Source organism: Equus caballus, chromosome 10 (genome assembly GCF_041296265.1).
Source record: "Equus caballus isolate H_3958 breed thoroughbred chromosome 10, TB-T2T, whole genome shotgun sequence".
In the NCBI taxonomy this organism is placed as follows: domain Eukaryota; kingdom Metazoa; phylum Chordata; class Mammalia; order Perissodactyla; family Equidae; genus Equus; species Equus caballus.
In genome coordinates, this window is record NC_091693.1 from 6,289,541 (window position 1) to 6,356,090 (window position 66,550).

The 66,550-nt window shown below is 56.0% G+C and overlaps 5 protein-coding genes across 42 annotated transcripts; 4 read left to right on the forward strand and 1 right to left on the reverse strand.

The window, feature by feature from the left end:
- Positions 1 to 9,410: 9,410 nt before the first annotated feature.
- On the forward strand, positions 9,411 to 15,464 carry FXYD3 (FXYD domain containing ion transport regulator 3). 9 transcript variants are annotated; one of them, XM_014733625.3, is made up of 8 exons: positions 9,411 to 9,771; positions 12,285 to 12,471; positions 13,580 to 13,612; positions 13,721 to 13,744; positions 14,569 to 14,643; positions 14,740 to 14,776; positions 15,089 to 15,126; positions 15,249 to 15,464. In XM_014733625.3, the coding sequence occupies exons 2-8, from the start codon at positions 12,429 to 12,431 to the stop codon at positions 15,260 to 15,262; spliced, it is 264 nt and encodes an 87-aa protein (XP_014589111.3). In that variant the 5' UTR covers positions 9,411 to 9,771; positions 12,285 to 12,428; the 3' UTR covers positions 15,263 to 15,464. The 9 variants fall into 9 exon arrangements, with proteins under 9 accessions (XP_014589111.3, XP_003362275.4, XP_014589116.3 ...); XM_003362227.5 differs by having other exon boundaries at positions 12,414 to 12,471; XM_014733630.3 differs by having other exon boundaries at positions 9,609 to 9,771; positions 12,387 to 12,471.
- Positions 15,465 to 16,279: 815 nt separating this feature from the next.
- LGI4 (leucine rich repeat LGI family member 4) lies at positions 16,280 to 24,340 on the reverse strand. Its single transcript, XM_001491299.7, has 9 exons — positions 24,162 to 24,340; positions 23,670 to 23,741; positions 23,356 to 23,427; positions 21,836 to 21,907; positions 21,636 to 21,707; positions 21,241 to 21,410; positions 18,687 to 18,851; positions 18,088 to 18,593; positions 16,280 to 17,209 (listed from the first exon to the last, which is right to left on the reverse strand). Exons 1-9 carry the CDS (start codon positions 24,329 to 24,331, stop codon positions 16,895 to 16,897), a joined length of 1,614 nt encoding a protein of 537 aa, XP_001491349.2. The 5' UTR covers positions 24,332 to 24,340; the 3' UTR covers positions 16,280 to 16,894.
- Positions 24,341 to 28,289: 3,949 nt separating this feature from the next.
- FXYD1 (FXYD domain containing ion transport regulator 1) lies at positions 28,290 to 32,758 on the forward strand. Of its 6 annotated transcripts, XM_070224069.1 has the most exons (9): positions 28,435 to 28,580; positions 29,255 to 29,363; positions 29,735 to 29,799; positions 30,261 to 30,293; positions 30,864 to 30,938; positions 31,297 to 31,333; positions 32,220 to 32,269; positions 32,455 to 32,506; positions 32,622 to 32,758. In XM_070224069.1, the coding sequence occupies exons 2-8, from the start codon at positions 29,341 to 29,343 to the stop codon at positions 32,475 to 32,477; spliced, it is 306 nt and encodes a 101-aa protein (XP_070080170.1). In that variant the 5' UTR covers positions 28,435 to 28,580; positions 29,255 to 29,340; the 3' UTR covers positions 32,478 to 32,506; positions 32,622 to 32,758. The 6 variants fall into 6 exon arrangements, with proteins under 6 accessions (XP_003362276.1, XP_005596203.1, XP_070080172.1 ...); XM_003362228.5 differs by lacking the exon at positions 29,255 to 29,363 and having other exon boundaries at positions 28,290 to 28,580; XM_070224071.1 differs by lacking the exon at positions 29,255 to 29,363 and having other exon boundaries at positions 28,430 to 28,580; positions 29,681 to 29,799.
- Positions 32,759 to 32,863: 105 nt separating this feature from the next.
- FXYD7 (FXYD domain containing ion transport regulator 7) lies at positions 32,864 to 41,370 on the forward strand. 2 transcript variants are annotated; one of them, XM_023649543.2, is made up of 6 exons: positions 32,864 to 33,072; positions 37,320 to 37,349; positions 39,048 to 39,122; positions 39,258 to 39,291; positions 39,463 to 39,503; positions 40,975 to 41,370. In XM_023649543.2, exons 1-6 carry the CDS (start codon positions 33,042 to 33,044, stop codon positions 40,995 to 40,997), a joined length of 234 nt encoding a protein of 77 aa, XP_023505311.1. In that variant the 5' UTR covers positions 32,864 to 33,041; the 3' UTR covers positions 40,998 to 41,370. The 2 variants fall into 2 exon arrangements, with proteins under 2 accessions (XP_023505311.1, XP_023505310.1); XM_023649542.2 differs by having other exon boundaries at positions 32,880 to 33,072; positions 39,258 to 39,300.
- A 24-nt stretch (positions 41,371 to 41,394) lies between these two features.
- FXYD5 (FXYD domain containing ion transport regulator 5) lies at positions 41,395 to 52,871 on the forward strand. Of its 24 annotated transcripts, none has more exons than XM_005596147.4 (9): positions 41,395 to 41,774; positions 42,484 to 42,544; positions 43,880 to 43,960; positions 44,708 to 44,764; positions 46,057 to 46,167; positions 48,562 to 48,630; positions 49,636 to 49,665; positions 49,745 to 49,819; positions 52,589 to 52,871. In XM_005596147.4, the coding sequence occupies exons 1-9, from the start codon at positions 41,655 to 41,657 to the stop codon at positions 52,636 to 52,638; spliced, it is 654 nt and encodes a 217-aa protein (XP_005596204.2). In that variant the 5' UTR covers positions 41,395 to 41,654; the 3' UTR covers positions 52,639 to 52,871. The 24 variants fall into 24 exon arrangements, 16 of the variants coding, with proteins under 16 accessions (XP_005596204.2, XP_023505307.2, XP_005596205.2 ...); XM_023649539.2 differs by having other exon boundaries at positions 41,492 to 41,774; positions 42,468 to 42,544; XM_005596148.4 differs by having other exon boundaries at positions 41,506 to 41,774; positions 46,060 to 46,167.
- The last annotated feature ends 13,679 nt before the right edge of the window (positions 52,872 to 66,550 follow it).

The window sequence follows — 66,550 nt, forward strand, 5'->3', positions numbered from 1 at the left end:
TTGGTCAACATCTGCTGTCTCCTTTTGAGGTAATAACTGGACGGCCTATGCAATGAGATGAGGAAATATATGAACCAACTTTGCTTAAGGGAGATAGACTACGTTGTTGTCAGGTTCTTATTGAGATACTTAAAAGAAATGAAAGGTTGGTAGCTGATGCTTTTCACAGGCCTCCCAGACCTTGAGGATCATGGACTATACCCTGGAGAATTTATTGATCAAAAGAGACATCAAATGAAAGACTCTTTACAGTCTGTTGGAAAGGACCACACCAGGAGGAGAGGATGGCATCTGTGTAGACAGCTGTCCTAAGACTCCGGACCAGGCCTGTATTCCCAATCTTGTATCTCCATATTTAAACCTTTGTTGTGCTTAAACTGTATACCTATTTTATAATTGTTCCATTTAAGGTTTCAAAATACTATCATACTTAAAGAAAGTGACTGATTTGGAACAGACTGATCTTGAAGGCCAGGCATTTATCGGGTAGCTCTCAATGGAACTCAGTGGTTATGTGGTACAAATCTCTGGCCTTGGCTACTGCCTGGATGCTAAAACACTGCACCCTGAGCTTCCCTTGGATGCAGGGAAGGATTCAGGCTGAGCTGGCATCTGTTGCCAACCTCCCTCTCTTTAAGGCCAGGTGGGCTCATTCAGTGTTCCACTGGTGTGACCACTGAGAAACTAGCCTTTTTTGTTCCTCCTTTGGGGCTAGAGGATGTCATATCATGTACAGAAACCCTTAACAACAGTCAAGCAGGAATAGCCTTATTAGATACTGAAATGTCTTTAATGAGAAAGGCTGCCCTTCAAAATAGAATGGCTTTAGCTATTCTTACAGCATCCCAAGGTGGTACATAGAAATCATTCGGACTTAATGCTGTGTTTTTATACCTGAGGAATCTTCCAATGTGTCATCTCTGCTAAAGCACAAAAAAAAAGCAGGTGAGTGCCTCAAGCAATCTCATACCTGGTCTTGATTTGTTTAGTTGGCTCCCTTCCGGTATTGGCTTCCATTTGTGACCTGGATTGCAATTCCTATTTCTATTGCTCCTTGGAGTTCTTGTATTGGTCATAATATTCAAACTAATTTCTGTTTTCTCAGCATCATATGACTGGCATGCAAGCTAGAGTAATGATTGCTCAGCAACTTGAGATGGTTGATGGATCCTACAACCCTGGATGAATCCCCTTTTACTAAGGCTATGCCCAAGAATTCATTTTTAAGCTTATCATTTCAAGCGTTGGATTATCTCTTCTATAATTGTTATAACAAGGTAACTGTAAGAAGTCTTGTAAAAGCACATGTGCAATGTTTGTGTGATAATCTAAAAATAATTGACAAGTTACATCGCCTCTGCAACACTTCCCTGGTTAATATATACCTCTATACTTGTCCACTGTATCTGACTATTTCCCCCCAACTTGGATAGCTGGGCAGATCAATGAAATAAAAGCTTAGGACCGAGGGACATGTTGGACCCAGGGCAGGCAGCAGCCACTCTGGCACCGAGGGACAATATTTTGATCAGCAATACTTTCTCTTGAAAGATTATTGATCAAAAGGGGAAAATGACAGGAGATTTTCACATATTGAGGTATATGGGGTAAATATTCGAGTTCAAAACTGATTCGGCTTGAACTAGAAAGCCTGACTTATGGCCTATCAAACACGCACTGTCCATCCGCTTATCCATTAAGGAATCTCTCTCGAGATGAAGAATGCAGACTTCCCCTCCTACGCCCCATTGGTAATAACACCCTATTGGTAACACCTGGATTAGTCCCATTCCTGGCATCATGGTCCTGTTGACCTGCTAATTTGCAACTGAGCCCCTCTTTGAAAATGTATCCTGAGTGTGTTTAATGTGTCTTCTTTGTTCTAAAGAGATAGAAGACTGTGCTGAAACCCATGTTTCTCTGGAACGCCTGCTAAGGCCTTCCCGGGTTATAGTCCCCACTCTGGCTCATAGTAAACTCACCCCAATTCTGATTTATAGGTTGGTTATGGATTATTATGGATTATTTGCATCGACAAGCCTATATATATATAATCTTAGCCTCAGGAGCTGTTGGTGTGAAAGGCCCCCCAGCCGTCACAGCGGCTCACGCAGGGAGAAGGGTAAAACAGGAGCCCACTCCTTGGGTTCACATTCCCAGACCAGTATTTCTTGTTGCAACAACCTTCAGAGAATGTAAATGCCCTGGAAAAGCTCCCCTCTGAGACCGGGGACCTTTCTCTGGAACCCACAGGGTGGATGTGCTTTCCCCGCCTGAGGCCCTGCCTACAAGAGTTCCATTGTTGGCTGTTGGAAACACACAGGCCGTGCCCCTCCCACCCCACCCCCTTCCAGGAAGGGAACTGGCTTTCAGGATTAGTCACGCCGCAGTGTCCCACACAACAACCCCATTGAATCCCAAGGGCAGCCCTGCCAGCCGAGTGCTATTCTTATCCCCGTTGTACAGATGGGCCAACTGAGGCCTGGGGAGTGAGACTTGCTGCCTGAGGTCACACAGCGAGAAGGAGGTGAAGCGAGGATTTAAACCTGGGCTTTCTGGCTCCAAGTTCCTCCCGTTCCCACCTGTGGGCCTACTGTGTGCCCCCAAAGCTGTGAGTGGGGACCTGATTCATCTGTTAGGGACCTGGGATATAGTAACTCTCAAGAATGGTTTTCATTTATTCACTCAACAAATATTTTCTGAGCACCTACTTGGTGCCAGACCCCGTGCTCGGTGCTGGGGCCACAGAGGGAACGGAACAGCGGACATCCTTTCCTGCAGGAGCTGACACTGCAGAGGGGAGAGAGATGATACGCGATACACATAACCCGTAAGAGTGTAATTATACAGGTCAGGGGTGCAGGCTAGTGCCACGGAGAAAATAAAGGGAACGGGGTGGGGCGGGGCGGTTCCAGGCAAATGTGTGGTTTTAAATCCGGCGGCTAAGGAAAGCCTCATCAAGAAGGACATGTTTGAGCAAAGCCCTGAAAAAGGAAGTGAAGGAGGGACCCACGTGCACACCTGCAGAGTCTGGCTGGGTCAGCGCCTGGTGTACTGGAGGACCAGCAGGAGGTCAGTGTGGCTGGAGCTGAGTGAGAGAGTGAGTGAGTGACGGCTTGGGGGGAGGAGATGATGAGGCCAGAGAGGTGACAGAGAGGAGTGACTTGTGGGTTGTGGGTCGTGGTGAGGACTTCTCTTTTACCTGGTGTGAGTGCAGCCAGGGGAGGCTCTGAGCCCGGAGGGCCCTGACCTGACTCAAGTTCACAGGCGGCTCCTGGCTGCTGTGGGGAGCAGACTGCAGGGGGCGGGGATGGAGCAGGGAGACAGGGGGGGGGCTGCTGTGATGGTCCAGGAGGCAGAGGATGGAGGCCGGGCCAGGGTGGGGCAGTGGGGAGAAGTGGTTGGCTCTGGAAGTAGTTTCTGGGGTCTAATTCCCTCTTCTAACTTGATGTCTGCTCTTGGGACCCTCAAAGTTATGTGGGGGCCCTCTTGTCTTTTGTCACCTTCCCCCCCAACACACACACACAGAGTGTGGCACCAGATGACCTGGCCTGGAATCCCAACTTTGACCGTCCATTGACTGCGTGACTGGTGGCTAAGTGGCCGAGCCCCTCTGTGCCACAGTTCCCTCCACTTGGAGAATAATGCCCACCCAGCAGGCGGAGAGTCCTGCGGCTGCCCACGCCAGGACTGTTAGTGGCCAATAGAGAGAGGCAGTTGGCAACGGTGGGTGAGTGACTCAGGGATGTGCGCGGTGCGGAGCAGCGTCCACTCTCAGAGGCCGAGGCGCAGGGGATGGAGGCTGGGAATGCTGAGACGTCAGAGGCCCGGCCACAAGCCGACTGCTGGGTCGGTGCCTCCCTGTAACCACGGTGCCAGCCAAGCTCATAGAACTGCAGACTCATCTCCTTCCTCTGCAGCGGGGCAGGAGCCGTCAGGCCGAGCCAGCCCCCAGCTGCTGGGCAGCAGGGAGGGGCAGGCCCCCCAGCTGGGGAGGGGCAGAGCTGGGTCCCCAGGGTCAGCGGCTGGAACCGATCCAAGAGAAGGAAGAGCTTGTGGGAAGGCAAAAAAAGAACACAGGCTTTTATCGAAAGGGAAAATATATATATAATTTATAGTATATACACAAATCCATAATTTCCTGAGTCCAATTAAATTTTGTTTATTGAACTTTTAGGTTACCCAATTGTGAGTTTACTTTTTCCTCCATTCCTTTGCTGTTTTTTTTTTAATCTTGTGGTTTGTTATTTTGTGTTAACTTTCATTTTAAAGTTTTACCGGGACTGGCCCCCTGGCATATTTGTTAAGTTCGTGCACTCTGCTTCGGCAGCCTGGGGTTTGCGGGTTCGGATCCCAGCACGGACCTAGCATGGCTCATCAAGCCATGCTGTGGCAGCGACCCACATACAAAGTAGAGGAAGATTGGCACAGATGTTAGCTCAGTGACAGTCTTCCTCAAGCGAAAAAGAAAAGTTTTATTGGTTTTCCCCAACTTTTATTTTGAATTTTTTATCTACAGAAAAGTTTTGTAAACAGTACAATGAACCCAAACACCCCTCATAGAGATTCACTCATCCTTAATATTTTGCCTCCTTGCTCTCTCTCTGTACCTATGCGTATCATCTTGTGCTGAGTTTCTCCATCTCAGCCATCTTTGCTGGACCCCCTGTGCTGGCATTTTGGAAGGGTCCGTCCTCTCCTTCGTTAATAGCCCATCAAATCCTTTCCAGGAGGGAGTCACAAAGCATGACCTGGCTTTTCTCTAATCGTGCCTTTGCCCCTCGCTGAGGGCAGACCTGGATGACATCCTGGGGATCTTTCCTGCATCAACCACGCCCCCATACATCCCCAGGATGCGTCTGTCCAAGGTCTGTGCTGTAACCTGGCCGCAGCGGCGGAAGGCGGGTCTGAGATGGGAGGTGACAGGAGCAGGCCCGGGGTCCCAGCACCCGTGGTCTCCCTCTCCCTCAGTCCCTCCCACGGAGCCTCAGCCAGGGGAAGGCGGGGCCTGGGTCACCCCCTGGAGAGGGACCTGCCCCCCAACAGCTGCCACCAAGGGGAGTGTGGGCACTGGTAGGCGGAGTCTCCCACGAGGGCTGGAAACGCGGCTCGCTGTGTTGAAACACCCAATGTCCAGATGTTGCAACTATTAATATTTGCAGCACTTTGTGAACCAAAGGGAAGACACACAATAGTTGGGTTTGGCTCTGGGGCCGCCAGTTTGAGATCTTTGCCTTAGAGACTGAGGAGGCCGCAGGGCACCCCCGTGAGCCCCAAGCCCCCGCCCCAGATACATAGCCTGCCCTCTCGTGCTTCCCTGTAACCCCCACTCACACCCAGGACCCCAGCTGTCGGCCCAAGCCGCCTCCCCCAGTGATGAGGACACTGGACGATAAACCTGGTCCTCTGTCAGCAGCTCCGCCCTCACCCCTCAGCTCCTGCGAGGCCTCTGTGACCATGAGGAGGGACAAGAATGCCCTTCTCTTAGTCAGCAGACGCCTCCTGAGCGCCCACCGCTTGCCAGGCACTGTCAATAATTTCAGGTGGGAATCCTGGGGAGGAGCCGACGTGCTCACAGGGAGACGGACAATGGAAAAAGCAAAGAGGAGTTTCCTAGAACACGCTTTGAAGATAGATAAGTCATAAGGGGACCGAAAGGGCGCAGCGTAGGGGGTGGTGATTTTAAATAGGGTGGTCAGGGAAGGCCACAGGAGAAGGTGGTGTCTGGGCCAAGACTTGAGGAAAGTAAGGGAATGAGCCGTGCTGACACATGGGACAAGAATTTCAGACAGAGGAAACCGATGTTGCAAAGGCCCTGAGGCAGAAACATGCCTGGAGCGTTCCAGGAAGAGGAGGCCCAGGTGGCTGGAGCAGACTGACAACGAGGGGGACCTGAACCTCCCCCCAATCTTGCCTAATCCCTGATCCAGGGGACCTGATCCAACCATTGGACACATTTCATTTGGTCCACAAAGTGTTACAGAAATTAAAAGTCAGTCACCAACACTTAAAAGTCAGGAGATTTCACCATAAAAATCAACATGTCCAGCTTCTCTTGGTGTGACGACATCACAGCAGCACCGAGGGCAGAGCTCAAGGGGCCTGCAGACCCCAGGCCGCCCTGTGTGGCACTTTACGTGGCTCCTGGGAGCCAGGCAGACTCCGACAGACATGCCCACAGCCACGCCACCCAAAGTGGCAGGACACAGCCCCCTGCCAGCTCTTGCTCTTTTTCCACAGGTGCTGAATTATGAGGCCATGAGGAGCAGCTCCACAGAGCCCCAGAAGGCCACATGCATTGGCCCGCAGTATCTCGGTCCCCATCTGGCCAGGCAGTAGGAGCTTGGAGCATTGCCATGACCGCATGTCCCCGGTTCACTGGCCCAGCCTCTCAGCCTCTACCTGGGAAGTGGGCCCCAGCCCGACCAGACCCCCTCACCTGGGCCGGGGTGCCTCTGGCTCCCGCACCCAAGGCTGGCCCGTCTAGGGCCTATAAGCTTGCCAGGAGCCTGCAGAAACGCTCACAATCTTAAAAGAAGAACAATAAAGTTACTGACCCCTGAATATCAAAGCAAAGGGCAAAACCAAAATTAATACAGCATTGAATCAGCGACACCCTGGGGCCTTGATTTCAGTACTTCAATTTGGCATTCCAGAAAACTCTGTGATGTTCAGAAACTACCTGTAGATTTGGTTTTTCTCACTTCGCAAGAATTCCCAGGATACTGAGAAATCAGCTTCAACAGGTTCTTCAGGGTCAAATGATCGCAAAAGCAAAATGAAGGGGAAATATTTCAAATGCCTTTGGTAACTATATACTGTAATAATATATGCAGCATATATTTACATATAAAAGACATACACCCACATGGACACATATAAATAAGTGGGCACACTTTCAATATGACTGAAGTCAAATCGGCCTAGAATACTCACCCCAAAAGAGATGCAACCCCCCATAGGATGCAAGCTCCCCACGCCCCTGCAGGCCTCTCCAGGGTCCCAGCGTGCACACCTTCACTGTCCACATGGGTCCTGGGTCCTGCCTCTCTGGCCACGAGCCCCAGCTCCAGCCCAGCACACGCGTGGATGTGGCACTGTCTGGTCCAGCCTGGGAGGAAGTTACTGTTGGCCCAGGTTGGGTACAAGCCCCATAAGCATCTGTATATCTGAAGGCAAGACCATGGCAATTAAAGATTTGGGAAGTGAAGTTGGCCGAGGTCTCTAATTGGTGGTCCCCCAGGCTGAAAGCAGCCCTTAGATGTGTTTTGTTTGACCTGCATAATTTTTTAAAAACCTGAGCCAACTTTTAATATGGGGAATTCAGCATAAAGATTCAGATTTCCTACATCTATTGAAAATGTAGCAGCAATTGGCTGGAACTGTGTAGAAACTATCCTTTAACTCTATTTTTTCTTTTGCTGAGGAAAATTCGCCCTTAGCTAACATCTGTGCCAATCTTCCTCCACTTTATTTGTGGGTCACTGCCACAGCATGGCTGACGAGTGGTGTAGGTCCGAGCCCGGGATCTGAACCCTTGAACCTGGGCTGCTGAAGTGGAACATGCCAAACTCAACCACTACACCATGGGGCTGGCCCCCTCTTTCAAGTCTTTTATTTAAACTTTTTTTCAAAGTAGGGCATTTTGGGGATGTAAAATTCAAAAGGTACAAGAGGGTGTATGATGATAGTGAGTCTCCCTTCCAGCCTGTTCCCCAGCCCCTCCATCCCCCTCCCCAGGAATAACCAGAGGCGCCAATCTCCAAAGATGTTTCACTCACATACAAGTGTATGCATACACATTATTTCCCCCTCACAGATGGTAGCGTACTTCTCTACATCCTGTTTTATTCCCGTAGCAAGATGTCTGGGAGCTACTTCTGTATCCGTCCAAGTGAGCTCGCTCGGTCTCTTCGCGGGCTGCCCTTCAGACAGGACAGTAGCTCTCCTCTTTGCCCAGTCGCCACCGTGCCTTATAGTGTCACGCCCGGCCTGCTTCAGTCATTCGCGATTCTTGCCCTCCCCTTTGGCATCTGAGTTCGCTGACTCTGGCGCAGGTCAAGGACAGAGCGTGCCTCCCAGCCACCCGGCACCTGCCCCTGCTCGCTCCCGATGCCTGCAGTTCCTGGACTTCCCAGCAGAGGGAGACACCACTCTGCTCGCAAGACCACCCAGGGGGTCTTCCCAGGGACTGCAGTCTTGAAACGTGTGGGCAAGAGATGCTGTCTGCCCAGACATAAAGACCCTCTTAACTGGACTGGGATCCCCCTTAACTGGACTGGGATCCCCCTTAACTGGACTGGGATCCTTGCCCTCGGGTCTCCCCTTACCCTGTTTCTATCCCCGCCTGAACCTCCTGTTTTGACTGAGCCCCACCCTGAGTGCCCTCTCCTCTCCTTATAGGGACTGTCCCCTCCTTAATGGGGTGGGGAGAGGCCTTGTCCGAGTCTGGGGCCAGGGACTGAGAAACTGCCCAAGGGCACCACATAAAGACAGCATGTATCTGGGTGCCCCTCCCTGCTGAGAACCGGGGGGGGGGGGGTCCTTTCTCCTTGCCCCCAGCACGCAGCCCCCAGCAGAGTCTTGACCTCGAAATCCGCTTTCCCTCCCTACAGTCCACACTCCCGCCAGGATCCTCTCCCTGGCCCGGCCCCTGTGCCCCTCCGCCCCACCCCCGCTGTGGTGTTGGGGTCGCCTGGAGTCCAGCTGGTGGCCAGCGCAGAGCCACCCCTTCCTGGCCCTGCCCCTCCCCATGACCCCAATCCTCCGCCAGCCACTCAAAGGCGCCTTGTTCTCCATCCAGCCCCCAGACAAAAGTCCCTCTGTCTGAAAAGACGGAATTGGGGGGAGGGGGCACCCCAACGGAGACCGTGTGGGGGCCTGCACAGACCCCAGCCGGAAGGAATGCCATGAGGAGGAGGGGCAGGAGAGGGAGGAGTGGGGAGGGGAGCCCTGCACAGTGCAGTGGCCTTATCTGGAGTGGAGGCGGGCGCCACCCCAACGCCCACTAAGTAGGCCCCGGCGTCTGGCTCCCAGCACCCTTGGGAGGAGGCCGGGCTGGGAAGGTCTGCCTGGTGCTTGGGAACCAGGTCCCCATCTCCCTAGGGCATGATGGGCTCCATGGGCATGATGCGGGGGTCTCGGTCTAAGGCCCAGCAGCCCCCACCCTCACCACTACCCCCACGACCTCGGTCCTATCAGCATCTCCTGCCGACCTCAAGCTGTGTCAACAGCCCCAAGCGGCCTGGAAGGGGACTCTAGATCCCATCATGGCCACCAATCCCTCCTCCAGGCACAACACAGCATCTAAGTAAAAGAAATTAGGTTGTTACACCAACGCACCCCCTTCCCCCACCACCCGCCAGTCAGGAGCTCTGCTCTTAAAGCTCTGGAAACTTCCTCCTTCAGGTCCTTTTCTGAGGGGCAGGAGATTGGAGAAAGCCTGGCCCCCAATGTGAGGAGCAGAGTTCCCACCCATCCTATTCTCCCTCTGCCTCACCTGAGGCTTTGGGACCCTGGAGACCCCCCTGGGAAGTTCCCCAGCACTAGTGGCTGGAGGGGTGGGGGAACTGTCTCTTTAAGAGCAGGAATGGGGTGAGAGAACCCCTGAGCTTTAGGGAGCCCGCTCACTCGTCTGGGCGTCTGGGCTCGTCTCGCCTACCTGCCCAGGTTTGCTTAGGGCGGGGCAGCTGCGGATAAAGGCAGGACCGGGCTGCGCAGGCACCCCCCTCCCGGAACCTGGAGCCTCACGCAGCCTGGGGAGCCACACAGGTGAGCAGCTGGGGCCCTCCCGCCAGCCCCGCCTTGGCTCTGCTCCCAGACGACCCCTGCCCCTCCCTCCACGCCTCTGTTAAAGACCCTAGAAACTTCCCCCTCAGGGTCCTTTTGAGGGGGGGGGCAGATTAGAGACAGCCCCCTCCCCTAACGGGATCTTCCCCCATCATTCTACTCTTTGGGGGCTGGGGGAGCCAGCTGGGGTGAGGGTGAGGCCCACAAGTGGGATTGGGGTGCCGGGGAGACTGGAGGGTTCGGGTAGACAGGGGTTGTCTGAGTGGAGCAGAAGTGTCTGGATCGGGGGCATGTGGTGGACAGGGGTGAGGGGGGTGACTGGTGGCTGGGGAATCCAGGTGGACCAGGGCTGGATTGGGGGCGTCAGAGTGGATGGGTGGGTGACTGGGTGGACTCGGGGTGTCTAGGGATTGGGAGGTGTGGGCCCTGGAGATGGCTAGGAAAAGGGGGTAGCGGCTTCCTGGGGAAGCTATCAAATGGGGAGTCGGTAGGAGATTTCAGGGGCACGGGGGAGTCATTCTTCATACACCTGAAGGGCCTGGCCACCGTCTTGGAGGAACAGAGCGGATAGCAGAGGGTGGATGTCGGAAATAGTCCTCACACAGGTGTTAGGACCTTGGGGCCAGCGGGGAGCAGAGAGGGGTGGGCAGAGCCCCCACCCACTGGCCGCCTTCCCTCCAGGCCTTCACACGGCCGCAGTGGCTGGGGAGCCCCGGGGCCTCTTCCGGCAGCAGCCTGAGCAGGGCAGGCGAGGGCCAGGACACCAGCTCCGGCAGCCGGGCACCGCGGGAGAGCCGGCAGGGGCTGGGGGCACTGAGACCACCCGCCAGTCTCCCTGTGCTGGGGTGGCTGGGAGACATGCTGGGGACTAGGCAATGGAAGCCTCACGGTGGGCCGGGGGGCTTGGAGGATCCCGGAAGGAGGCCTAAGAGCCGAGACTGAGTCCCGGGTGACGGCACACAGCGTTAAGCGGAGTTCGCAGGGGTCAGAGGGCTGCGACTTCAACGTGGGATAATCGTAGCGGCAGCTTCATCAGGCCGTGAGGATTGTGGAGTGATCCAGCACGAAATGCTGAGAACAGCCCGGCGTGGGGTCGGCTCTCAGGGAGAACTAGCTCTTATTACGAGGGTTCCCGCCATCCCCGTCGATAAGGCCTCATGCAGTAGCTTTAGACACAGGCGGTCCTTAGACACACCCACGCCTGGAGCCAGCAGGCCCTCTGCCCACACACCCACTTGAGCTCTCCCCCAGAGTTTTTGGGGTCCTAAACACCTTAGTAATGCTCCCTAAAGCTCCAGGCCCTCTTCCTGCAAGAAAGGGATGCTCAAACCAGGATTCTGAGCCTGGCATATGGGACTAACAGGGAAGCTGCGAGGATGGCCAGGACCTGGGGTGCGGGGCATGGCGGGGTGGAGGAGGCTATGAGAACGTGCAGGAAGCAGAGAGAGACGTGAGGTGGGCTTACGTGGAGGATACGGACAGAGAGACAGGGGCCTTCTCTCCAGCTGGGGACAGGAGTCCCCTCGGGGACACAGCAGGAAACCTCACATGGGCTTCTCCCCGGGCTTGGGGGAGGGGTGTGTTCTGCCACCAGTGAGATGGGAGTTGCAGGAGTGAACACACTGCAAGGTCACCCGGCGGTGCCCAGCACAGCGTGGCTCAGAGGACATGTTAGCTCTTGCCATCAAGATTATGACAACATACGCTTGTGGCCGTGGGGCGTGGGCAGGGAGAGGGCAGGGGGACGCGCAGAGACCAGGGGCTGATCGCAGGCATGCAGGACCACAGGACGCAGGAGGATGGACTGATTCTAGACCAGGAAGGGACCAGGTGTGCTCTTCAGGCAGGCCCATGGTGGTGGGGGGCGGGCAATGGGAAGCATTCGCTGCCAGGAGGCACTTGGCAGGGATGGGGCAGAGGCGGGGGTTGGGGTGGCACAGAAACAGGGCGGAGGGGACAGGTTGGGACAGGAGATGGGGCTGGGGCTTCAGCCAGGCCGATTGGTCTCCCGGGTCTGCCCCCTGCCCCCAGCCTCCAGTTCCCTCCTCCCCACACCCAGCCCTGAGCAGCCCAAGGAGGCAGCTGGGTCCCTGTGGGGCCCAGCCCGCGGTCTGCAAAGTCTGGGCAAGGCGGGCAGGCTCCGAGCTGTCTACGGGAGACACTCCCAGCACCCCGGGCCTCCTGCCACCTGGCTCCCAACACCCCGTTTCCCAAAACACCCGAGGCCTGGAGAGGCCTGCAGAGGGACAGCTGCTGCAGGGCCAGGCCTGGTATAAATGCCCCTGCCTGGCAAGGCGACCCTGGGCACCACCTCCACCTCTCACAGCCTCAGTTTCCCCATCTGTAAGATGGGGGTAACAGCAGGCAGCGCCTCCCTCATTTGGTTGCCAGGGCGATCCACTGGAAGCCTCGCTTCCGGTCCAGTGGTTGTTACTGGTGCGCCCTCATCAGGCCGCGCTCCCACCCGGCCCCGCCCGCTGTTTCTCCTCTCCCAGCCTTTCTGCCCTGGGGCGAGCGGCATGCAGGGGTGGGGAGCAGAGTAGGAGGGGATTGGGAACCAGAGGCACCGGCCTGGCATCCTGTTGGCCCTGCTAAAGCTGGACCCTCCCCCCGGACCCCTCCAGTGCTGGCACGTCGACATGCAAGACCTGGTGGCCCTGAGCCTGCTCGTCCTCCTGGCAGGTGAGTGCAGCCCGCCGAGCCCCCTTGCCCTGAGCCCCACAAGCCTCGCGTGTGTCTCTCATGCGTGTCTCTTGGGCTTTCTGCCTCCCTGTGGGGTGGTGACTATCAGGACGGCATCTCCTTGAGGGTAACAAGTGTCGCACTGGTGAGTCCAAGGGACACACAGAGACAGGACCTCTTACAGCCGCAGCTCCCAGAGCCAGAAGGTCAGCGTCCCATGTCTCCTTGAGGACCTCAAGGAGAAGGCCCGGCCCTGTGCTGCCGTGCCTCCGACACCCCCCTACCGCTTTATTACCAGGGGTAACTGGGCGCTCAGTGGTTAGGCAGCAGGTTCCTGAAACCCTTTGTGCCTCAGTTTCCTCATCTGTACAAGTGGAGCCAATAACAGCACCTACTTACAGAGTCATTGCGAGGATTAAACGAGTTAGTATTCGAAAGGCACTTAGAACAGAGTAAGCACTGTGTTTGTGCTTTAAATATAACTAAAAATTATTAATCTCCCTTTAACAAAGAAGCTTAGGCCCAGAGCAGAGGCGGCCCACGGCTTCTCGCCAGAACATAGTGCTCGTCCTTTGCTTCCACTGTATTCGTTTTTATCTCTCCTTGGACGAGGCTGTGTTCCATTCAGAGTCCTGATGTAAAGTGGCATGTTTAAATAAAGGGCATTCAGTTTTATAGTTAGTAAGTTGCTTTAAAGGGGACTAGGGAGCGAGCATGAGGACAAGTGCAGTGTGGAGGTGGCGGCATCAGGAGACAGCAGAGAGAATGGCTGGGACCAACATCACTGGTGGGCTTGACCGGAAGCGTGGGCCAGCCAGGTGTCTGGAAACACGGGCCAAGGGTGGGGAAAGCCACCCAGATTAAAACCTATTTCAGGAGGCAAAGTACTGGCATGGTTGGCAGGATCGGGGCTGAGTGGGGGAGTCCACATCTCCGATGTGGGCCGTGCAGAGGCAGCAAGTCTGGGGCTGGGGCCTGTGCCCTCGGGAGGTGGGGAACTGTGCGTCAGGGGACCCCATCTGGAGGCCCCTGAGGCTCCCGGCTCTGCATACCAGCTTTGCTGAGGCCAGAACCACCTTTTCCTCTCTTCCCCGCTTCTCCCCACCAGGCCTGCCTGCCCTGGAAGCCAACGACCCCGAAGGTGAGTCAGACGGGCCTGCTCCAGCAGCCACACCCCTAATTCTCCCCCTAGGGGCCCGGCATCCTGGCTGTTGGCCTGGATTCACGTTCTTTGTTTCTTTCCTTGCAGATAAAAACAGTCCTTTCTACTATGGTGAGAACCGGCACCCCTCCCCTCATCTCCTCCCACCCCTCTATTTTGTGCCAAGGGTCCCACAGGGTTGGGTGAGGATCTGACGTGGGTGAAACGGAGCAGGCCCGGGCTAGGATTGAACAGAAACACAGCAGATTAGGGAATAAGACATGCCACCTGGTCCTTGGGAAGATTCTCTTCCAGCAAGAAAGTTAGACACACACAGGAAGCCAGGACAGTTGACAAGAAGCCGTTGTGATGGTTCAAATCAACGGGTGGGAGAAGGGCTGGCTTGAGAAAACTGCCCGGAGGAGGTGAGCCGTTTGACCGAGGCCTCCCGAGGCCCGCAGGTTCCCCACGATCCGCCCTGCCAGCCCTCTGTCCCCACTCCCCCAACACCTGCGCCCCGGCCTCCCTGCTGTTGCTCAGACACAGCAGACACGCTCCCAGCCTCCGGACCTTTGTACCTTCTGCGCCCCCTGCCTGGAACACTTGCTGCCATATAGCCCCACGGCTCCCTCCCTCACCTCCTCAGGTCTCTGCTCAGATGTCGCCCCTCAGAGAGACCTTCCCTGACCCCTCGCCCACAAAGAGCTGCCCTTTGGCCTTCTGTCCCCTGGCTCTGCCTGTTTCTCTTCAGACTGCTCCTCCCCACCTGACCCCACATTAAGTTTCCTGTCGCTGGCTTGTGTGTGCAGTAGACGTGAGCACAGGAGGGCTGGGGTGTGTTTGTTCCCTCCACTGCCACATCCCCAGTGCCCTCCACGCCCTGGGTGTCAAGTGGATGGGGGCTTGGATGGGAGGGCACCGGCTGGCATTGAGGGCCCCCTCTGGGTTTCTCCTAGACTGGCACAGCCTCCGGGTCAGCGGGCTCATCTGTGCGGGGATTCTGTGCGCCGTGGGCATCCTGGTCCTCATGAGTGAGTGGAGGAGTGGGCGGTGGGGGGGGGGGGGGAAGGGGGCGGGCAAGGCAGGGCTGTGGGCCCCTCCCCTGACCATTCCCCTCCCCCCAACAGGTGGGAAATGCAAATGCAAGTTCCGCCAGAAGCCCAGGTAAGAGGAGCTCCCAACCTCACGCTGGCTAGACACCTTTCAGGGTGAAAGAGCTGGATCTTTCTGGCAGAAAGAGGCCAGGCCTCCAGGCTCTGCCCTGGAGAGTTCCTGCCACTAAGATTGCCCAGGTTTATTCCTCAGAGCTGATAATTGTCAGAGGGCCCACACCCTGAAAAGCTTTGGTCCCTGGGATGATACAACCTTACAATGGAAACAGAGCCAGGAAGCTATGTCAGGGCAACTGAGAATACTCTGGGTTTGAGGGAGAGGACAAACGGGTGGACACAGACCCCATCACTCTTGTTTCCCCAGCCACCGACCAGGGGATGCCCCACCTCTCATCACTCCAGGTAAGGCAGAGACAGAAGGGGGCTGAGGGGAACACGGGATGTGAGGGGGGTGTGTGTGCGCATGCGCCCTGGGGAGAAAGTACTCAATCCACTCTCACAGGCTGACGCATCACCTCTTCCAGGCTCTGCCCAGTAACTCCTGAGGATGGACCAGCCATAAGAGCTCGGAGGGCCTCTCTCTTTTCCCAAGTCCATGCTCGGCACAGGAGCCTGAACTCCTGGACGGAATTCTCCCTCCTCTCCTCAGATGGCTTTGCCAGGGCCTCATCCCACCTCTCACCGGAGGGGTCTCTTTGTTCAGTTTTTAATCTAAAATGATCTTGCCTCCTGCCCAATCATCCTCAAGACTCGCTCTGTGAGCTCTGGGGTGGGATATGGGGGGCCAGGAGAAGGTGGATATGTGCTGAGGGCTGGCACAGAAGCTGGCACCTGAATCTCTTTGCCGGGAAAAACCCAAAGGCCTGTACCCCTGTGACTTGGTGGATGGCATGGGGTCTGCCCTCTGCCTGCACGGCCACGGGAGCCACACGTGCAATTTAAAACTTTCTAGCAGCCAAATGGAGGCGACTTTTGAGAGTGAAGGGGGCTCTAACTAGACGCAAGGCTGGGACACTCAGGTGGACACGGGTACCATCCCAGGAAAACCAGGATACAGGATCAACCCACCAGACATGGGTACCCAGATGGCGATAATAATAGTAAGACCCTGTGACCCTCCCACTTCCCCGGGACCCCACTTTATCATCGAAGACCCTTCCTAATACCCAAATGTCCCTGTGAGGACTTCAAATAATTTCCCATGATACTCCCTAATAACACTGAAGGCCACATAGTGTGAAAACCTCCAATGCGCCTCAGACTCCCTTGAGCCACCTCAAACCCAGTAAGACCGTCAAAGTGTCCCCATGAGCGACCCCATAAGAGGCCTAAAACTCTTCAAAATACCCCAAAATATCTCCCACCATGTCCGGAGACATGACTCCAAGGAGACCCACAGTACACCTGTGACCTGTCCCTAATAATGCCCTTATATCCCCCGAACATCCCCTGGGGCCCCCAGAACGCCTGCCCGCGCTCCTTAGAGACAGCGCAGCAGCGCCACCCTCCCCAGGCCCGCCCCTCCCCCTTTCCAGTGATCTCACGGCAACGGAGGGCAGGTGCACAGCGCGTTTATTGAGCTCACACACTTTCCGTCCTCCTCCCTGTCACCCACCGGGAAGGGAACCCGGGGTTCCCGGCACCAAATCTCCCTTTGCCGCCTATTCCCCGCGCACGCGCAGTGGGTCGGCACGTCGGGCTTCCGCCTCGGCAGCAGACATGCGTACAAGCAGCAGAGGAAGTGAGCCAGACAGGCAGGGAAACCTGCCCAGCGACCGGTGACGTCATGGAGGCGGGCACTGAAAGCGATTGGCCGGATTGAGTTTAGCGGGGAGAGGAAAGCTCTCCCCTCTGTACTTTCACCGGGAGCGGGAGCGGTGGGAGTGGTTTGAGGGGGCGCTTCCAGACCACCTGGAGCTTTACACATTACCCGCATCGTGACTTCCGTATTCCGCTCCGTGCAGTGTGCCCGCCTGAGCCCCAAGTCACCCCTGGTGGGGCATCTGCCCCCATGGAGGGGCAGCTCTTGCCTTGAGCTCGGTCTGTGGTCAGCATCTCACAGGACCAGGCGTCACCTCAAATGGGTCCAAGAGGCCAGTCAAGGAGGGTCCAGAGACCTAAGACTCCGCATGCCAGCCCCCATCAACCATGTTCAGGGTCCCGTCCGGTCTCAGGCGCTGAGGTCTAACTCGTGATGCTGGTAGATCTGTGTGGGGCCCTTGAAGCAAGCAGCGAAGAGGAAGCGTCTGCCCGCCAGGGCGACGTGGGCGAAGGCCCGGGGAGCCACCAAGGCTGGGGGCCCCAGCTCCTGCAGCGGCTCCAAGAGCCCCTTGTCAGGCTCCAGGCGGAAGACCTGGCTGAAGGCAAAGTCGCTGCCCAGGATGGCCAGCTGGTCCCTGGCAATGAGCAGTGGCTGAAAGACGTGGGCACCCCGTGAGGGAAGCTGCTGCAGCAGGCGGAACATGGAGCCATCCCAGCGCATGACCTGCAAAGTGCGGCTGCTAGTCAGGGCCTGGGGTCCAGGAGGGTCAGGCCTGCCGGAAGTCCTCTAGGCTCCAGAGGACTTGGGACAGCTTGGAAACAGAGGCCTGTGGGCCCCCCCACTCCCGCAGCTTTCTCATCATGTCACCACCCAGCTGCTTGGCCACAAGCTTGGGGTCAATCTTGGCCCCTCTCTCTCCCTCACACCCCATGTAGCATCAGTCAGCAACGGAATGTGGCAGTTTCACCTATAATGTCTAGATCCCTCCCATCCGCCCTGGCCACACTCCGGCCCGGCCACAGTCACCTCCCTCTGGGACCGCTGCAGCAGCCGCCCCCCGGTCTCCCCCCTCTGCCCCTGCGCCCACACACAGATGGCCTGTGCACATCTGAGTCAGGCTAGGCCTTCTAGGCTCAGAGTCCTGCCTTGGCTATACCTCGCTCCCGAAAGACAGTGTCTGCGGGGGTGAGCTGTCAGCCTGGGGGGTTCAGAGTGTGGTGTTTGTGGGTGAATGTAAGTCCTGGAGTGTGTCAGTTACAGAGCCAGGGTTTAGGGGTACAATCTGAGTCTGGGGCCAGTGTCAGTGTGGGGGATGGGGAGTGGTTTAGGGTTATCCAGCCTTGAGGGGTTACAGTCTTGGAGTCAGTGCTGGGGTGGGGTCAGAGTTCAAAGATCAACACATTAGGTGGGGTAAGAGTTGGAAAGTCAGCCTGTGAGGTCGGGTCAGAATTTAGAGGCCAATGTGCAAGGTGGGGTCAGTGCTGAAAGACCAGCCCACACCGGGTGGGCAGCGCGGAAAAGCCAGCCCTGAGTGGGAGCTGGTGGTGGGTGGGCCGGCCTGTGGCCTCTGCTGCCTGCCCCACCTGAGGGCCCAGCCTCACCATGGAGTCCCCGATGTAGCGTGTCAGGCACAGGAACACATCCCCGCCAGCCTGGAAGTGGTGTGTGGCGTAGACGTCCTCGGCCTCGGGGATGTCGGTGCGCCTCTCGAATCGGCCCCCGGACCAGTGGAAGAGCACTGGCCGCTGCGAGGCCGAGGCCAGCAGCAGGTGGGGCCGGCCATCCAGCTCCAGGGCCTCGGCGTCCGTGTCCCGGTGCCAGGCGTGCAGGCTCTGGCGCGGGTAGAAGCCGGGCCCATCCCGGCACAGCAGCGTGGTGCTGCCCGCCTTTGAGGCATCGGCCACCACGAAGCAGGGCTGCTGGTCCAGCCACAGGGTCTCGGCGTCATTGGGCCGCAGCAGCTGCCGCGGGGCCAGGGCCTGCACGGGGGCCAGGCGGAGGCCAGGGCTGGGCCGGGCCCATAGCTGCGAGCCCCCCCACAGGCGGGCAGCCAGCACAATGAGACGTGCGCCCAGCACCAGCGGCTTGCAGGCCACCACCGAGGGCGCTGCAGGAGCAGGAGGGTGGGTCAGGCCGGCGGGCGGTCACCCCCCAGCCCCGGCGGGCCATGGGGAAGGCAGGAGGCTGGACGGGCACTCACCGGACAGCTCTTCCTCGGGCCGGAAGCGCTGCAGGCTGTAGTCCCAGGAGAGGATCAGGCAGCGGCCGGCAAAGGGCTGTGCCAGGACGATGTGGGGCTCCCCCTGGTAGGAGAAGGGCTCCACGCCCAGTGCCGACTCCCCGACCGTCTGGAACCAGGACAGCTCTGGGGGTGCAGGAGAGAGTCAGGCAGGCCCCGGGGACCCCAAGGGTCCTCATGGCCGAGCCTTGGTTTCACATCTCTGAAATGAGGACCGTCACAGTGTCCACCTCATAGGGACATAGGAATCTTTTTATCTATAGATGTATTAACGCACAACACCATGGTAAGACTTTATTTTCTAAGCTGCATGGCATCATCAAATAATTGCTTAGAAACAGCATATTTATTAATTCATTTAACTTCACAAGATCCCTGTGAAGGGCCTTCCATAGTAATAATATCCACTTTACAGGTGGGCAAACTATGGCTAAGTGGCACAGGCAGCCAGGTGCCCAGCACAATCCATCCTTCCCAACTTGTGTGAAATAGGATTGCAGTGGGCACAAAGCTGTCCAGCTGGGGGCCACATTGTCCCAGCACCATCACCCCCCCCCACCCCCGGAGTTAGGACTGACCACGTCCAGACCAAGTTCCCAGTGGAACAAGAGCAGAGTGATGGGTGTAAGGCTGGCCCCGTGGGCGTGAGGATGGCTCGTCCTGGCCTCCGTCTCTTCCCCTGCTCCCCATGAGCTGCAGATGGACGTGCTACAACTCGGCTTCAACCACAAGGACCAGGACAACGCCCAGGGGCTGCTCCGCTGGCCTGGGCTGCACATCAACCCCTCTGTTTTCTTTAATTCATGAGATTTTGAGCCTCTTTGTTATAGCAACTTGGCTTTCACGGTAGCGATGCGGGCGGTTGCCCAGCGCGGCGGTGGTGGAGCCAGGCGGTTGACTCCAGGTTATAACACTTCACTCTACGTGCCGGGCCCTGTTTCCAGGTGCCAGGGCTGAGGCAATGAACCAAGCCACCAAGGATGCCCACCCAAAGGAGGATCTTTTAATAATGTCCATCAAATTATCACCCTCTGCTCAAAACCCTCCATGGCTTCCCACAGCCCTCGGGGTAAAGTCACTCTCCTCTTTGTGGCTCTCAAAGCCCTGCACAGGAGGCCCTGGGCCTTCGGCCTCATCTGTGTCCTTCCCTTCCCTCACTCCCCCAAGCCAGACCTGCCTGCTTTTGATCTCTAAACAAGACAAGCTCTATGCTGCCTCAGGGCCTTTACACTTGCAGTCCCCTTTCTCTAGCATCCCCTTCCCTCTGTACTTCACTTGCTAAATCCAGAGGCACCCCTTCAGGGAGCCCTCTCTGATGCCCCATATAAGGCAGGTCAATCTCCCCGATCACTCCCTGTGACTTATTGAATGTATGTCTCTCCACTCCCCCAGGACTGTGAGGCCAGGGCCCAGGGCTGGTCACCACAGTGTGCCTGTCACCTCTCACAGGGCTGGGCACAGAGTGGACCTCAGCGAATGTTTGTTGAATAAATGAATAAAGAGTAAGCCCCAAGTTAAGGTCTCTTCTTCTCTGAGTCCCACAGACCAAAAATATGTCTTACATCTCTTATCGTTAATATTATTAGTTATCATTATTATTTTTTTTTTTGAGGAAGATTAGCCCTGAGCTAACAACTGCTGCTAATCCTCTTCTTTTTGCTGAGGAAGACTGGCCCTGAGCTCACATCTGTGCCCATCTTCCTCTACTTTATATGTGGGACGCCTACCACAGCATGGCTTGCCAAACGGTGCCATGTCTGTACCCGGGATCCGAGCCAGCGAACCCTGGGCCGCTGAAGGGGAACATGCGAACCCAACAGCTGTGCCACCAGGCCAGCCCCATTATTATTAATATTTATATCAATAACATTATTAGTATAGATATTATTATAATGTATATTATTATTTATATTATCATTTAATGATAAAACATTATTAATAATATAGATTAGTATTATAATTTAATAATTATGATAATGATAATTCCCCCATCCCGACCACTCTGCGCTTCCCCCATCCCAGTCCCGGCCACGCTCGGGCATCATTCTCTGCCTTCCTCTGAACAGGGGGTTCTGAGAGGGCAAGACCCAGGCTGTCTTTATCACTGCCATGCCCTCTGCTTTGCCCAGTAACCATAAAGTCACCAAAATATATTTATGGCAAAGCAAAATGATCATAGGAAGTATTTAGAAATAGTCAATTTTATATTAATAACAACAACAACGAGAGGGAACATTTAAAAGGAACTCCCGTCCCAGGTGCTGTGCCGACGCAGGTGTGGACAACATCACTGAATTCTTACAGCAATCTCATGGCACGATTTGTTACCCCCATTCTACAGATGAGGAAACTGAGGCTCAGGGAGCCGACACTGCTTGCTCAGGGTCTCACCGCCAGGAAATGTCAGAGCAGGGAGTGAGCTGAGCCCCTCAGCCCTGGCGGCTGTTCCCCCTGACCTCCCACCTTCTCCTGGGAGCCCCTGCTGTCCCTCCCACCCTGCCGGGAAAGCCCCCACCTATGGCTCTGCACTTGAACGTCTTGGGGTCGAGGTGATGGAGCTGCATGTGGGCCAGGGCGGAGGGGCCGGCGCAGGCCCCAGTCCCCACGCTGGCGTTCACGGTGGGCATCCACTGTAGCAGCCAGAGGACGCGGCAGTCACACTGGAACGGGTTCCCACGGAGGTCCCTGGGGCAAGAGGCCGGGGAGGGGCTGCGACCCGGCTTCCACCCCCTGGAGGCCACCTCCCCCACCCTTCCCCAGACAAGAGCTCAGGATGGGGTCCCATAGATGGTGTGAAAAATACGCAAGAACCAGCAATACTCATTTGTGCAGACCAAAACTGGGCACCAATATCTCCTCCCCTCTCAGACACTTCCAAACCCCCACCCGCCCAACCCCCTTGAGCCTCACACGTGAGTCAGGGTCTCCAGGCCTCGGAACAAGAATCTGGGGAGGGTCTCAAGGTGGTTATTGGCCAGGCTCCTGGTGGAGGGAGAGAAGGAGGAGGAACCATCAGCAGCTACCAGGATGCCCTGTGTCCCTGGGTGACGGGGCGTGGGGTGATGTCAGGGGTTGGAGCAGTGGAGGGGCGGGGCCTGGGAGGCACGCACAGGTGTGTGAGTGAGCGAAGTCCTCTGAGAGCATTCTTAGAGATGGCGCCAATCTCATTGTCCTCAATGAAGCTGTGGAGGGAAGGTGGGGTGAGGGGAAGGCCCTCAGTGCCCTGCCGTGGCTCCACAGTGGTTGGGGGAACTCACCCCATAGAAGCCACAGGCCACTGGAATAGGCTGAATTCTCCCCCACTCAGTGCTTTGCATAAACCCAGAGGAAGCCTCCCCCGAAAACTTTCCTCACCAAGGTCCCAGCGTACAATCCCGGGAGCCAAGAACTTGACCCTAGGGTCACTGCCAACCTTATAATGAACACTATCACCCCATCACCATTACTGCTACCATGACCACTAACACCAGCACTGCCACCAATACCTCCACCACCATCCGTTATGACCAACCCTCAGGCCTCTACCACTGTCGTCAACCTTAGTACCAATAATTGCCATTATCACCATCACCATGCCATGCCACCACTGTCATCAACACTGCCACCATCTTTACAAACACCAACATCACAACCCACTCCCATCATCAATACCAACACCAACACCAACACTGTCGTTACCAAACCCCACACCAGCAACACTGATAAACGTCACCAACAACACAGCCTCCATGATCAACACCAAAATGACTGCCACCATCATCACCAACACTACCACCGTTATCAAAAGCATCAGCATTGCCAACACCAACAACATCACCATGATGCCCAGCACTCACAACTTCACCCACCACCGGTACCACAACTGCCATGATTTTCATACATACCAACACCTCCACCATCACTGCCAAACCCAGTACCAACAACATTGCCATTACACCAACACTAACATTCTACCCACAGCCAACACCAACAGCAACACCAATGCCATCATTACCAATGCCCACACATTGATAGTCATCACTAACACTAACCCTTCAAATTTCATTACCAGTATCAACAACAGCACCATTACCATTGAGTCCGCCATTTTCCTCAGCATCATCCCCACTTCATCATCCTCAATAACGCCACCACTTCTCCATGAGCAGCAGCAACAGGATCACCACCACCAACATTATCATCACCAGCAACATCAGCACCAATGCCAGCACTGTCATCGTCATCACCACCACCACCATCAGTACCACCATCACCATCATCACTACCATCACCACCCAACTCAGAATTGTTTCCTGGTAATTTGAAACATTCCCTTGGCTCCGGCCTCTCTGCCCTCTCCCTGGCCTCCCATAAGTGAGGTAGGGCCAGAAACAGTCTTGGGTCAGCCAGGCCCTTTGTGGGTCTTGATGCACAGAGAGGTGAAGTGAGCAGGCCGAGGTTACACAGCTAAGAAGGAGCCCGGACCCCACTCAAGAGGCCAGGCCTCTTGCACCTCCAGGAGAGACCCTTGTCCAGACACTTCCTCTCCAGGGCAACAAGCCCCTACCTGCCTCTGCTCTGGGAGCCACAGAGGGGCCACTGCTTCCGCTCCCGGTCCCCCATTCCTGCCCCATCCCCTGGCCTCACTCACAGGTACTGCAGGTGGGACAGGCCCGCAAACGCATCGTCCTCAATCACGGAGAAGGAGTTCGACGTGAAGAGGCTGGCGAGGAGGCAAGAAAGGAATTTTTCCAGAGTTGCTGCCCCGTCTCTGACATTTTAACCTTGGCCCCCACCCTCAACCCACATGGGCATGGTCACACACACATATGCATGCCATGTAAGTAGGTGCGTGGACACAGATGCTTCACAGACACGCGCACACACATGTGCGCACACCCCCCAGGCACGTGCATGAACACCCCCTCCCTCGAGCTAGTCGTCGCTCAGCCGGACCCCACTCACAGCAGGTGCAGGGTCGGCACCCTCAGGAAGCTGCCGGCCTTCAGCTGGGACACTCCAGTCCTGACGAGTGAGCTGGGGACATGGGCAGTGGTGGGTCAGGAGGAAACCACTGTAAGGCTTCAGTCCCACCCCAGAGCCGTCTCCCCTCTGGGAGACTCTGCATGCCACCCTGACCCTGATGTTTCTTCCCCACAACCCGGGAGACGGGCATTTGCCCCCTCGTTTGGCAAGGAGCCCAGCAGCGCTCATTCCACCCCCTGGCTAGCCCTCCCCCCGGGCCCCTGGTGCCGCCCCTGCCCTTTGGAATTTTCCCTCAGCCGCCTTCCAGATCCCAGAGGCCCCCTTTCAGGCATCCCAACATCCTTTGCTGCCCACCTCCCAAGATCCTGACGGGCCCCTGTTTCCTTGGGGCCCCTGGCATCCTGCCCCCAACCCCTGGGGTCCCGGGACTCCCATCCCCACCCTCAGGCCCCCGGAGGGCCTGACACTCACAGTGACAGCAGGCTCGGGGAGAAGTTCTCGGGCAGGTCCGGGGAGCCCTCACACAGGGCACTGTCTTTGGAGCAGGAGCAGCTCAGAGGACACTTTCCCTTTGGGGGTCTCCAGGCTGCCCCCACCCCCGCCCCTGCCAGCAGCAGCAGCAGAATGCCCGCCCCTCCCATGCCCCTCACCCCTGCGAGGCCCCGCTTCCCTCTGCCCACCCAGCTCCGCCCAGGTCGTGGCCACTACATCTCCCATGCCAGGTGCCCCTCCATCCCGCCGGCTGGCACGCTCCGCCGGCTTCTCTCGCCCCTTTCTCGATCTCTCGGTCCGTGTTTCTTCCTGTATCTCTTTGGGTCTAATTCTCTGTTTATTTCTCTTTCCCTCTCTGTCTCTCTCTTGTATTTCTGCCTCAGTGAGTTCGTCTGCTTCCCACTCTCTGTCTCTCTCTCCTTCTGTCTGTCTTTGTCTCTCTGTCTCTGTCTCTCTGTCTCTCAGTCTCTGTTGGCCTCTCTTTCTGTGTGTGTGTGTGTGTGTGTGTCTCCCTCTGTCTGGTGTCTTTATTTCTTGGCTCCCTACCCCCCCCTTCCCAGCTCTCTGTAAGTTTCTTCGCCTCCTCCCACGCCCCTTCTCCCAGGAGGTTTGGGAAAGGGACTCGCTGGGCACCGGGTGCGCCGGGCAAAGCAGGGTGAGAAGGAGGAGGGGGTCAGAGGCCAAAGGAAGAGCAGCCCTGGGGAAGGACTGGATGGCCCCATGGGAGGGGAGGGGCCGCCGAGGGCTGGAGCCACTCCCAGCCAGCCCCCTCCCCAGATCCCCCAGTCCACCCCACTCAAGGAGTGTGAGGATGTCACTAGGGTGAGAACCAGATGGCTCTGTGGGCAGGAGGGGGGCGGGAGGAGAAAGCACAGGGGCTGGAGCCGGCCCGGCCACTCCCAGCCTGCCCCCTCCCCTGGTTCCAGGAGGGTGTGATGGGTGCTGTCACCAAGCCCTGGAGGGGCCAGTTCAGGGCCAGCTGCTCCCTCTGGTGGCCACACTCAACAGGGCAGCTGCCTCATCCCAAAGCCATAAGCTCCCTTGCCTGCCCGGAAGTTAACCCCTTGAGTGCCCACCACCCTTTGGGGCAGGGAGCCACCCCAGCAGGAAAATGAGGATGATGCCACCCGGTTGCTTGGCGTTGACTCTGCACCAGGCCCTGTCCTAAAAGTTCATCTGCTAGCTCATCGGGACCTCACCACAGCCCCCTGAGGGTGACACTGTTATATGGCTATTTTACAGGTGGACATACTGAGGACAAAGGTCAAGTAACCTGAGGTCTAGGCTACCCCGCTGGGGTAGAGCCCAGGCGGCTGGCCCCAGGGCTTCTTTGGGTGCATTTGCGTTCTTTCTCTGGAGATGAGAACTCACAGATACTGGCTGTTTTCGTTTGGACTGAGCTTTGAGCAATTTAGATAGATTCTGTCCTTTAAATAAGAAAAATAAATCCATGATCCTTTTACCCAGCCTGAAATGGTAGAATAACCCCACTGGGCACTAACCGTGCGCCAGTCTTTACATGAATTTACTCAGTCCTCACGACAACCCCGTGAGGTGGGTAGTACCACTAATCCCCACTTTACAGATGGAGAAACTGAGGCACGGGGAGGTTAAATGGTGCTGGATAGATCTAAACGCAACCGCTCTCCCCGGCCCCTGAGGGAGGGACACGGCCTCTCTTGCCGCCCCTGCATGCCAGGCAGACTTCGAGGAGAAGAGGCTCACCAGCACCAGCTCAGGCAGGGCGCACACATCTGGGTTCCAGGCCTGGTTCTGTGTGGCCTCAGGCAAGTCATTCGACCTCCCTGATCCTCAGTTTTCCCATCTGTCACATGGGGCAAAGGTGGCACCCCTTCCCAGGCATGTAGAGCCCTCCTGAGATGATGGGGGCCATGCCCCTGCTTGGGGCTCAGAGCAGGGTGGATGCCCCCAGTGGCCGGCAGGCCTGAGGGTGGACTCTGGACTCCGTGCTTGTCCTGCTCTGAGACAGCTCTGTGGTCTGAGCTCGGCCTTCAGGTGACGGTCACCCTGGCTGTAGAGCAGGGGGACAAATTCTCTACAAGGTCTTTGAAAAGAGAAAGAGCTTAGTGCCAGGGACACAGAGGGGACAGAGGGGGCACAGACAGGCCTAAAGCCGTGCTCACAGGGTGGCCCGCCAGAGGGCTCCCACTCTCGTTTAGGATGAGAAGATGAGAAGGATGACAATGGCAATAATGATGATAGCTAAACTTTGTTTTGGTCACCTGTTGTGCGGCAGGCTTGTTCTCAGTGTTTTCTGTGGATCCTTCCAGGTACTCATCCCAGCCTCCCTCTGAGGGATCCTATTATCATCTCCATTTGACAGAAGGAGAAACAGCTCCAGAGAGGGTAAGCCATCTGCCCAACATCACACAGCACCCTGGAGCAGATGGCCCCCCGAGGGGAGGAAGCTGAGGTCCAGCTAGAGCTGGCCAGGGGCCCTCCCTGCTGGCACGCCTTGGTCCTCCCTCTCCGTCCCCAGGGCTGCACAAACACCGGGGTTATCATTAACCAAGGCCTGCTGGTGACCTGGGGTGCAGGGCCCCGAGGGGCAGAGCTCGGGCAGACAGGCAGGAGGAGCTTTTCGAAGCCGCTGGGGTCCTCTGAGTCCATGTGCACACATGTATGAGTGTGTCAGGGCTTTGTCCATGCCTGGGCAGGAGTATGTGCCCCTCCTGACTCTGTGTCCTGCAGAGCACAGCTTCTGAGCCCGTGGGGCTCTTCCGGGGCTGGGCGCAGCTTCTGTCCTTAACCACCAGGGGACCTTGGGAGAATTAGCTCCCCTCTACTAGAGCTCGGTTTGCTTGTCTCTGAAATGGAGTTAATAATAAGATGATGGCCAGCCAGAGGCCTCTGAGTCTGGCCCAGGGTTATACGTCCGACTGTTGTGATTTCTCCATTCTGTAGGATGGGAAACTGAGGCACAGAGAGTCACATGGGCTGCTGAGGGTCACACAACCAGGAGTAGCAGAGCCCAGACCTGATCCCAGGCTTCTCTGACACCAGCGCCTGTGAACCTGGCTGCCCATGAGGACACCAGGTGTGTTGTCCTCGCGGGGGTCCTAGAGGCCGCAGGAGCTCAGGGAAGGGGGGCTTGGCGGTTAAACATGTCAACGCACGTTTGGTGGTGGTGTCTCTGAGCGTGGGCCTGTGTGTCTGTGATTGTGTGCCTGCTTGCCCGCACATGAGGGTGTGGACACAGTTCTTGTGTGTCTGTTTGGGCGGTTGTGTGCGAGAGTGGCTGGTTGTGTGGCTGTGTCCTTGACAGTGTTTCTGCTTCCCTGTGTGTGCATGAAAATGTGTGTGTGTGTCTGTGGACGTGTGTACACAGGTTGTGGGCCTTCACAGCTCTGAGACTGTGCAGGAGAGCTGGCTGTGTGTCTGTGCCTTCGAAGGTTTTTAGTGTGGCATGTGTGTATTGGTGTGTTTCTGTACAGCCATTTGTTAGTATGTCTTCACAAGAGTGAATATCTTTGTGACCACTTGTAAGAGAGGACAGTCGTGTGGCTGTGTCTTTGATTGTGTCTTGCACAAGCATCCATCTGAACGGCTGTGTGTGTGTGGTGTGTGAACACAAATGTGCTTGTGTCAGAGTTTTGTGACTCGTGTAAGAGATGCTGGCTGTGTATGTGTGTCTTTGGGTTTCTCTATGGGTGTGTTGTTCTGTGCGCGTCTGCCTCTGTGTTTGTATGTGTGTTCATAGACGTATTTGCCTGGTTTGGTGCCTGTTTATCTGGGTCTTTGGGGTGGTGTGTGTGTGGTGCGCACCCCTGGGGGACCTCACAGCCAGCACCACACAACATACACACACGTTGAAATGCCCCCAAAACAACCCTGTGGGGCTGACCAGGGCTCCAAAGAAGCCTGGGGTCAGGGGTCAGTGGGCTCCTAAGCACTCAGGCTGGGTGACCTTAGGCCCTGGCTGGGCCCAGTTCCCAGGGAGCAGTCAGAAAATCACTGACACTCACCCTCCCGCCCCAGCTCAGAAGATCTCTGAGGTGAGCGGAGGGGCACGTGTGTGTGTGTGTGTGTGTGTGTGCGCGCGCACGTGTGTGCGTGTGTGTCTGCCATCCAGTCCTCCCTGCCAGCTCTCTTCTTCCCAGCTTTCCCCAAACCGGCTGCCTACTGCTCCTCCGTCTGAGCCGAGAGAGTTAACCTAGCGGGCCAGGGCGGTCTGGGCTGGGGGCCGCCCCCTGGCCCCCCTCCAGCCCGGCTCCAGTTACAGCTGCTGGTTGGGGAGGGCAAGACTGGGGTGGGGCTGGGAGGGGAGACCGCTGGGGGCGGCGCGTCCAGCCCCGGGGCTGGGGGTCCAAAGTGCTCGGCCCCTGGGCACAGCCGGACGTTGGGGGCCTTCTTTCCGCAGGCGACAGCCTGATTGGGGTGAGCGTCCCCCGCCCTCCCCTCCAGGCCTCCCCCTGCGCCTGGCTGGGCCGCCTATTTTGGGAGCAGGAGTGGCCAGCCTGTGGCTTCCCAGGCAGGCCAGACCCAAGAGGAAGGGAGTGTGGTGGGAAGTTGGGGTTCCCCCAAAGGTGGGAGTGTGGGTGCCGCTCCTTCCTTCCCTGCGGCTCCGTGTGCACCCCGGCTGGGTGTGGGTTTTGGACACTCACGTGTGTAGGGCCGGTTGCGTGACTGTGTGGGGGCACCAGAGGCCCAGATGACGAGTAATGTGTGCCTGTGTCTCCACCCTACGTCCTGCTCCAACCAGAAGTTGGGGGAGTGGGCGTTGTCTCCATTCTAACCCCACTGCGTGTGTGTGACTGTGTGTCCGTCCCTGCCCCTGGCATCTGTCTTCTGTCTCTCAGCCGCACCGGCCTGGGCCTCCTGTCACCCGCCCGGTGGTGTCTGCTCGGGAAAGATGTCACCCAGAGCCGGGCGGAGGAGCTGTTTTTCCCTTCTCCCATTGCTTCCAAGAGAGCAGCAAGGGTGGCCTTTCCCACGGGGACAGCCTGTGGCACTGTGGCAGCCGGGCCTCACCCCGCAGGGCTGGGCATGACCCCCGAGTGGGGGAAGGAAGGCTGTTGCCATGGTGGCCTGTGCGAGGCAAATTCCTCCAGGGTGAAGTGGGAGATATTTTTACCCCGGGGGCAGGCAGAGAGCGGGCCGGCGCCTAGGGCAGGAGAGCGGGGATATCGCAGACACAATGAGGCTGCGGTGTGCGTGCAGGTGGGCCCTTGGGCGTGTCCTGGCCGTGTCATCCCTCACGGGGTGTCTGTCTCTCCACCGTGGGGTGTGGCACCTTGCTTTCCCCACTAGGGCAGCTGTGGGAATTCTGGGGCCTGCTGCGGGGAGGCCCCCGTGGACGGTGTATGTCTCACCCCTGTCCTTGCTGTCATGTGACACCCATCATGTGGGTTGTTTTAGTGACACTGTGTTCCCATGAAGCAGAGGGTACCCCTGTTTCTTGGGGTGGCCAAGCTGGATGACAGAGGCTTTTGGAATTAAGTCCTTCTACTGTCTCTGACTTAACCCCTTGGGTTCAGGCCCCAGTGGTGGAGGGACAAGGGTACAAATTTCCTGACCTTTGGTGTTCCCAGGACAATGGCATCTCTTGGACACCTCTTGGTTCTCTGTGTGGGTCTCCTCAGCATGGCCAACGCAGGTGAGTCTGGGGGAGGGAGCCCACCACCCACCTCACCCCCAAGGGTAGCAGGGGTGAGGGAAACCTTGCAAGAGAACTGAGTTGGGGACTTCAACCTAAACTGAGTTAGTTGAGGCACCAGGAAACTGGGGCTCCCACATGCAGTCCAGTCACAGGCTGGTATTTGGGGGAGGGGATCAGGCAAAGGTGGGCGACGGGATGGTGGCCAGCTTCCCATGAAGGATGGAATCTTAGCCTGTAATAAGAAGGGGAGCTGGGGCAGTCAGGTGCCCCTTGTCCCTCTCGGGACAGTGCAGAGGGTCCAGGTAAGAGCCAGAGAGGGTGGGCCGCCTGCTCAGGGTCCAGTCACCCCCAAACTCTCAGCCCAGGAAGGTAAAGCCCCAAGAGGGTCACTTTATGCCCCTCCCTGTCCAGGATCCCAGGATCCCAGGAAGCATCCTGATCTCTCTCTCTCTTTCCAGAAGCTCCACAGGAACATGATCCATTCACCTATGGTGAGGGAGGGGCATCCATCTTTGGGAGTTGGGGAGTGGGGTTTGGGTTTGCCTGTCCTGTCCTCATTCACTCTCTCTTTCTTTCTCCCTCTCTCCATGTCTCTGACCCCCAGCGTTTATATCTCTGTCACTCTCCTTCTCTCTCTTTCCCTTGATCTGGCTCTCTGACTCTGTCTTGATCTCCCCTTGTCTGTCTGCTTCTCTCTGTCTCTTTCTGTGTGTCTGCCTCCTTATTTGATCTCTCCCTGTCTCTCTGATTCTTTCTCTTTCTCCTTTTACCTCTCAGTATCTCATTGCCCATCCTCTGCTGCCTTCTGCCCTTTCTCTCCTCCCTGTTTCCCTCATCCTCTCCATCACCCCCCTTACTCCCTGTTTCCTCTCTGCCCTGCCCAGCTTCTCCCCTCCCTTTCCCTTCCACCCTCTCCTCTCTCTAATCTCCCTTCTCCCTCCTCCCACATCTGCTCCATCCTCTCATTGATTTCCTTCCTCCTTCCCCTCCTCCCCATTCTGCCCCTCTCCGATCCTTCCTCCTCCCCTCCCTGCCCTCACTGTCCTCCTTGTTGCCCGTAGACTACCAATCACTGCGGATCGGAGGCCTCATCATCGCCGGGATCCTCTTCATCCTGGGCATCCTCATCGTCCTGAGTGAGTACCCCCGACCCCACCGCCTCCAGCCCCTCTGCGGGTTTCCGCCCCAGCTCCGCCCTGTTCCCGCCCCGCTTCCAACCTCGCCGGTATCCCCTCGGCCTCGCCTCTGTTCCCGCCCCGCCCCCGTCTCCCTCGGCCCCGCCCCTGTCTCCCTAGGCCCCGCCCCTGTTCCCGTCCTGCTCCATCTCCCTAGACCCCGCCCCTATTCCCGCCCCGCCCTATCTCCATAGGCCCCGCCCGCGGCCCCGCCTCTACCCCGCGGCCCCGCGTCTCGCAAGCTCCAGCTGGAGCACGAGCGCCGCGCCGCGCCCGCCGGGAGCCGACGCTCAGCCCGGTCCTCCCCTTCCCCCCACAGGCAGAAAGTGCCGGTGCAAATTCAACCAGCAGCAGAGGTAGGAGGCCCTCCGGCCCGCACTCACCTACTCCCGCTCCAGAGGGGCGCTGGGGGTGAGCCAGAGCCCCGTGCGCAAATCTGCATTAAGCGCCTACTATGTGCCTGGCCCCGAGGCGGGCGCTGGGACCCAGCCGCGCCTTCACCGCCGCCGGCCTGGCTGAGCTCCCAGCCCAGCGCGGGCGGGGGCCGTGGGTTCCAACAACCCCACGAATGTAAAATCACAAAGCGTGGTAAGCGCTGCAAAGGAAGGAGCCGGGCGAAATGAGATCACCTCACTTGCTGGCCCAGTTTAGCTCGGAGTCCTATTCCTAGCTCTTTGATTCATCTTTAAATAAAAATTTAAAGCCCAGGCGGAGTATGAATACCTTCTCCAAGTTAAAGCAATTAGAGATGTTTTTATAAATAATAGCTAATACTGGTTGGGTGTGTCCTCCGTGCCAGATACTGTCTGACTGTGTGTTATCTTAGTGACCCCTCCCGCCACGTCTATGAGGTAGGTGCTGCTCTCAGCCTCATTTTACAGATGAGGAAACCGAGGCACGGGAGGTGAAGTCACTAGCCCAGGATCACTCGGCTAGAAGACGAGGATTCTGGGTTTCTAACCTAGGCCGTCCCTGGGCAGGGTGCCCCCAAGTCCCTTTGGTCATCCCTCCCCCGCCAGCTCCCAGTCCCTTCCCCCCGGCACTCGGCACTCGGGAGATGCTCCCTGTCACCGCGTGGAGCGCCTCCCGCCACGCCCTGAACCTGCTCCTGGGGGCGCCGCCTCCTCGCCCACCGCTGGGCCTCGGGACACGGGTCTATGAAATGAGGCTGCCCTGGGCATTCGGGGAGCGGCCGCCTCTCTCCTTTTCCATCCCCAATTCCTTCTGCCTCTCCTTTCCCAGGACTGGGGAACCTGATGAAGAGGAGGGAACTCTCCGCAGCTCCATCCGCCGTGAGTTTGGGGAGACGTCGGGTGTTTGGGGGTGAGGGACGTTTCCGAGAACCCCTTTCCTGGCCCTCCTTGGCTGCGTGGAGGGAAGGGCTTGGTCTGAAACCCGAAGGCGGGGAGTTCCCCCGCTGCCCACTCCACAGCAGCGGTGTGACTCCCTGACACCCGAACTCTCTGTGTCCCCCCAGGTCTGTCCACCCGCAGGCGGTAGAAACAGCTGGCGCGATGAACCCCAGCCAGGTCCTGAACTCTGACTGGGCTGCGGGAGCGAGTGAGGGGGAGGAGGGGGCGGTGGGCTGGGGGCTGGGGGGTGGCTGGAGGGCTCTCCTGCCTCTCACCCGTTTCACCCCCATAGGATCCCCTGGCACATGACGCCTCCCACCCAGCCCCGAGCGCCCACCGCCACCAGGACTGTCATCTTCCCGAGCCCTGCCCCCACAGACTCGTCTCTGCCGCCCAGACTTCCAATAAAACGTGCTTTCTCTCCTGACAGCACTTTGTGGATCTGTCGGTCCTTCTGCGCGAAAGCCCAGGCGCCCCCTTGGCCCCGGCAGGGGGCGCCCCCACCCTTGGGGAAGGGGCGGGGACGTCGGCGGTGGGCGGGGGCGGGGGCGGGGGTGGCCTGGACGGGGGCGGGCTCTCCGGGCACCCATTGGCTACCGCCCCCCAACACCAGGGCTCCCCCCATCTCCCCCGACATCAGTCGGTCCCGCTTCCAGCTGCTGCAGCCGCGCCTTCACAGCCTCGGCGTCCAGCCGCCTCTGCTCCGGCCGGCATGGCGACCCCGACCCAGGCCACCACAGAGGGTGAGCGTCGCCTGGGGAGAGGGCGCAGGGGGGTTCTGGTACTGGAAAGGGGGGCAGTGGGGAAGGGGGTGTCTGTCCTTCCTATGGGCGGAGGCCCCTGCAGTGCACCCTTGGCGCCCCTCCGGGCATCTTTGACACCCCCTCCCGGTGGTGTCGTTCCTGTGCAGGACCCGCGGTTGGAGAGCAGCAGTCCCGGGAGAAAGGATGCTGGGACCGGTAGCTATGGCAACCGGGTGGCTGGTCCTGCACAGCAGTGGTAGTGGACAGGAAGAGATGTGCTTCGAGGGTGGGAGTGGGTGGTTCTGCGGCCGCAGAGGTTCTCGCAGATTTCGGGGGTCCCTGGGGTGAGTAAGGGGAGGGGGTCCATATCCTTCTTTTTTCCAGCGCTGGCTCCTATGGTGGGTGTTTAATCCCTGACAGCAGGTGCGGCGAGAAGCAGGGAGAAAGAGGGAAAAACAGGGAGAAGGATAGCTGGGGGAAGTGAGAGAGAGAGATGGAGAGAGACAGCAAGAGAGAGGGACACAGAAAAGAATATAGAAAGACACTGACTGAGAAAGCCTGAAAGAGCCAGAGAGATGCCAAGAGAGACAGGAGACTCAGAGTCAGAGACACAAAGAGAGACCCAGAGAGAAAGATGGACGGATGTGAGATTCAAAGAATGAAGGGGAGAGGCAGAGAGCAACAGAGATGCAGAGAAAGAGAGAGAGGAAATGAGAGACTGAGAGACAGAAGGACTGAAGCAACTATGGAGAGGGAGGCATCCAGAAAGAGAGGAGGAGAGAGAGACATGGACCCACAGCGCCAGAGAGAAATAGACAGAAGGAAGGGCAGCACAGGGTGCGGCCAGACCACTGCAGTAAGCCCCCATGGGCAGGAATGGGGGGACCCTCCTTTCCGCCCAACATCAGGGGTGTCGATTTGTCTGGAGGTGCACTTGCGTGTGCACACAGATGCCCCTTCCCACCGCCATCCAGCCGCGCGGTGATGTCCATTTCCCTCCCAGTAACCCAGTTGTACGCCCATTCAACACTTGCTCCCCTGACAGCCCCTTCCCTGTGCCTGTTTCTGCAGAGGAGCAAGGAAAGGATGCTTTAATGGGGGGGGGGGGCATGGGGAGGGTTTCCAGCACCAAGAGCAGGGCCAGGGGATAGTCCAGCGCTGCTGAGGAGCCCCTGGTGGTGAAGGGAACCCCAATTCCACCCCGGTCTCTCCTTCCCTGCCCCCTTTCTTGCTGGGCGGGGGCTGCTGCACTGAGCCGTATCTGCAGAATTTGAAGCAGGGCGGGGTGGGGGGGCTGCAGAGGCTGGAAGCTACCCTAGGGAGAGGGGGCAGGGCTGAGCCAGCAGGCCTGGCGGGAGCCCAGAGCTGCTTTTCGCAGAGATGGTGGTTAGCAGGATCGATGGCAGCAGACGGGCAGAGGTGGGAGGACAGATGCTCCCCGCACCTTTTCCCCAGTCATAGCACGAGAGGGGACCGCAGGTCTCGGGAACCCCGGGGGGAGGAAAAGCACGTTAGGTGTTGCAAATGCTTGAGGAAACTAATTAATGGACTGTTGGGGGAAGGAAGTGAAGGCTCTCCCCACCCTGTCAGTGAGCAGGAGGGAGAGTTGGGGACAAACAGAAAGGGGAGGTGTGGGCATAACTGGGCCTGGGCCCCTATCCCTGAGAAGGACCCTTGGCTTGGCCAGAAGCCAGCCCTGCAGGGGCAAGAACAGGAGGTACAAAGGGAGCAGAGGAAGTCCAGATTGGCCCCAAGGTTAGAAACCCAACCCTCAAGCCCCGCACAGGACCCCACCCAGCCTGGGGGGGGGGTGGTACCCATCACCTCTCTTCACCTCTGGAGATGCCCCAGTTGCCGTAGCAACCACCTCCTTCCTGTTGTCTCCCTGGCAACTGGCCAGAAGTAGTGCACATTCCTTCTCCTGCCTCTTGGCTCCACCCTTAGCCCAGCCTTGCCCTGAGGACCCAGATTACTGGGCAGCAGGGACCAGAAGAGGAACTTCTGCATGGAGCTGGAGCACCTAGGGAAGAACAGAGGAGGATTCTGGGACAGGTGCTCACCCAGTGGGCTCCCGATGGTTTGGGAAGGTAGGGTGTGTGGAAACGCAGGAGGCAAAAGCAGGATATCCAACTGGTCCACCTCTGATGCAGCCTCCTGCAGGCTGGCTGGAGGCTGCATCATATTCATTCATTCATTCATTCATTCGCTCTTCTTTTCATTTATTCTAAAAAACTTCTTTGAAAGACTTTTATAAATGCCAGGATTAACAGCAGAGATGAGTTAAGCAAATTTGCTCCCCATCTGCTGGGGGAGCTGAGATAGAGCGCAGATGACTCTCCAACAGTGTCTCCCCATCTGGAGCTTTCGAGTACCACCTTCATGACGTATGCCCTATCCAAATGTTACCCACACTCATATTTATTTAATATGTTTCCCTCAAAAGATTAACTTTTTAAAAACTCAATTAGCCTTATTTTATATCACCAGCACAAATGAAAAATCAGGATTTTTTTGCCTTAAATTGAAGGCAGGTATAAAAAGGATCTTAAACAAGTGACTTCACTTTTTGGGGCCTCAGTGTCCCTCTTTGGTGGAATGAGGATGAAGATGCCACCTGTCTCAGGGAGCTGCTTGAAGAGGAAGTGTGTTAATACCTGTGAAGTGCTTAGAAGAGAGGCTGACAGGGAGTCAGTGCCATCAAATGCCAGTTAGATAAGTAAATAAAGGAGAAAACCTGACAATGCCGCAAAATTCTGCTTAGATATTGTTGCCTGCTGAAGACCCTGAGCCCAGGACCTGTTTTCAGTTGGGTAGAGAGGAGATTAACAAGGGCTGAAAGGTGTTAAGGACACATCAGCACCCACTAGGGACCAAGGACTGAGGAGGGCGCCCTTACCCATGTGTGACTCAGTGCGGCTCAGGGTCCGGCCCAGGTGCCCGCTGTGCTGGTCAGTTCAGGCTAGAGCACGCCACGGTAACGAATAGCACGCAGCATCCCACGGTTTCTGACAACCAAGGACTATTTCTCACTTACACTGTACGTCCATCTCAGGTCGACCAGGAGCCTCTGCTCACCAAAGGAAGCTGGAGCAGCTCCCACCTTGAACATTCATGTCACCTGGCCCAGGGCAAAGAGAGCTCTTGCATGGGCACTGAAATGCTCCAGCCTGGAAGTGACAATGACACTTCCACTCACAGTTTATTGGCCAGAATTAGTCACATCCCCCCCCCCCCCAACACACACACACATCCTTTCTGGAGCCTGGAGGGGGGAAGAAGACTAGTGACAACATGCAGCACCGCCCTGGCCCTCCTGGCCCCTGCCCCCCCAACACACACACAAGGGTGCACGCTTTGCAGAATTCTGCTCTAGACAAGGCAGAACGTACCGAGAGCCATCAGGGGCATTAGGGAGCCACCAGGATGGGCTCCTTGAATGGGAAGGACGTTCTGAGCTCTCCTGACGATGATTCAGGACAGGGAGTGGGAATGGGGAGAAGCAAATCCACAGACACGCACACATTCTACCCTCACGGTAACATTTATGAAATCAGGGCGAGTCTTCTAATGACGGGTGTGTTGTGTGGCACAGTTACGTGCATGTTCACGCAGGTACACACACGGGGAAAGCTATCACAAAATCAATTTTGAATCTTAAAACCAATGGTGTCTTAGAAATCAGTAACGTAGGATATATTATATAAGATAAGATAGGGTATTTTACAGGACAGCCCCCGGTGCTGGATCTGGGGACAGGAGCCAGAGGCCGAGAGCAGTAGGCTCAGTGCCTGCCTTGGGGGACTCTTGGATGACTGAGGAGTTTTAGGGAGTGTTCAGGGAAAGCTGATATCCTTAGCATCCCACCACTGGGACTGGAGTCTGTTAACCCCCAGCATCAGAAGCAAAGGCGTGTGGATGTGTTTTTCAGGAAATGAGTCCACAGCTTGCATCAACCTCCACAGAGAACTAGAACCAGGACTGCCATAGTGTGGTTGGGTAGGTTGTGCACTGCACAAGGGAAATTACCACCCAATGGAGTGAGCGGGGACTAGAATCCAGCCTATGCTCCACTCCTCAAGCTTTGTGTCCTGCCAGGAGGCCATATCATCCGGAGCAAGGGGTCTCTTTATCTGATTTCTACACAGAAACTGTTGAGCAGGTGGCCCCATCTGGATCCTCAAGAATGTTAAGAAACCCAGGGTTGAAACGTTTCTTTCCCTCTCTGTCTCTCTGCCTTCCTTCCACAGCTCCTCAGGAACCTGACCCATTTTACTATGGTGAGTGGCGGATTCGGTGATGAGGGCACCCTGGGGCTGGATGGAGGGTGCCTGTAGATCCCCACAGATCACTGCTGGAGTGGCTTCAGCTGTGGCTACCTGGCACATGCTGGGCCACTGGCCATATGATCACGTTGATGCTGTTCATAGCACCTGGGCCCGTGGAGGGCAGAATCAGACTTGGGGGGTACCCTCTCTGGGCCCCCCCAGGCTTCCCAGGACTCCAGGCTGGTGCTCTGGGGTCATCAGAGAGGGAAATAACTCAGGTCAGGCTGCCTGGATTTGAATCCTGGCTTAGCCACTCACTAGCTGTGTGGCCTGGAGTAAGCAACTTTGCCTCTCTGGACCCTTCTGTAAATAAGAGATAGTAATAATAGTTCTCACCTGTGAGGCTTGTGGGAGAGATTTATTTGGAGGATGCTCTTAAATCGTCCCCACAGCACTGAAGCTCAGAGAAGTTACCCCCAGGTCTGGCAGACCTGCCCCAGTTCCCTCTCCAAACCCTCCCCCCCTCCCTCTGCTTGCTCATGCTGTGCCTCCAATCGGCCAAGTTCTCTCCCACCTCAGGCCCTTTGCACCTGCTGTTCCCTCAGCCAGGAAGCCTCCTCCTCTAGCTCTCCTCACAGTCGGCTAAGGCTCCTCTTCCTTCTTCAGGCCTCAGATCATACACTGATGGCCCTGGCTCCCCAGCAAGAGGAGCCATGCCCACATCTACCCCCCACCCCCGTGCCCCCCGGGCACATGACTCAGTTTCTAGTTTTATTTTGATTAGTGCTTTACCACAATATGAAAGTCGACTCCCTGGACCTCTGCTGGTACAGAGCTGGTGCTCCATAAATTAATGTTTTAACAAAAGTTTACTATGGTATATCAGACAAGAATAATTACTATGAAGGAAAATAAAGGAAAGGATGAGATTAGAGAGTGTTGAGGAGAGGAAGGGAAATTCTCCATAGGACAGCCAGAGAAGGTGTCACTGATATTTGGATAAAGCCCAGAAGTTGGTAAGGAAAGGATATCTGGGGGAAGAGCTTTCAGGCAGAGGGAATAACAAGTGCAAAAGCCCTGAGGTAGGACCATGCCTGCTATGCTCCAGGAATAGCAGGGAGACCAGTGTGCCTGGAGGAGGGGACTGAGGAGGAGAGTGGAGTGGCATGAGGTCTGAGAAGGAGCAGGGATGAGATGATATAGGGCTCTGTGGGCTGTGGCAGCCACTTTGGCTTTGAATGAAAATGTAGTGGACACCAGGGTGGAGGGAAGGGCTCTGAGCTCAGGAGGACCCAGATCTGACTCAGGTGTTAGTGGAACCCCTGTGGCTGGGGTGGGGGTGGGGGAGACCATAGAGAAGGCTGTTTCTGCATTGGTCCAGTGGGAGACAAGGGTGGACCAGACCTGGGGGAGGCCATAGAGGAAGTCATGCATATATATATATATATACACACACACGCAGTAGAGGAATGTTACATACACATCTAGGGCCAAAGAATGCAGGGGAGGGGAGGGGGGAGAGGTCAAGGGAGCCACCGATGCCCAAGCCCACACTCTCCATCTTCACACTCACCCACCGGAGGAGCCTCCGGCACGGCCTGCAGCATCCCTGATTCTGGGCGCCTGGCTGGGCAGCCATGGAGCCAGGCCGAGGCTCCAGAGAGGGCTGAGGTGCCACCCGACCCTGATGTCCCCCCTTGTCCTCCCCAGATTATGACACTGTGCAGACCGTGGGCATGACTCTGGCTACCATATTGTTCCTCCTGGGCATTCTCATCATCCTCAGTAAGTGTGACCCCTTCCTGGGCTCTGGAGCCCCTCAGGAGGGCTGCCTCCAGTCCCAAGCTCCTACAGGGCCCCCGCTGGCTCCTGCCCAGACCCGTACGTCTGTCTCCTTGTTCTGTCTGTCTCTCCCAACAGGCAAGAAGGTGAAGTGCAGGAAGGCCGACTCCAGGTCTGAGAGGTCTGGCAGCAGTGGGGAGAGAGGGGAGAGGGGTGGGGGCAACCTGTGGCCCAGGGGTCCCCCAAAGGGGCCTATGGGGCCCCCAGGCCTGCCATGTGTCCCCATCAAGCCCGCGGCTATGGAGCCTCTTTATGCTTTTCTCTCTCGTCTTTGCTTCCACAGCCCAACATGCAAATCCTGTAAGTCGGAGCTTCCATCCTCAGGTGAGGGCAGAAAGTTGTGGTTCTGGGAGGACAGGCGGGAGCAGACAGGGGGCTGCACAGGATGTCCGCAGGAATGGGCCCCCAACGGGCCCACACGGGAAATTCTGTAGGAGCTGAGACCCCACAGATCAGAGGTGTTAAACCGTGGAGAGTCAGTGGGATGTGAAATGTCCCAGAGAGTCCCCTAAGCTTCCCAGAAACGAGTACAGCAGCCTGTGAAAGCCAGGATGAGCCGGTGCCCAGAGGGAGGGTGAGGAGAGGGGCCGGCAGGGACAGCCTGTGCAGTCAGAGCAGAGAGGGTTGGGGCTTAGAGGGGGTGGGGCGTAGAGAGGGGTGGGGCGTAGAGGGGGTGGGGCGTAGAGGGGGTGGGACAGAGAGGGGCTGGGGGTATTGGGTGGAACAGAGGGGGTGGGGCGTAGAGGGGCTGGGGCTATTGGGTGGAACAGAGGGGGTGGGGCGTAGAGGGGCTGGGGTATTGGGTGGAACAGAGGGGGTGGGGCGTAGAGGGGGTGGGGAATAAAGCGGTGGGGTGTAGAGGGGGTGGGACAGAGAGGGGTGGGGCATAGAGGGGGTGGGGTGTAGAGGGGCTGGGGTGTAGAAGGAGGTGGCAGCGTTGGGGGGGAGAGTGGGTGAGGGGGTTGGAAAGCATGAAGGAAGATGGAAAGAGAGATGTCAGATGGAGGAGGGGATAAGCGTGTGGATGAAAGAGTGTGACTCCTTGGGGGTGTTAATTTTAATTATATAAAAATATCTCGACCTGTTTTTAGTGGAACCGCGTCCTTTCCAGGGACTTTTAAAAAATCAGAGATGGGAATCTCTCTGCCTTTTATAAAGTTCTCATAACTAAAAATGGGCCTTGGGGTACTCAATATTTGGGGGGATTTGGTGTGGAGCTGCATGTGCTTTGTTTCATGTTCTTTGAATGAGATTTAAGAGCATTAACGAGTCGCACGTGGGTGGCTGGGGGGGGGTTGGCCCTGGCCCCCAGGCACAGTCTAAGAATATGCACAGGATTCTGACCCACTCCAGTTGAGCAATGGTCCCAAGTGGGTGGGAAACAGGAGAATTCCTGTCGTACCCAACGTTCGGGAGATGGGGTGTTGGAAAGGGGTGTGGCTGTAGGAGGAGACTGGGGGCCTAGGAGGGGATGGAGACTTCGTTTCTGCCAGGGGGACGCCCCAGAAAAGCCCCAGCCGGGCCGGGGTTCTCCAGTCTGTCACACGTGTGTTCCCCTCCGTGGCAGTGTCCTGTGGGGCAGGACAAAAGCCACACAGGTGTCCTACATGGCCCAGGCATTAGGTCATGGGGAGGCAAGCGAACTCCCCAGTGCTAGCTCAAGGGTGACAGTCCTTGGGGGTCTAGCTTCCCGGGGGTTGGGGGGGGGGCGGTGACGGAGGGCCGGCTGGCTGTGGGGCGGGGCCTGCTTCCACCTCTCCAGTCGCTGACCTGGGCGCACTCTCTCTCACCCCAGCCCCTGGAGGTGGCGGCGTGTAAAACCAACCCGGGGCACCTCCACTGCTGTCCCTGCCTGAGTGCGGGAGCCTGAGGACCGGGTGGAGGCGGTGGGGACCCCAGCCTTGCGCCGGGGAGCGCTCCCCCAATGAGCCCCACCCACCCACCCCGAGGCTGGAGCCGCTGCCCCCGCTGCCCCTCCCCAGGCAACGGCGATCCCCTAAAGTGCCCGTCTGCACCCCAGATCCAGGGCCTCAGGCCTCTAGCTCCTGGGGTCCGGGAGTCTCCCCAGCCCCCGGCATCCCCGTGTGCTGCTCCCCGGCACCTCCTTGTCTCCTCTCCGAAGATCCGGTCCCCTGCACCCTCGGTGTCCATGTCTTGAGCTTAATAAATGGGCATTTGGTTTTTCCCCCTGTTCCGTCTGTGTGTTCTCATCTGTGGGGACAAAACGGGAGGGGGCAGAGGTGGACCTGGGGAGCTCTCTCCCCTCCTTCTCTTTCCCCTCCCCCTTCCCCGTCTGTCCTCCCTCCCCAGGAGCCCCACCCAGCCCAGACCTGCCGGTCTGCGCCCCACGCCGACCTCCCCCAGGCCGGGTGGCTGGAGGCGCCGCCCTGCCTCTCCCCCCGCGCCCCCATCGCCCTCAGCGTCTCCCACTCCTGCTCCCACCCTGGGCTCTGAAGCCAGGAAACCCAAGAGGAAATGACTGGGCGGGTCTTGGTCCCCGCCCGCCAGCGCTCCCCTGGCCACACCCTCCGCCTGGACGCAGCCACCACCGCTGCCCTGTCTCCACGAGGCTGCCGGCCCGGACCCGGCTCGGACGTAAGTCTCTCCTCGCATCCTCTCCCTCCGCCCGCCCTCTGCCCGGCCGCGCTCAGGTGGGGCGACGACGGATCCGCCGGGGGCCTCTCGCCCCCCTCCATGCTCGCTTCTGAGCCTGCTCGTCGGTACTCCCGTGGGCTGCGCTGTTTCGCTCCTCCTGCCTCAGTCTCCCCAGCTCTCCTCCGTGCCTCTGCGGCCAGTCCCTCCCAGGTCTGCCCGGCGTCCTGTTCTGTTGTCCCTGCAGCGAGGCTTCTAAAGCAACTCACTTTTTCCCCTGCCATCAGGAGCACATTACTCACTCTTCCTCTTTCCCCTCCTTGCTGACTCCTCGGCTCCGGGGACAGCCCCAGAGGGAGGGCCCGCGATCTCCTCCTGTGCCCCAGACCCTCCCCGCTTGCAGGGTCCGTCCGCGGGGTGAGTGCTGAGGAGCCGGGTGTCCCTGCGGTGGCTGCTACTGGAAGCTGGGTTGATCTGATGCTTTCTCTTTTCTCTGGGGACCTGCAGAGGCAAGAAGGGGGTGGCGTGGCGGCTGGGGACCCCCCACTTCGGAGACCCTCCCCCTGCCCCCACAGCCGGCTGTCAGTCCTGGCTGGAGTCCTTGAAGCCAGAGAAGGCTGCTCAGGGTGGGGAAGGGGGCTGCAGGCTCGGGGGGCTGCCCCGGGCCTGCCGCCCTGACAGCATGGCTGACCGCAGCTCCGCCGGCCCGCAGATGTCGCCCTCTGGTTGTCTGTGCCTCCTCACCATCTTCGGCCTCATTCTCCCCACCAGAGGTAAGGCCCAGCCCTGGTCTCCACGCTGCCTCGGGGCCCCCAGCCCCTCCTCAGGGCGGCTCTGGGCCGCGTGCTCACCCCCTGCTGAGCCGGCACCAGGAAGGGGGGATCCCGATGAGGGGGTGGGGCTTACACCCTCTTTGGACACCTCAGACCTGGGTGGCCGCTTCCAGTGAGTCTGGCCAGAGGCTCCCCTGCTGAGCATCCTCCAGTTTCACCTCCAAGAAGAACTCACCGAGTTTGATTTGGCTGCGGGATCCGTGTGGGTTTCTCCTGGGCAGCCAGGAAGTGGGGCCCCCAGCGCCCCAGCTCCCGGATCCCCGGGTGATAGCGATTAGGCAAAGGGGGTGAGCGGCGGGGGCCAGTCGGAGACAGAGCTGGAGATGGCACAGCGTCGCCTGGGCTGGGTTTCCTGAAGGCAGGACCCCTGGGGGCGGTCGCAGGAGCCTTCTGGGGCAGGCGCTCTGTGCGCGAGCTCTACTGTTCCACATGTTGTCCTGCCCATTTTACGGATAAGAAAACTTGAGACTCAGCAAAGGGAAGTGCCCTGTGCCGCAGGCTAGTGAGTGGAGGGCTGGGATCACAACCATCCTGTTGGCCCCCCGCTCCAGCTCCGCTGAAGCTGCCCTTTGCTCTGCGATGGAATCATGCTCACGAGTTCCTCCAGTCGTTCGAGGAGTGTTCCCTGAGCAGCTACTCTGTGCCAGATCTTGTTCTCTGTGCGATGAGTAAAATGGGAACTGCTGGTCTCGTTGGGAAGGCCAGACAATAAGCAAACCCCTAGTCAATGGTATAGGATCTAGGAGGTGGTGAGTGCCGAAGAGAAAAATCGAGGCGAGCGATGAGATTGTTTCACGACTCAGGAAGACTCAGGAAGGCCTGCCGAGGAGGCTGCTTTGGGCAACACCCTTCCCCCCTCCGTCTCATTTCAATCTGTCTACAGCCCTGAGAAGTAGATTCAGCTGTTATCCCCACTTTGCAGATGAGGCAAGTGAGTCTCAGAGACGGCACATCACTTGCTCCAGGTCACACAGCAAGGAAGTTGTTGGGAGCAGAATTTGAGATCAGGGCCCTAGCTGCCTGGAACGTCCACAGGGGTGGGCAGGGAGAGGGGGCTGGAGGAAGGGCGCTGGGGTATGAGCATTTCTTACAACACTTCCAGGGGCATGGATCGATAGCGCCCAAGCTGGTCAGTCAAACATCCGTCTGCCTTTCCCAGCAGACAGGGCCTCCTGAGTTACCCCCAGACTTTCAGAAGGGGAGGCAGGATGGGGATGCTGATGAGAGAAGGGGGCCCAGAAGCTCCTCCCTGACTTCTCATCCTCGATTTCCCAGGACAGACATCGAAGGAGGCCACATCCACTTCTCTAGCAGACCCAACTACTGAGGAGATTCGGGTGCAGACTGAAGCCCCAGGTGAGGAAAGAGGAACAGGTCTGTCAAGATCCTGCCATTGCAAATAACAGCAGCAACAAGTCTCAACTGTGGACCAAACTGGAATTTTTAGATTGTGTAACTGAAAAGTCCAGGGATAGACCTTCAGGCATGGCTCGATCTAGGTGCTCAAATGATGCTATCAGAAACCTGTCTCCATCTCTTGGTTCTGTTTCCTCAGTGTTGGCTTTGTTCTCAGGCAGATTCTCCTCTTATGGGGCCAAGATGACCCCTAGAGACCCAGGGCTTCCATCTTACCTGATAAGAATCAAGAAGAAAGAGCATTTCCCCTTCCCCAATCCAGCCAATGTTCCAGAACTGAGTGCCACTGACCAGGCTCAGGTCATGTGCCAACCCGTGAGCTGATCATTGTGGCCACAGGCACAGAAAGCTGATTGGCCAGACCTGGGTCTCATGGTCAACCTCCAGTGGGGCTGGTGCCAGGCCCACTGACCGAAGTGGACCGAGAATCAGGGAAGGATGGTTTCCCAGAGGGCGTTCCAGGGCCTCTCACCGGAGGCAGGCGGATGCCGAGTAGGGGATGGGCGTCCGTGGGAGGAGGGCCTGAGGCGGCCTCACATTTGGGCAGTTAGCGGAATGGCCGGATTCAGATTTGTTCGTAAGTGGTTTCCACCACATCAAAACTGAGTTGGTGTGGAAATCCTCCTGCACCTGCGCCCACGGGCTTCCTCCATCTCCTCTCCCTTCTCTCCCTGTTTCCCGATCCAGGCACAGACCACACGGAGCTCCAGCCCACCCCTCAGACCTCAACCCTGCCGGCCGGTGGTGAGTGGGGCAGGGGAGGGGCGGGGAGGGGCGCCCGGGTCAGACGTTCTCCCCCGCTTCCTCTGACGCTCTGCGTCCCTGGTCACCGGTTACAGCCCCCCTCCTTTACTCTGTGGGGGGGCACCAGCCAACTCCCTTCACTTCTTCAAGAAAGAAACTTTTGAAATCGTGAAAAAGAACATGCGTACAGAAAAGTACAAAACCCATAACTGTACAACTTAACAAATTCCTCTGAATCGCACCCGGGGTCGCCGCCGCCTGGTCAGGGAGTGGAGCGTCGCAGACGCTCCGGAAACCCCCCGGGGGCCTGCCCCGTTCATTTCTCCCTTTATCCTCTTTCCCTTTTTCCTTTTTTGAATGTTCAGATTATTATTGAACTTTTCCTTCGATTATAACATAATTCACAAAGTGCTCCCCGACTATCCCATTGATGTTTAGTGACACCGTAAACATAACACACATAAACACAGCCTCCCTGGAGACAGTGAAAATACTGCAGGCGAGAGGAAATCCCTTCGTCCATTCCCCACGCTGCTCTCTCCCCCATCTCCAAGAGGCCCCCTCTGTCAGCCCTGGGTGGGGGCGTGTTTCCGTGAGCCTAAGGATACTGGGCGATAGTTCTGCAGTGTGCTCTGCTCCCCCTGCAGTAACACGCCCGATGCCCCCCCGCATTCCTGTGTGAACACCCATCTTGCTCTGTTTCCCCGCCCCTGGGACTCCTCAGGAGGCTGTGCATGGACTGTGGAGCCACGCACATCTCCGTGAGCATCTCGGTCACTTCCAGTTTCTTCTGCTACACACAGAGCCACAAGGAGTGACATGTCCCCTGCTCCTCGAGCCCACCCTAGCAGCATGTATTCTAGATGAGTCCTAAGTATCTCACCCGTGTTCACTCGTTCAGCCCTCACCCAAACCCTCGGCGGTGGAAGCGAGCCCAATCCCCGCTTCACAGACGAGGACACGAGGGCTCAGAGTAACCCGCCCAAGGTGTCACAGCAAGGCAGGGACATGGCTGGCATCGGGGTCCAGGGGTCTGGCTCTGGGGCCCTACTCCTACCCACAACACTCTGGGGCAAAGGACGCTAGCGCTGAAGTTTCTTTCAGGAGCCGCTTGGCCAACGGCCACACGAGCTGCCCTCAGCAGCAGCGTGTGACAGAGTCCCCCGTCCCAGCCCACGGGAGCGACTTTGGTTTTTGCCAACCTGATTGGGGAGGCCCCCGGCTGTCCTGTGGACCTGCACGTCCCTGCCTCACTCGCGTCTCCCCTCCCCTCCTCGCTCTTCCGACCCCAGTAGAAACGCCGCCACCGAAGGAGGTGGAAACGGAGACCCAGACCCAGCCACTGCCGGGGCCCGAGGCGCATCCAACCACAGTCCGGGGGACGGACAGGAGCCGCACGGAAGGTAGGGCCCGGGGCTGTAACAGCAACCCGCGAGTTTTGTTTAATTCTCTATCTAGGTCAGCATTTCCCTAAGTACGCTTCTCAGAGCACCCGTTTGGGGAATTAATACATTTTCAAAAAATTTCTTTGCAGTTTGTGGTCAAAGGTCTTTGGGAAACTCTGAGTTAAAGTTAAACACGTTTCCTTCTGGCGGGACTTCTCAGAGTCTTAACAAAGTGCATCTGCAGCAGGCTCCCTGAGAGGAGCATGTATCCGCAGTGTTCCCCAAGTCTAATAGACTCAGGGCCCTCTTTTGTTCAGGTTCCTTTGTGGGGCTGGTCCCAGGAAATCTGGCTGTGGGTGTTTCCTTGGTTGTGTCTTCTTATGGGAGCAGGAGCTTTCCAGTTGCAAAATCCAGAAAACCCAACTGAAAAAAAGATTTGTTGGCTATATACAATCTGCAAAGTCCAGAGGTATCCAGTTTCAGGCGCAGCTGGATCAAGGAGCTCAAGCTGTCATCGTGACTGACTTGCTCCCTCTCTCCACTCTGTTGTCTTCATTCTCAAGTGGCTTTTCCCCTTTTGCTGGCAAAGATGGTCCCATAATTCTAAGGTTAGGTCACAAACTCAGCAGCTAGAGAACGTCTCTTTCTCATTATCTCCAGCCCAAAGCCTAGAGTTGATTCTCATTGGCCCAGTTGGGGTCACATACCCGTGTTTGACCATCGGAAGCCTAGGAAATGGACTGCCCTGATTGGTCAGGCCTGAGTCTTGTGCCCTACCCTGGGGCTGGAGAATGGGGTAGCCCTGTCTAAATCCCGTAACCCAGAGTCAGGAAAGAGGCAGTTCCCTTCAGGACAAGTGAGTTAATGTCACCAGAGGTGTGGGGAAGGGGGCGGAGCCGAGATGAGGGCAACAGGTGGCCTATAATGCTTGTGTGATGGTCTGTATTTGAAGGGCAGCCCCTGCTGGGAAGTACAGTAGCTTGGGCACTCCCAGACTGAGATGCATGCACAGTTGTGCAGACTGGGCACTGCACAAGAGCCCCACCTGTAAGGCCGTGTCATTCCCCTGGTAGATTTGTGTAATTGTTAGTTTCCAGCGATGGCAGTAAAGCATCGCATTCTGACAGAATCTATGAAAACAACTTTACAACAGGTGGAAATAACGTGTCTTGGGAAAGGGACTTTTCTATTTTGCACAAAATTGTCCTCTCGGGGCAGGGCTTAGCGGCTGTGTCCACACTTCCCGGCTGAGGAAACATCCTCGCATCCCGGACTCACTCACTGAGTCCTTGCCGCTGAGAGTTACTCTGCGCGATGGTCCACGTTCCTGATTATTCCTGACAGACAGTCACCCGGGCTGAGTGGGTCAGGGGCCAGTGATAGAGGCACAGCCGAGCCTCGGGGTCAGCAGGCCCCAGCACAGAAGCCCCAGAGCTCCTCTCCCTCCCTCATCTTTGATTCTCCTGTCTCCTGCCTGGCCGGGAGGTGGCTCCTGTCATCTGCTGCTCTGAGTTGCACCGTGATTCCGCTCAGATCCCTTCTTGGAATGGAAAGGTCGAGGGAGGGGCGAGACCAGGTCCCCTGCCCCACTGTGGCTGGGGCACAAGCGGAGAAGGGAACTGAGGCCCAGAGAGGTTACTCAGTGGCACTAAGCCACACAGCCCACAGAGGCAGAATGGCCTCTAGCGCCAGGCTGGCTGAGCCGCACACCCACCGGGGCTGTCCTTTGGGTGCTCTGTCGGCTCCCCAACTTTGTTCCTGCTCTTGATCCCGTTGACCCCCTCCTCCAGACAGGCTTTCCCGAACACCTCGGAATCCTTGGCTGTTGGTTCATCTGTAGGGGGTACGGGGCAGAGACTGGCCTGGGGAGCTCGGGCTTCTTGGGGCAGCTGCTCTGCTCACTGGCTTTGCACGGGGACATCGGTCAGGGGTGACGATTTCACTGGGGACACTTCTCAGTGCCAGAGGCCATGGCTTTTTTGAGGGCGTCGATTCTTTTAAAGACGGGAGCCCTCGGGGATTTTTGGCCTGGGACAAGAGGTGATATTCGAAAAGTCTCATAACAAGCATCTCCACGCTCTGTCACGGGCCCAGGGTCCCGGCGGCCCCTGCCTGGCTGTGACAGACGTTGCCCTTTACTTCCTGGATGATGGGGCGGCCAAGGGGTCCTAGGAGAGGGGCCAGGGGGTCCTCGGGGGTGGGGTGGCTGGTCTCAACCAGGGTGCAGGCTTACCTCAAATTTCATACCTGCCGTTCCTTGCTGCCTCCAGGGTTGGGTGAGGGGACCTGCACCCTGAATGAGTGGGTGACAGGGCTGCTCCCAGATCCAGACGTCAGTGACGTCCCCTCTTTCCCTCCACGGCTCACTCCTGCCCTCCGCCATCTGGCCGTTCTCCGCCCATCCCACTGCAGGCACCACTCTCTCCAAGAGACGAACCCCCGGCAACGATGTGAGGACGGACCCTGCCCTCCAGCCAGCAGGTGGGTACCCCCCCACCCCCCCAGACCGCGGACAGGCTCTCTGCTGGCCGCTGTGTGTCTCTAGCTCCTGGCATACGGCCTGGCCCAGAGTCGTCCTCAGGAGGGCTGGGCTGGGTGAATGCATGGCTTCAGGGCTGGCAGCGGGCGCACCGGGCAGACACACAATAAATGTCAGAATAGATGAATGAATGCCCAGGGGCCCCCAACATCGGTGGGTTAAAATGACAACCAGTGATTTAGCTCCCAAGTCTGCGATGTGGGAGTCTCGTCCTGGCTCAGCCGGCTGCTTCTTGGGGTCTCTGCTGGGCTGACTTGTGCCTCTGAGATCTGCTTGGGGTCTGCAGGGGCTCTGCTCCTAGGGGCGCCTGGGTCTGGTCTCCTACTTCCTGCCCCGCCAACCCCAGTGGATGGATGGAAATGATGTGCCTGCATGTCACGTAGAGCATTCATTCATTCGAAAGTTTTCACTGAGCACCTGCTGTGTGCCACGCAGTGTTCTAGCTCCCAGGTACACAGCAGTGAACAAGACAGACCAAAGTCCCCCTCTCTGGGAGCAGACATCCTAGCAGGGGGAGAGAGACGATGAATGAGAATTGTAATCACTTTAGATCAGGGGGTTCTCAGTTGCTATCGGGTTAGAGTGGAGGGAATGAGCGGGGAGTGTGTTCTGTGAAGGGCAGGGAGGCCTCACGGAGAAGGCACTGTGGGGGCCGTGTCTAGGCAGAGAGAACAGCTGGTGCAAAGGCCCTGAGGTGAGCGGGGGGGGGGGGAGTCTGGTACATCACCAGCAGGCAGTGGGTGGGGTTGGGGCACATGAGTGAGGGGACTGTGAGGAGGTGACGTTGAGAGGCAACGGGAGCCACACTGTGGCCACGTGAGGACTTTGGGTTTGTTCTAAGTGTCCCAAGCCTGAGACCCAGGTGTCCCCTCTCCCTGACCTGCCATTCGCTGATTCACTCCGCAAACCTCTGCTGAGTGCTGCCTTTCTCCCTGTCTGTCCCCCAGCTTCCAGTGAGGACGACCCCTTCTTCTATGGTGAGTTGCCCTAGGGGGCGGCGGGGGGAGGAGGGGCGAGGGCCGCCCTCACCAGGCTCCTCCGTGTCCCTCTCTGCAGACGAGGACACTCTCCGGAAGCGGGGGCTCCTGGTTGCGGCTGTGCTGTTTATCACGGGCATCGTCATCCTCACCAGTGAGAAGGGGCAGCGCGAGGCACCAGGCGGGGAGGGGGGCCCAGCGGGCGCCCTGAGGGAGGTCTTCAAGGCTCTGGGGAGGTTGTTCAGCGCTTATCCATGCTTATCTGTTGGCGACATCACCATACAAATGACCCCAGAACTCAGCGGCTTAAAATGGTAGCCACTCACTCAGCCCTCAGGGCCATGGATGGGAGGTGCCGGCTGGACTCGTTCCTGCATCGAGGTCAGCATGGGTCAGCGTGGGTCAGCAGGGAACTCCTCCTGTGGCACCTTGGTCCCTGGCTTCGTGGTCTTATCCCCCGGTTGACTGGCCTGGGCTTCTTCACGTGGTGGTGGCAGGCTAATGTGATGGTGTGGCCCCCAGGACTAGCCACCATGGGTGCTGTGATCACCCCAGCCCCGAGGGCCGAGGGGAGGGCGTGGCTGCACCAGGACCTGCTAGAGACGGAGCTGTAGGGGGTGCCAGCAGGGGCTGTGGCTCCAGGAGAGGTTCCCGCCCACTGCCTCGTGGGCCTTGTGGAAGGCCCACCGGGAGGGGCGGGGTGGGGGTCCCAGACTCCTATACCATCCTCTCCTCCTGCCCTTCCACCTCCTGCCCTCCCCTCTCTGGCCTCCCCCCTTTTTGGTCTCCCCGTCCAGTCCCCCTGCCCTCCCCTCTCCTCTCCCCCAGCTCCTGTCTGGCCTCCCCGCCAAGGCTCAGGCAGAGGGCAGCCCAGGGCTGCTGCCTCTCAGCTCAGCCTCCCAGGACCCAGCCCCGTGCATGGGGAAAGGGGCAGAGGGAGAATGACAAGCAGAGAAACTAATTATTTTTAAAGTTTTTTTTTTTTTTTTGTGGAAGATTAGCCCTGAGCTAACTGCTGCCAATCCTCCTCTTTTTGCTGAGAAAGACAGGCCCTGAGCTGAGATCCGTGCCCATCTTCCTCTACTTTATATGTGGGACGCCTACCACAGCATGGCTTGCCAAGAGGTGCCATGTCTGCACCCGGGATCCAAACTGGTGAACCCCGGGCCACCAAAGCGGAACATGTGAACTTAACCACTGCACCACTGGGCCGGCCCCTTTAAAGTTTTCTAAATGCTGCAGATTAAGTAAAACACAAGGGCCGGCAGTTTGCGAGCTCTCCTTAAGCTGAATCACCCACGCCAGGTCCTGGCCTCTCATCTGACTCTCTCGTCAGGAAAATGGGCGCAGCCACACCTTTTTGCCTTGAGGTGGGAGGCAGGGCACTAAAGGTCATGCACCGAGGGGCCACATGTATGATGGTCGTCCCATCAGATTAGTGCCACACAGCCTGGGTGCATTGTATGCTGTAGGTTTGTGTGAGTCACTCTGTGATGTTCACACAATGATGAAATCGCCCAATTCGCAGGACGTGTCCCCGTCGTTAAGTGATGGGTGACTGTAATGTTAAAAAGAGATTGGTAACTCATGCCTGACCCACGCTGAGTCCAGGAGTCAAGCACTGTTGCCTCAGTGGTGTGACACGTCTTTGTCAACCCTGACACTGTGCTGGGCCCTATTCCCTCCCTGTGGGAAAATCGAGGCTCAGAGAGTTGAGGAGTTTGCCCAAGGTCACGCAGCACGTGAGAATCAAGGAAGGCCTGGCACCAGGTCTGCGCGAGGGCAGAGCCTGGCCGTTAACTCTGGGGCCAGAAGTGACAAACATCCGTGGGCACCCACTCTGTGCTCAACCCGGGCTGTGGGGCTGGGGGCACGGCCTGGTCCCCACCCTCGGGAAGCTCACATGTGGGGCTGATGATAAGCAGGTAAACGCACTAGTAAGCAGAGTGGATGTACAGAGAGGTGATTAATTACCATGCAGAAACAGAGCAGAGGACAGGACCGAGAGGGACGGAGGGAGCATCTCCCTCCAGTGAGGTGCAGTCAGCACTGGCTCCTCACCGTGAGAAGGATGATTAGAAAACCAGGGAGAAGGAGCCCCACTCGGAGGCCAGAAGGAGCTGAGCGCGTTGCGGCAACCACAGGAAGAGGCCAGGGTGGCTGGGCGCGTGAGCCAGGAGAGGAGTGGAAGGATTCCAGGCAAGAGGGCCAGGGAGGCGGGAGGCAAGGGGGGCAGCCAGGAGACTGCAGAGTGCTGTTGTCTGAAGCTCCCTTTGTCTCCTAAGATCCCCCATCATTCACTTGGCTCCAGCCCATGGCCTCCCTGCTGTCCCTTAAGCCCACCTGTCCCGCTCCTACCTCAGGGCCTTTGCACTGGTTGTTCCCTCTACCTGGAACGCTTTTCCTCCAGATGTCCATGTGGCTCCCCCCTCACCTCCTTCAGGCCTTTGCTCAGAGGTCACCTCCTCAGGGAGTTCCCTCTGGTCATCGCCACGAGGATGCCCCAGCTCCTGGACCTGCCTGCCCCCTCCTTGGCTTTATTTTTCTTCATGGCACACATCATCATCTGGCTTATCACCATCTGTACACTGGACTCAGCTATTTTTTTGCAGTGTCAGTCTCCCCCGCTAGAAAGCCAGCTCTACCACGGCTGGGATTTTCTTCCTTCTCGTTCCCGGCTGTGTCCCCAGTGCCTGGCACACAGCAGGTGTATAATAAGTATTTGCTGGATGAATGAATAGCAGACAAGCCAGGATGGGCTTTTGAAGGACTCTTCCTTTGGGGCCCTTGCTCCAGCTGCTCTCCGTTGGCTTCTTGTCACCTGCTCAGACGGGCAGGTTGACCGGCTGGTCTCCGCCACCCAGCACAGCACAGTCGTCAATTCTGTTCCACCTTGTGACCAAACCATTTCCTTTGTCCGCAGGTGGCAAATGCAGGCAGTTGCCCCGCTTGTGCCGGAATTATAACAGGTGAGTCCATCGGAAGCGGGGCCAACGACCGATGGGCACCCGGAGACCAGCCCCGCGGCTGCCTCCCCTGCACAGAGCCTGCGCAATGGTCAGGAATGGCCAGCTGAGAGGGACGACATGACAGCCGAGCCCCTGACCCCTGCCCTGCCCACCCTGAAGGCAGCCGGTCCCTGGCGCGGCCCCAAGTGATCTGTTCTCTCCCCATGACAAGTAAAGCACTGTGGTCCTGCCCCCTGATCTTGGTCATCGTGACTGACAGAGGAGGACAGCGAGGGGTCGCATTCTCACAGCCAAGGGGGGCGGGGGACAGTGAAGGAGCCAGCGTGCATCGTGAGGTGGGAGGGGCAGGAGTGGCCCGCAGGGGCCCTGGCCACGGAGGGGTCAGCGCTGGATCCTGCCTGTGGCTGCTTGAGACCCCAGACAGGTCCCCTCGCAGAGCCTGGGGCCAAGGCCAGCTCACCCCGACAACCCGTGGTTGCGTTGGTCACTGCGAGCACAAAGGGAGGTCCCCGGCCCACGATGGCCCCCCTTGCCGCACACTTGGGTCCCTCCAGCACTGCGAGGGGGCTCGCACATGGGAGTGTGGACACCCTGCCTGCCCATCCGAGCTCCCGAGCTCCATCCGCACCCAACCCACAAATGACCACCTTGGGGCTACCTCTTGGTTTCGGGGTATGCCCCCCAAGAAGGCCACGTGGGCCTTGCAGTGGCGCAGAGCACTTGGGGGGGCAATTCTGGGGTCGCAGGGCCCCAGAGTGGGGTCGAGAAGGGGCGCAGGCTCCCCGGGCGCTTCTAAGGCCCTCGGGCTCTGCAGCCGGTGGGGGGCTCCCCCGGGTTAGGCTGAGCGGGCCCGGAGGCTGAGGCATCCTCTGAAGAGGGAGACGCGGCCTGTCCATCGGTGGCTGCATCACAATATTCCACCGCCTTCGGGTCACGGCCTGTTCATGGTTACACAGTCAGTTTAGTGGGCTGGGAGTTGCATAAAAAAAGAGAAAAAGAAGTAATGAAATAGGAAAGGAAATATCAGAGTACATCACAAATAATATGGCCTTCTTTCTGTATATATCCTCTGCTCAATTTTTGCCACATTGTCGTCCTACCTGGGTTTTTATTTACTTTCTTAAGAGATCAATTCCCTTTTTAACTTAAATAAGTTTATTTTAAAGGCATAATCATATATGGAAAACCAGTCCTGCTCCACATAAATAAAAGATAGCCAGAAAGACAAATCCAATGAAAACAAACATGTATGAGCTGTATATTGTATTTGTATATGTAATATATATCGTACGTGACATACATATTATATACGTAGAGGAGAGAAACAAAATATTTTTTGATTGGCACCCACCACCTGCTAATCAGGACAGACGCCTAGCCAGTCAGGAGGGAGGATTAGCATATAGATTACATATTACATATATGTTCATGGATAGTGTATTATGTCTATTAAATTGAATCAGGTGAAATTGTCACTATTCAAATTTTTTTGATCTGTAAACACGACAATTTCATAGGGCTTAACCTAATATATACAATGATCATATAAAATGTATTTCATACTGCAGGTCGCTTTTTAAAAATACCGAGAAGCGCTGGTCGAGGGAGTGTGTAGGTTGTCGTGGGGAGGAAACTAAGTTTCCTTCTTAGAACAGGAAACGCCGGCAGCCACGTTTGCCCTGGAGGGGTGGCCACCCCAGTTTGTGGAAGATGTTCTAGGGCGGTATTTCCCAGACTTCTCTTCATAATTGTTGCCATTTTCATCCTGCTTGTACTGTTAATCACTTTTTTTTAAAAAAGATCAGCTCCCTTTTTTTTTTTTTTTAACTTAAATACATGTATTTTAAAAGGCATAGTCCTACATGGAAAGCTGGTACTGCTTGATATAAACAGAAGAAAGCCGTAAAGGTAAACCCAATGAAAACAGACAGGGAGACAGACACGCGGTGTTCCAGCTGGATCCTGAGTGGCTGCCCGGGGCTCTGAGCCAGAGGCCAGAGTCTGCTCCGCTGGAGGAGACCAGCAGGGGTCAGGGGTGTGGGTGTCACCTCACTGCCCAGACACCGCGGAGTCTGGGAGGCCCAAGACCACCTCATTTCTGACACCAGCTGCAAGGTGGAGTGTCCCCGAGACCGCCCCTGGGTTTGATGATTCACTAGAAAGACCCAGAGCTCACTGAGAGCTCTCATGCTCATGGTTATGGTTTATCACAGTGAAAGGGCCCAGCTTAGAATTAACCAATGGACGAGACACACACGGGGCAGAGCCAGGAGAGCTCCTAGCACCAAGCGTCGAGTCATCCTCTCCCAGTGCAGCCATGGACGGTGCCGACTTCCGGCAACAATGTGACAACATGCACAGAGTGCTGCCAACAAGTCTGGGTCCAGAGCTTTCACTGGGGCCGGTCACAAAGACATGGCTGACCATCCCTGTGGTCCTTGTAGTCTCCAGCTGCTCCAGAGGCTGAGCTGATACCTGTGGCCCAAAGCCCCCACCGTCAATCCCACTGTTAGAAACTACTAGGTGGGGGAGGGGCGGCCAGCCCAGTGGCGCAGCAGTCAAGTGCTTACAATCTGCTTCGGTGGCCTGGGGTTTGCCAGTTTGGATCCCGGATGTGGACGTAGCACCGCTTGGCAAGCCATGCTGTGGCAGGCGTCCCACATATAAAGTAGAGGAAGACGGGCACGGATGTTGGCTCAGGGCCAGGCTGCCTCAGCAAAAAGTGGAGGATTGGCAGCAGATGTTAGCTCAGGGCTAATCTTCCTCAAATAAAAGAAAAAAAGAAAAGAAACTATAGGAGGGCCCCCACGCCCTGGGTGGACAAAGACATTCTTCAGACAGGACCTTCTGCGGCTTAGAGATGAGCCTCTCTTTGGGGGAGGTTGATTCTTGACTGCGCCGAGCCTTCCTCCCTCATATCATTTGATGGATTGAGAGATGTTCAGAAAGTGATTTACCGTCTGGTGAAGCGATTCAATGAGAGTGAGCATTGTTTGTGGCCTAACACCGCCCGCTGCTGGAGCGAGCCTGACCCGAGGAGTCCCCAGCCCAGGGCGACCCCTGGCAGCCTCCAGGGCACAGGGCAGCCTCCTTCCCCCTCGCCCCATCCCCCAGCGGGGTGGAGAGGAGAACCTGGTGCTGTGTTTCCCAGCTGCCCCTGAGATGCAGCTCTGGATGTGGATTCGGCTCTGCTTCTGCAGGGCCCTCCTGTGAGGTTTGGAAGCCAAAAGAGACCATCTTCCTGCCTCACTGGCTGTTTCCCGCTGGCCAGGATGGCTGTGAAGGTGATGAGCTTTTTGGCTACACCATTCTGGTCACTAGCCTTGTGGACATTGAGGCAGTTATGCACACGCAGAAAAAGGATGTCTAAATGGCTAATAAACATGTGAAAAGATGCCCAATATCAGTTATCAGTAAAAAGTAAATGACAACCAGAATGAGACACCGTCACACACAGAATATCTAAAATGAAAAAGGCCAGCGGTTCCCAGTGCTGAAGAGGATGTGGAGGGGGTGGAATTTTCCTGCATTGCCGTCAATCGGAGGGTAAATTGGCACAATCACTTTAGAAACAGTTTCTTTAAAAGGTCATGAGCACATGACCCAGCAATTCAGTTCTTAAATATCTAACCAAGAGAAAGGAGACCAGACATCCACGCCAAGACTCGCCCGTGAATGTCCACAGCAGCAAGATTTGTAAGAGCCAAACGCTGGACACGCCCTGAGTGTGGATCTGCAACGCCAGCGGGTGTGGACTGTTGCACGCACGTGCGGGGGGGACACGGCTCAGCCACAGAGCGGGAGCTGGTCCCGAGCGGAGAGAGCGCAGCCTGTGCCTCCGTGGCCCTGGAGTGAGGGAACCCGCAGCAACTGGGGGCGACAGAAGCTGGACGATGGTTCCTCTGCTGCTGCTGCTGCTGCTGTGGCAGGGCGGATTGAGGGGCAGAGGGAGCGGCCCGAAGGCTGAAGCGTCTGCACCCCGAGAGTGGCGCAGACTACGCAATGTGCGCGTCCATCAGGAGTGACAGCCGACCCTAAGATTCGTGTGCTTTGTTATACCACAGCACAAAACAGCAAAAGGGAAAACAAAAAGGCAGTTATGTCCCGGATCAGACACGGAGCACGGAATTCTGAGGTCGCCACGAACATGGGGCCTCCTGATGGTGGAGGGAGATGCTGCCCAGGTAGGTGGGTTCTGTCTGTCGCTGTGAGACAATGGACAATGTATATATTGGGTTTTGCTCCAAGTTCCTGGCGCACAGCTCTTAAAACCTAGTAATTTCCTAAGTGATAAGAGCACCAGGAGCATGTCTTGTTCTACCATTTGGTCTTCGATGGTGGTTCCTGACACAGAGCTCCTAAATCCCTTGGAATTTCCTGGGTGATTGGAGCGTCTTTTGTTCTAATGAGGTGACACTGGGTGGCCCCTGGATGGTGGCTGGTCACCACAAAGACCAAGTTGTGATGAGCACCTTGGAACTTTCAGCCCAGGTCCCTGTCCTCTGGGAAGGAGACGGGGGCTAGAAATGGACTTGATGATCCTTCATGCCTATGTGTTGAAACCTCGATAAAAATCCCAAAAGTACAGGGTTCGGAGAGCTCCCAGGTTGGTGGACACATCCACGTACCAGGAGGGTGACACACCCCAAGTCCACGGGGACAGAGGCTCCTGTGCCCGGGGCCCTCCCAGACCTCGCCCCACGTGTCTCTTCATCTGGCTGTTCATCTGGATCCTCTAGCACGTCCTTTATCGTGATGACTGTCAGTGCCAGTGCCGCCCTGAGTTCTGTGCGCTGTTCCAGTGAACCATCGAATCCAAGGTCGGGGGATTCCTGGGAACCTCCAATTGGCAGCAAAGTTGGACAGAAGCTGCGGGTAGCCTGGGGACCTACTAGCGACTGACCTCTGAAGTGGACGGCAGTCTTGTGGGACCGAGCCCTTGACCTGTGGGTCTGCACTGGCTCCAGTGAGTGTCAGAACTGAGTCGTGCGCCACCCAGCTGGTATCACAGAGAGTTGCTTGGTGTGGGGAAAGTCCCTGCACATCTGCTACCAGAAGTGAGTGAGTGTGGGCGTCGCGTGAGAGTAAAGGAGAGACACACAGGAGGAGGAGCGAGGTTGTCCTTGCCGTCGTGTTCGGGGAGTCATTTGCAAAGTCAGCCTGGAGCCCTCTCCACCGAAGAGCTTGTCAGCCCCTCATTCCCTCTCTTGAGCCAGCCCACTTTTGCTTAAAACTGACAGTAATAAAGGATCTCAAACTCTGAGTGGCTCACCATGACCAAGGTGTGTTTCTCACTCAGGCTTTGTGTCCATCGTGGGTCGGCTGGGAGCTGTGACGTGACTAAGCTGGTGGGGAAGCCCCACCAGAAACATTTCTGGTTATCATTGACAGGAAGCGAGAATGACGGCTCTTGTAGCCTCTGCCAGGATGGGACCCACATCACTTCTGCTCACATTCATTGGCCAAAACAAACCACCTGGCCACGTTTGAGTTCAAGAGAGCAGGAAACAACTAATCTTCTTATAGTAGAGCTTGCCACAAAGGAAGTTTATCATCTCACATCGCAAGAATTCTAGAAGCAGAAACCCCATTCAACTGCAAGAGACATAAGCCAGAAGCAACGGTGGCGTCAACAAGCTCATTTATTCTCTCTCACGTAACAGAACTCTGAAGTGTGTAGTCCGAGGCTGGGGAAGGGGTTCCTTGATGTCATAAGGGACCAGGCTCCTACTGACTTACTGCTCTGCCATGATTAGCATGTGGTGCTAATCCTCAAGATCACAAAATGGCTGCAGGAGCCTCAGCCATCGTGCCACATTCCAGGGAAAAAAGCAAGAGAAAAAGAAAAAGGTGAGGGGAAAGGCACCACTAGGTGAGCTGACTCATTTTAAAGAGCCTTTTCAGGATACTCTCCCAGAGACTTCTACTTACTTCTGATTGGCCCCCTCCATCTGCAAAAAGAAACTGGGAAATGTTGTCATTTAGCTGAGTTTGTGACACCAGGGAAAACAATAGCCCTGGGGAATTTGTTGATATGGTGAGGAGGGTGCTGAGATTCCCCCCAAGTCAAGGGATGGGGCTTCAAACCATTTTTATTCAAATATGAAAGGAAAAGTTTCTTCTTAAGACTAGATTCTGTTGATACCGCCAGGGGACAGAACACTGAATCTCAGACTTGGAAAAGACATCCAGAAAGCTCTCCAGTCCTGCTCCCGGTGCTCTCAAGAGGCTGTTCGTCTCCTGCCCAGACCCCGACTGGTGTGACACCTTTGTTTGTGCTGTCTGACTGGAGCCTCCTTGCCAAGAGCTAATGGGGCGGCTCTTGTAACGCAGCCAGGCTCCCGAGTGCAACAGTGACAGAGTTCTTGTTCTGGAGGAATTAGGGCCAGATCCCCTTAACTGGAAGGCCTGTTCTCCTCCTGTGAGACCAGACTGTGCTTTCCTTGGGGTCTCAGGAGGGACGGCCGATGCTGGCTTCAGGGAGCTGCGCTTGCTGCTAGGGAGGCTGGCGAGTGATGAGCTCCAGCTCCTGCTGGTGGGAGGTTAAACAGGACTTGAAACACTGGCTTTGTCATGTATCCACTTGGCCAGGTTAAACTGTATTTCCCAGAACTCCCCTCGCTGTGTGCTTCTGGTTAGGGTGGGCCACGAGAGGTGTTCTTGGGGGAGACCGGCTGGATGAGGTTGCAGCCGCCGCCATTTTGTGGCTTGCACCGGTTGCTGCTTATCTGCCCACTCATCTCGCTGGTGTAAGGCAGAAACTGGGCCTGCAACTGCTCCCCGCCCCCGGGTCTTCCTGCAGCTTCTCCACCTCTGGGGCCACGTGTGCGCTCAGCTCCGTGATGACAGGCCCTGGCTTTGACTCGGACCACCGAGGTCAGAGGCAACAAGAATGACACGGGCTTCAGTGCATCCTCCTGGAGTGCAGCTTGTGCTTGCGGGTCCAGATTGCTCTCACTCTTCCCCACCTTACATCCATCTTCCCTTCCTGACCACCTGCCCCGTGGACTTAAGTCCCCCATCAAGCCTAGAGGTAACGCCTCACAGAGACAGCTTAACTAGCTCCCACAATTGTGCAAGGTCAACTTCCTGTAACAAATCACATGTGAGTGCGTGTGCGTGTGTGTGTCGTGGTGGTTCTGCTTTGCTGTTACAGAATTCGATCTGAGTGATTCTGGAAGATCAGAATCTTCAGGATGATTTCTGGGTTTTTCTGGAATTCGTTCTCTAGTCTAATTAGATTTACAGTTGTTAATGACCCTGTTTCCAGTGGTAAAGGGGGCACTCATGGTCCGTGGCGTGGAGTGGCAAAACAGTCACTCAGGTCGTTCCCAGTAGCTTCCTATATGTCACGTCCCCATAGAAGACAAGGCTCTGGGTTACCTGGTATTTGCTTCCATAGAACGTTTTAGTGGAAATATGGAGAGTAATGGGGTTGCTTGGTTGCTTCTAACTGTGCTAGAAAACTTGGGGAGAGGAAATGATGAGCTCAGGGCTTTCAATTCCCAGCCCGTGATCTGAGTCTGTGACTGCGCTGAAAGAAACCCTCATCCCCCATGGTCGCAGGGCTGAGAGCTCTGAAAACCGAACTCGAGTCAGACTGCGGGCGGCTCCCTCACGGCACAGGTGGAACCACCAGCCTCGCAGTTCTTGTTAGAATTAGGGCCTTGCCTGAAAACTGGGATGGAAGCGCATGAGCAGATTTTCGTAAAGCTGGGGACCCCAAACCCTTAAATTCTGCAGAGTCTTCTTTGCCCACAGAAGCAGCCTGCGCGCCTGCCTGCGGAGGGTTGCTTTCTCTTCCTGAAGAATCTGGAAGGGCCTCCTCGAGGTTTCTGCTGTGCAGGGCATGCTAGTCCTCCTCAGAACCTACTCCTGCTGCCTGTTCTTGCTTCCAAGACCTATAACAAGACTCAAGTATCAACAGAACCCAAAGGGCAAGGTACAAAATGTGAGCGCCGAGGGGTGAAGTGTAACACCAAGACAGCTGCCAATTTCCGTTTGCCAATTTGTATCAATAGAAAACTGGGGAATGTGTGTGGAAATGGGTCTTAAGGGTGTTGAATCAAGGTGGGAGAATATAAAGGTGGGAGAATATAAAGGTGGACCAGGCCAAATTTGTGCCCACTAAGCAGAGCTACCGGACTCAGTGTCGGAGCTGGAGGGGCTCAGAGTGGCTCTGACCGTTTGCTTGGTTGTTTGATATGAGGGCCCACAGGTGGCCTGTGCGAGGCTGAAATGTCCTTGGTATGTTATAGGGCAGAGTCAGCACACTGTTCCTGTAAAAGGCCAGGTGGGAAATGTGTTGGGTTTCGCAGGCCAGTGTCAGCTGCAGCTGTTCAGCTTTCCCACTGCAGCAGACAAGCAGCCAAAGACCGTTTGTAAGGAAGTGAGCAGGGCTGGGTTCCGATGAAAGTTTATCAACGAACACTGACATTTGCATTTCATATTGTTTTCATGTGTCACAAGATATTCTTCTTTGATTTTGTTTCAATTAAAAATATAAAAATGGGGGCCGGCCCGGTGGCACAGCGGTTAAGCTTGCACGTTCTGCTTCTGCGGCCCCAGGTTCGCCAGTTTGGATCCCGGGTGCAGACATGGCACTACTTGGCAAGCCATGCTGTGGTAGGCGTCCCACGTATAAAGTAGAGGAAGATGGGCATGGTTGTTAGCTCAGGGCCAGGCTTCCTCAGCAAAAAGAGGAGGATTGGCAGCAGTTAGCTCAGGGCTAATCTTCCTCAAAAAAATAAAATAAAATAAAAATGGGGCTGGCCCAGTGGCATAGTGGTTAAGTTCACACCCTTGGCTTTGGCAGCCTGGGGTTTGCTGGTTCGGATCCTGGGTGTGGACCTATGCACTGCTCATCAAGCCATGCTCTGGTGGCATTCCACATACAAAACAGAGGAAGATTGGCACAGATGTTAGCGCCAGGCCTCTTTTCCTCGCCAAATAAATAAATAAATATATGCACACACATATATATATATAAAAATCACCTTTGGTCTGTTGGCCATACAGAAACAGCCTGTGGGCTTGATTTGGCCCCTGGGCTGTAGATTGCTGACCTTGTTCTAGAGGAAGATATCCAAAGGCCTGGGGCCTGGAGGACCCTATGGCAAATAAAATAAGCCAGACACAGACAGCAAACACTGCGTGATATCACTTATAAGTGGAAGCTAAAAAAGTCCAACTTGGGGCTAGCCCCATGGCTGAGTGCTTAAAGTTCCGTCTCCTTTGCTATGGCAGCCCTGGTGCATGGGTTCAGATCCCAGGTGCGGACCTACTCTACTCATCAGCCATGCTGTGGAGGCATCCCACATACAAAGTAGAGGAAGATTGGCACAGATGTTAGCTTAGGGCCAATCTTCCTCAGCAAAAAAAAAAAAAAAAAAAAATTAAATTCATAGAAGCAGGGAGTGGGGTGGTGGTTGCCAGGGGCTGGAGAGTTGGGGGAATGGGCAGATTCTGGTTAAAGGGCAGACAATTTCATTTATACAGGATGAATAAGTTCTGGAGATCTAATGTACAGCGTGGTGACTATGGTTAATACTACCTCATTTATCACAGTAAACTCAAATTTTCTAAGAGTAGATCTTGTGTTCTCACCACAGAGAAAAAGTGTAACTCTATGAGGAGATAGAAATGTTAGTTAGCTTGATTTTGGTCATTATTTCACAATGTATACTTATAGCAAAACAGCATATTGTATACCTTAAATATATGTAATTTTTATTTGTCAATTAAACCTCAATAAAGCTGGGGAACAAACCCACACGGGCTTAGGGAGATTGGAATGCTGAGTGGCTTTGTCATTTAAGAGTTGTTTATCCACACACACGGGAGGGTTGGGGGACACAATTTTCACTGTAGCCATCAGAAATAACTTCAGAGGGGGAGTCTGTGTGAGGGGAATTTAGTTTTATAGAGAAAAAGGGGGAGAGGGAGGGGCTGTTCGAAAGGAAAGTCCATTGGGGGAAAGTAACAGTTCAGGGCGCCAGCGGCTTCCCATTGGCTGAGGTGTAGCAGCTTCCCATTGGCTGAGGTGTAGCGGCTTCCCATTGGCTGAGCTGCAGTGGCTTCCCATTGGCTGAGGTGTAGCTGCTTCCCATTGGCTGAGGTGTAGCGGCTTCCCATTGGCTGAGGTGTAGCGGCTTCCCATTGGCTGAGGTATAGCAGCTTCCCATTGGCTGAGGTGTAGTGGCTTCCCATTGGCTGAGGTGTAGCTGCTTCCCATTGGCTGAGGTGTAGTGGCTTCCCATTGACTGAGCTGCAGCATTTCTCACTGGCTGGGCTGTGGCTGGGGAGGGAGAGAAATCTTTCTTCAGTGGTAAAGTCGTTGTACTTTCTTTTGAAGATGCAAGCAGCCATCTCTTCCTGTTTGGTATAACGGACAATGGGTGATAAGGTGTGAGAGCTCCACCTACAGTCCTTCCCAACTCCACTTTAGTTAAAGTTTCTTTATTAATTTCCACAGTGGAAAGGGAAATAATCAGACTTTCCAAGAATTACTGGCACTGGTTTGAACTGACTCTAATTCCTGGATTTCCAAAGCATCACTCAGTTCACTAGTCAGAGCAGGGCCTACGGAGGTCAGGTGATCAATGGAGGTTTTAATCAGCCCCTGAATCAACCCTGTGGATATTTCCTCAGTGCTGAAATGCGTAATTGGAATAGACATCTTGAGCAGCTAGAAGAATCCCAACATTGGTTTGCTGACCCATGCCATGAGGGATATTATGGTAGGAAAAGCCAAGTGGGAGCCTCTGGAGCTATCTCTGCCTATGAAAATACTAAGCCAAATGCAATGCCACATTCCTGGAGAGATTGCAGAGATTGGTGCCGCCATTAAGGACTTGAAAGATGCAGGGTGGTGATTCCCACCACACACCTGTTCAACTTGCCTATTTGGCCGGTGAGGAAGACAGATGGCTCTTGAAGAATGACAGTGGATCATCATAAGCTTAATCAGGTTGTGGCTGCAATTGCAGCTTTTGTTCCAAATGGGCTTTTGTTGATGGAGAAATCAACACATCTCCTGGGACCTGGTATGTAGTTATTGATCTGGAAAATGCTGTTTTTGTCTATATCTGTTAGTAAAGACCATCAGAGGAAGTTTGTTTTCAGCTGGCAAAGCCAGCAATACACCTTCACTGTCCCATCTTAGGGGTATATCAGTGCTCTCGCCCTAGGTCATAATATGGTCTGGATTGCCCTTACTCAGCTTCCTTTTCCACAAGACGGCTTGCTGTTCCATTATCTTGATGATATGATGATGATTTGATCTGATGAACAAGAAGTAGCAACCACTTTAGACATGTTCATAAGACACTTGCATGCCAGAGGGTAGGAGACAAATCCCACCACCCCCTACAAAACTTCAGGGGCCTGTCACTTCAGGGGAAGTTCCTAGGGTCCAGTTATTTGACGCATGTTGAGATATTCCTTCTTGGGTGAAGGAAAAGCTGCTGCATCTGCCCCTCCCATCACTAAGAGGGAGGCACCATGCCTGGGGAGCCCCGTTGGATTTTGGAGTCAACATACACCTCATTTGGGAGTGCCTCTGTGGTTCATTTACCGAGCAAGCTGAAACGCTGCCAGTTTTGAGTAGGATCCAGCACAGGAGAATGCTCTGCAGCAGATTCAGGCTGATATGATGGTGCTTGAAGTGTCAGTGGTAGAAAGAGATGCTGTTCGGAGACTTCAGTGCCCCCTGTAGGTGAACCGCAGTGCAGACCTCCAGGATTTGGGGGAAAGTCATGTCATTCTCTGAAAAAGTAATTACTTTACTTTTGAGAAACCATTTTTTGGCTTTCTGCTGGGCCTTAGTGGAGACTGAACCCTTGACTGTGGGCCACCAACGTCCTATGTGAACTGAACTGCCCATCGTTATCTGTGTGTTGTTGGACCCAACAAGCCATAGAGTTGGGCACGCACAGCAACACTCTCTGGAAGAGATTTATACAAGGCTGGGCTCCAGCAAGTCCTGAAGGCACAGGTAATCTGCATGAAGAAGTTGCTCAGATGTCCAGCTTCCTTATGGATGATTCATTGCCTTCTGTCTCTCAAACTGCACCAGTGGCCCATAGGGCATCCCCAGTTGACTGATAAAGAAAAAACCTCAGACCCGGTTTACATATCGTTCTGCAGGGCATGCAGGCACCACCCCAAAGGGGACAACTGTAGCACTACATCCCCATTCTGGGACACCCCTGAAGGACAAGGGTAAAGGGAAATTTTCCCAATGGGCAGAAATTTGAGCAGTGAACCTGGTTGCCTATTTTGACTGGAAGGAGAGATGTCCAGAAATTTAGATCTCTATCAATTCATGGGTTGTGACTAATGGTTTGGCTAGACGGTCAAAGACTGCTACAGAGTCTAGGGAAGAGGTATGTGGATAGAACTTTCCGGAGTGAGAAGATAATTGTGTCCCATGTGATACAATTCCAATGCTCACCAAAGAGTGACCTCAGAGAGTAAGATTTTAGGAAGACAGGATAACCCATTCTGTGGACATCAGTCAGCCGCCTTCCCCAATGACTCCTGTCTTTGCTCAATAAGCTCACTAACAGTGTAGCCAAGTGGCAGTGGTGGAGGTTGTTCATGGGCTCAGCAACGAGAACATCCGCTTCCGAGGCTGATCTGGCTACTGCCGCTGAGAAATGCCCAGTCGACCAGCAGCAGAGAGCAACTCCAATTCCCTGACATAGCACTGCTCCTCCAGAGCATCAGCCAGCTCGATGATGGCAGGTGGATTACAGTGAACTCCTTCCCTTATGGAAAGAGCAGCACTTTGTTCTCTATTTTTTTTTCTAATAGCTTTATTGTAATATAATTCACAAACCATACAATTCACAGCTTTAAAGTGTACAAGTCAGTAGTTTTTGGTACATTGACAGATTTTTACAACCATCCCCACAATCAATTTTAGAACATTTTCTTCACCCTGGAAGGAAACCCTGAGAGGATTCTGGGAAGATGGTGGAGTAGGAAGCACCAGGAATCCATCTCCCACATAGACAACAACTGCATTGGCAGGGTGTGTCTCATGTTACTATTTTGGGAATCTGGACTCTATTGAAGGCTGCCAACTTCCAAGGGAAGGCTTGGATGGTAAATTGTGGTTAATTTAAACTCTTAGCACAGTAACAGCTACCCATCCCCAACCTCAGCCTGTGGTGGGCAGCCGTGCACGTGTTCCTGAGCAGCTTGCATACAGTCTGCTGGACCAACGTGGGCAAAAAGCACCTTGTCCTGTGCTCTGATCACTGATGGCTGCTTCTGATCATGGAGGTGCAGGCAAAGAGGCAGGCCATCATTGTAGTTGCATCTCCCTTCATTGTTGCAAGCCTCTCCTCCTCCAGCTCAAATGACTTCCAGGGGATTTAAAGGGCTGGTGCCCTATTTTCCCACTTTCATTTTTCTCTTTTTCCCCTTCAGGAGCCAGATAGTAAAGACTGGGACATCCAAAAACAACTGCCTACACAGGAAAAATTAGAAGGAGACCGTGCACGCCCAGGGAAAGGGGCAGGCTAAGAAAAGAGCTCAGAAGACCTTAAGTTTATACCCCAGGATGATCCTTGGCACAGAAACAGCCTACAGCAATCAAAAAAAAACAGGAACAATAGCAAAAAACAGCAAATCCTTGGGATGGGAGAGAATCTGATTTCCAGAGTTATGGTTTTCAATAAAAAATCACAAAATGTATAAATAAACAGGAAAACATGGCCAATTCAATGGAAAAAATTAAGCAACAGGAACTGTCTCTGAAAAACGTGTGGTAGCAAATCTAACAGACAAAGACTTTCAGACAATTGTCTTAAGTTCAAACATTTTGCAATGTCTACAAACATCAAATTATTATGTCGTACACCCGGAACTATTATAATGTTATGTCAATTATATTTCAATAAAAAAGC

What these genes read in the sequence shown, in the direction of transcription:
- FXYD3 (XM_070224063.1), top strand. Translation starts at nt 11,458, where the DNA reads ATGTTAGCTCTTGCCATCAAGATTATGACAACATACGCTTGTGGCCGT. An exon ending in GGAAGCCAACGACCCCGAAG is followed by an intron (nt 13,613 to 13,720) that starts GTGAGTCAGACG and finishes CTTTCCTTGCAG; the next exon opens with ATAAAAACAGTCCTTTCTAC. An exon ending in AAACAGTCCTTTCTACTATG is followed by an intron (nt 13,745 to 14,568) that starts GTGAGAACCGGC and finishes GGTTTCTCCTAG; the next exon opens with ACTGGCACAGCCTCCGGGTC.
- LGI4 (XM_001491299.7), bottom strand. Translation starts at nt 24,331, where the DNA reads ATGGGAGGGGCGGGCATTCTGCTGCTGCTGCTGGCAGGGGCGGGGGTG. An exon ending in CTGTCCCACCTGCAGTACCT is followed by an intron (nt 21,908 to 23,355) that starts GTGAGTGAGGCC and finishes TTCCCTCCACAG; the next exon opens with CTTCATTGAGGACAATGAGA. An exon ending in CTTCGCTCACTCACACACCT is followed by an intron (nt 21,708 to 21,835) that starts GTGCGTGCCTCC and finishes TCCCTCCACCAG; the next exon opens with GAGCCTGGCCAATAACCACC.
- FXYD1 (XM_023649537.2), top strand. Translation starts at nt 29,341, where the DNA reads ATGAGGCTGCGGTGTGCGTGCAG. An exon ending in AGGCTGCGGTGTGCGTGCAG is followed by an intron (nt 29,364 to 29,734) that starts GTGGGCCCTTGG and finishes TGGTGTTCCCAG; the next exon opens with GACAATGGCATCTCTTGGAC. An exon ending in TCTCCGCAGCTCCATCCGCC is followed by an intron (nt 32,270 to 32,454) that starts GTGAGTTTGGGG and finishes GTGTCCCCCCAG; the next exon opens with GTCTGTCCACCCGCAGGCGG.
- FXYD7 (XM_023649542.2), top strand. Translation starts at nt 33,042, where the DNA reads ATGGCGACCCCGACCCAGGCCACCACAGAGG. An exon ending in GCCGACTCCAGGTCTGAGAG is followed by an intron (nt 39,301 to 39,462) that starts GTCTGGCAGCAG and finishes TTGCTTCCACAG; the next exon opens with CCCAACATGCAAATCCTGTA. An exon ending in GTCGGAGCTTCCATCCTCAG is followed by an intron (nt 39,504 to 40,974) that starts GTGAGGGCAGAA and finishes CTCTCACCCCAG; the next exon opens with CCCCTGGAGGTGGCGGCGTG.
- FXYD5 (XM_005596147.4), top strand. Translation starts at nt 41,655, where the DNA reads ATGACTGGGCGGGTCTTGGTCCCCGCCCGCCAGCGCTCCCCTGGCCAC. An exon ending in CCTCATTCTCCCCACCAGAG is followed by an intron (nt 42,545 to 43,879) that starts GTAAGGCCCAGC and finishes TCGATTTCCCAG; the next exon opens with GACAGACATCGAAGGAGGCC. An exon ending in GGACGACCCCTTCTTCTATG is followed by an intron (nt 49,666 to 49,744) that starts GTGAGTTGCCCT and finishes CCCTCTCTGCAG; the next exon opens with ACGAGGACACTCTCCGGAAG.